Raw genomic sequence first — 60,948 nt, 5'->3', positions numbered from 1 at the left:
GAGTGCTGAGCTGTCCTCTGACAGGGCAGACATGTTTGGTCCTGCTTTTTAGCCCTGTATTACCTTGCATTTTGAGTGAAGAGGGTTTGGTGCCTGTGAGGAGCATCAGCAAAATGTGAGCACATGGCAAGAGCCTCTGCAAGAGCTGTGAGGAGCCTGTGAACCCCACAAAGGAGTGCAAAAGCACCCATGGTTTAGCATTTAGACCTAAATTCTACTGCAAATCCAGCCCTAATAGTGCAGCAGGGAGGGATGAGTTGCCCGAAGTGAAGGGCCAAGCATCCCACAGCATCTGTCCCCATGCCATCATGCCTGCAAGAAGGGTGGGAATGCAGCCAGCTGTGATGGAGGGATGACTCCCAACTGGCACTGGGGTGCACTAAGGGGCACAAGCATCAAAGCAAGAGAGAACAAGCCCTGGCAGGATGTATTTAATAAGCCCAAACCCAGACAAAATTAGTGTTAACATGCAGCGTCTGAAAAAGCGGAGACAATTGGCCACAAAGGAACCAAAGGTATGCATGGATGCTCCCCCCCTAAACACAGTCATATATCCTGCTGGTCAAACAAGGGATTCCTCAGTGAGTAGGGGGGAAAGAAAACAAGGGAACAAAAGAAGATCTGGGAGACAGCAAATCACCACTGAACACCCCCCAGTCTACGTTTGATTTCTATTTTAAATAAGCTGCAACCCTGCTAAGCACAGACGGATCATTCAGAGATGGATGTGAGCAGAGGGAAGAGATTTCTAAGCCTGCTTCACACTCAAATACCATTTTGTGTGATCTACACCAGAAATAAAAACGCTGCTTTGCCAGACACTGGAGTCTCCATCTCCTAGCAACACCTCCCCACCCAGCCTTGTACTCCAGACCCTTCAGCTCCTGCCTGCAAGCACAGCTCTGCTCCCCGGAGTGCGTGAATGAGATGTAGATGATGTAGATACACATACCTATATCTATACACACATACATATATGGTTAAAACCCAGAGGAAAATCAAGCAAATCTCCCCAGATCTCCACTGCTTTCCTGGAGCACACCAGGCTCTGCAGAACGGCTGCTCCCAGCTCCCACCCCACACTGATGGGGGTGGAAGGTGCTCACCCACTTGGTAACACACTCGCTGCCGAGCAAAGGGCTTTCTGCGAGTCTCCTGCAAACCTTAAACTGCCAAAAATACACCTTGTAAACGCAAAACCTGATTCATATTAATTCTGTATTTCTAGTAAACAGCTTCTGTGTGTGTAACACGCTGTGGAAACACGGCGCTCTGAGATTTGGTTACCAGCTTGTAGGAAACAAGCAAGACAGCAAAACAGTACATCTACGGCAGCTCCTGTAGAACATATTAGTTTAACCACTAAAAGAACACCATTCGAGAGCTCGCCTATTTGTGTGGTGCTTCCCCCATTCAGGCAGGGTCAGGGCTTGCCAAGACTGGAAGAGGAGATCACACAAATCCCAGAGTCTTGTGAGCAAAGACAGAAGAAAGCTGCTGAGGGCTCACCGTGTAAAGTCTTACATGGGCTGACAATTCGGCAGTTGCCCGAAGAAGACAGAGTTTTCTCAGGCTTTCCAGGATTATTACTGATAGTAATAATAATAGTATAATAATAATATAAAAGATAGTAATAATACTATTATTATTCAAGTTTACTATTTGTAAGTAGTGTTTCTTTGATACCTTCATACGCATCTATTGTTCTGATTAGAATCATAGAACCACAGAACAGTTAGGGTTGGAAAGGACCTTAGGATCATCCAGTTTCAACCCCCCTGCCATGGGCAGGGACACCTCCCACTAAACCATGTCACCCAAAGCTCTGTCCAACCTGGCCTTGAACACTGCCAGGGATGGAGCATTCACAACTTCCCTGGGCAACCCATTCCAGTGCCTCACCACCCTCACAGGAAAGAACTTCTTCCTTATATCCAATCTAAACTTCCCCTGTTTAAGTTTTAATCCGTTACCCCTTGTCCTATCACTACAGTCCCTAATGAAGAGTCCCTCCCCAGCATCCCTATAGGCCCCCTTCAGATACTGGAAGGCTGCTCTGAGGTCTCCACGCAGCCTTCTCTTCTCCAGGCTGAACAGCCCCAACTTTCTGTCAGCCTATCTTCATATGGGAGGTGCTCCAGTCCCCTGATCATCCCTGTGGCCTCCTCTGGACTTGTTCCAACAGTTCCATGTCCTTTTTATGTTGAGGACACCAGAACTGCACACAATGCTCCAGGTGAGGTCTCACAAGAGCAGAGTAGAGGGGCAGGATCACCTCCTTTGACCTGCTGGTCACTCTCCTTTTGATGCAGCCCAGGATATGGTTGGTTTCTGGGCTGCAAGCACACACTGAAGCCGGCTCATGTTCATTTTCTCATCAACCAACACCCCCAAGTCCTTCTCCTCAGGGCTGCTCTGAATCTCTTCTCTGCCCAACCTGTAGCTGTGCCTGGGATTGCTCTGACCCAGGTGTAGGACCTTGCACTTGGCATGGTTAAACTTCATGAGGTTGGCATCAGCCCACCTCACAAGCGTGTCGAGGTCCCTCTGGATGGCATTCCTTCCCTCCAGCGTATCAACCGAACCACACAGCTTGGTGTCATCGGCAAACTTGCTGAGGGCGCACTCAGCCCCACTGTCCATGTCAGCGACGAAGATGTTGAACAAGTTTGGCAAGATGACTGAACAAGTACGATTTCATTATACTACATACGGTTTTATATTACAGCAACCTTCCTGTTTCTACGCCAAGCTTGTTATTTCAGTTATTTCTATTACTGGATTTGTTGAATTAAGTTGTCATTTTATTATTTATTATAGCACAGTCGCACACTGTGGTCATTATTTTATCAGGTACCCTTTGTTTACACACACTCCTGTTCCAGCTTCCCAAACAGCTCTTTATTACTTCTGACTGTGGATTACATTTGTACCCTCCTGCTACTTCATGCAGCTGAATAAAAAATGGAGAGGTCAGAATCAACACTGTTAAAATGTGGCAGGATTACTCTTCGGATATGTTAGACCAATTTCAGGGTTCAACCATGCTGCTTACTCAGGATGAGCATTCACTTTGGGGGTTTTTATTGTGTGAAGGATTCATATGATTCAGGCAAAGTTTACCTCCTATTTAGGTAAGGGAGAACATCCTGCTCTCATTAGGAAATCTTTTGGATGAAATTGTCCATTGAGTGATTGCTTGAAAGGGAAACAGATCTGAGCCTCTACACAAGCAATAAACTCCTTCCTTAGCACAGCTCTCTGAGCTAAGTGGCAGCTCCTGATTTGCTTAAGCTCTGGTTTGGGATGCAGAGGTACCATCATCCAGGCAAGAGGCAGCTAAGACCATGCAGCTGCAAAGCAGGGAGACCTTCACCTCATAGCAAAAACACCTGCATCAGCTTCTTGCCAGGCTCAGTTACTGCACAGCACAGCAAGATGCTGCAGGTGTATTATTAATGAATAAAAGGGGAAAACTTCAGCACAGAAGAGCCAGGATCCCTAAATGGGTGTTTCCTTTGGGATAGGGTTTTCTTCCCCGCAAAGGGCATTTCTGATGAGAAATTATTTCTTTCTAGCAAGAAGTAGCATGCTTAGAGCGGCTATGTTATTATCGAATATACAGTACCTTACCAGACTGCAGGTAGTCCCAGGGCTGAAATGCTAAGGAATGGATAACACTGTCATTAGGATGAGCTGCTAGTTCATGAGGAACAGCAGCTGACAGCACTGCCAAGACATGAAGATGGTTTCAGCCGGCTGCACTGACTGCCGATGTTATTGATGTTTCCTTCCCCATGCATCTGTTTTGCTCCTTTGTATTAACACAGCTACTGACCCAAAAGAAGGCTCCTGGAGCTGCTTTACCAAGTGAGAACTGCTCAACAGCCATCACACCTCAAGGCACTGCTCAGCAGCAGCACCACCAGCACCCCAAATCCAGCCCATCTCAAATATTCATGAATTTACTTACACTGAGTCCCCACTTCCCCCAGCCTGCAGTCCAGGATGAAAGGCAGCAAGAAGACATCCCTAAATACCATCTCTCCTCCTCAACATACAAGACCCAGGACATAACACCACCCATCCCACAACCACACTTCCTATCTCCCCTTTCCCTCCTTTTCCTTTCCTTTCTTCCCTACTCCCTCACCTGCCCCACATTATTTCATTACCGTTAATCCTTCCTACTCATCCACCTCATCTCCCAGCCTAAGGTGCAGCTGGGTTTCACACAGTGTGTGTAGGGCCATGCTTCCCACCCCATAGCATCCTTCCCAAGAGGATGTGCTCTAGGAGCCTAATACAACTCTGCTGGCTAGTACTGCTCCAAGTTCAGGGTCACTAAAAGCAGGGATCAACCCAAGGTAGATGCAGAAAAAGGACCCTAAGGGCAGTGGCATCCTCTGATGGGTGCATCATAGAATCCCAGACTGGTTTGGGTTAGAAAGGACCTTAAGATCATCCAGTTCCAACCCCTGCCATGGGCAGGGACACCTTCCACTAGAGCAGCTTGCTCCAAGCCCCTGTGTCCAACCTGGCCTTGAACACTGCCAGGGATGGGGCAGCCACAGCTTCTCTGGGCACCCTGTGCCAGCACCTCAGCACCCTCACAGGGAAGAACTTCTTCCTCAGATCTAATGTGAATCTCCCCTGTTTATGTTTGAACCCATTACCCATTGTCCTATCGCTACAGTCCCTGCAGGGGCTTCCCCACAGACAGGCACATCCCAAGCAAGGCACACAATAAGCATGGCACACACTAAGGACACTGTCATCCTCACAGGAGTTGTCACTCCAAAGAAGGTGTCACTCTTAGGCACATGCTTTCCAAGAAGGGTATCACCTCCAAGCAGCGGCACCCCAACAAAGGTGCGCTATAAGGAGGGTTCAACCCAAGTAGGGGTGCGCTGCAAGCAGGGTGCGTCCCAGGGAGCATCACTCTTAGGCAGCTGCACCCCTCCAGGGAGATGCCAACCCAGGGAGGGTGCTACCAGCAATCAGATGCACCTTCTGACAGGAGCCGTCTCCAGCCACGTACACCATAAGGAGAGTGCACCATAAGGAAGGTGCACCCCAAGTAGAGTGTCCCCAGCAGGCAGGTGAACACCACGGAGGGTGTACCCTAAGGGTGGTGTCACTGCAAGGAAGGTGCCACTCCCGGGCTGTTGCACCCCAAGGAGGCTGTACCTCCAGCACAGCACCCCCCAAGGAGGGTGTCACTCCCCAGCAGGTACCCCCAAAGCCGGGTGCACTCCATGGAGAGCTGAACCCACCCAGAAGAAGGGCACGCCCCGAGGAGGGTGTCACCCCAAGGCAGTGCCGCCCTACGGGGGTGTCACCCCCAGGCAGGTGCACCTCTGGCCGGGCACACCCCAACGAGGTGTCAGCCCCCCCCCCCCAATCCGTCCATCCATCCATCCATCCATCCATCCATCCATCCATCCATCCATCCATCCATCCATCCATCCATCCATCCATCCATCCATCGCCGCCGCCGCGGAGGGCGCGCTCCTCCCCGCCCGCGGGGCCGCGCCAGCCGCCTCCCGCGCACCCGGCCCCGGTGCTCCCGGCGCTCCCGCCCCGCCGCCGCTCCCGCTGCCGCCGCCGCCGCCGCCCGCCGAGCCGAGCGGAGCGGAGCGGAGCGGAGCCGGGCCGGCCCTGTGCATTGTGGTCCGTCGGCGGGGGGCGAACATGGCCGAGAAGCAGAAGCACGACGGGCGGGTGAAGATCGGCCACTACGTGCTGGGAGACACGCTGGGGGTCGGCACCTTCGGCAAAGTCAAGAGCTGAGTACCGCGGCCGTGGGGAGGGCTCCAGGCTGCGCACCCCCTTTCTCCTTTCTCCCTCCTCTAACGCGGGCCTCCGCGCCCTGCATCGCCTCCCCTCCGCGGCGAGGCCGCGCAGCATCCCCGGGGGGCAGCGGGGGGGGAGCCCGGAGCCGGCCCCGTGGGCTCGGGGTGGGAGGTGCCCCCTTCTCGGGGTGGGGTTGTGAGGAGGGGAATGGGGCTCGGAGGGTCGCGGGCGGCGGGAGGGAGATGGAGCCCTCGCCCTTGTGTGCTGCAGCCGCCGGTGCGCCCAGCAGGACCCACCAAAACTTTCCTCCAGAACTAGGAGGAAGGTGATGGGAAGGTTGGGCAGCAAAGCCGGCACTGACGGGCATCCTTCCCTCGCCGTGCCCAGGCTCCGCTCCCTTCTGCCCCTTCATTCCCGATGAGGCGGCAAGTGCTTTCGGGTGGGTGTGAGGAACGGGGAGTAAAGGGGGTTCCTTCTGCTGCCCCCCTGTGCGTTATCCCTGGGGAGCTTGGGAACTGGCTGAGACCGGCAGCAGGCGGGGATGGAGGGTCGGGTCAGGCTTGGGCTGTACACGGGGATTCCTGTGTCATTCCTGCCAGAGTAGTCAGCTTGCATGTTCAAGGCGCTGCTTTGCTTTACCTGGTTTGCAAAGGTTTCTGTTTCTTTTCCCTGTGAATTCTGCCGTGACAAGCAAATTTCAGTTTGAATCAAGATATTAAAAAAAACCCAAAACCAACCAAAACCCAACAAAAAGTGTTGTCTAAGCAGAATGGATAGCGGTGATTCCTGGTTGGAAATGGATTTTGTTCCGGCCAGGGCAGTGTAGTGGCTGCTCGAAGGGGTGATGTGCCTGCATGCAGCGACTGGAGTTTTAAAATAACCCCAAATTTGACAGCAGGGGAAAGAAACCACCACAACCACTGGAGCTAAATCCACCTGTGACCATTAATCAGGCCCCTAAAAATATATTGCCGTGTTTAATCCCAAACCACAGCTTTACTGACTGAAGAGTTATTGGAATAAGTACTTCTAACAGTAAGGACCATTGAAATCACTGGTGGATACCAGCAGACCTCAAAAAGGGCTCCAAAGACAGGGTTTTGTCCTTGCAGACCAAATTAAGCCTGCCAACAATAGCCTTTTTTCCTTAACTACCTTCCAGGAGTAACTAGTACAAACACCCCCCACTCCATATATGACCTTAGTAAAAACTGACAGTTTCCAAAGAAACATTTCAAATGGCATAAAAGATTTCCTAGCTCAAAATCCTTTACAGGTACATAGTATCCTTCATATATGCATATATATATATATATATATACACGTATTTTATATATATATACCCTCTGGCCCCTCAATATTTAGCCTACAACTGACAGGTGTAATTTGCACTCGAGATTGGAAACTGAGAAGAAGAAACTCAAGCTCCTATTTAGACAGAATTCCAGCATTTTAATCAAATGAGCTTTAGAAATAGCTGCGTTCACCCTGTTTAGCAAGAGACGTGAGAAAAAGGAAGATTTTGGCCTGATTGGTTCAAGTGTTGTATATGGTGTGTGTAATAATTGCTTTTACACTAAGAAGGCTGGTGCAGTCGGTGACATTGCTTGTGGGTGGTGTGTTTTCTTCCAACACGGCCTTGCACAAGAGGCCTTTTACTCCTCAAGGTTAAGAAATCATAAAATTACAATTGTCAAGGTTTATAATTGTTAAGGAAATAAACAAAATGGCAATGGAAGAAAGGATTTAGTAATGATGGGCTACCAACCAGAGCTCGAATTTGTGGCTGGAGCTGAATAATCACTTTGAGCCATCAGAAACCAGAGATGTAACAGAAAAAGTCCCTGCTGCCCCACTGGGATGTTTGTTCTGGGACATCAGTGAACGGATCCTCCTAAAAAGTAGCTAAATACTGCAAGAAACTCCTCGTTTTAAGCCCATTCAGTTCCTTGATCTCATTTACAGGAAGACTACTCAAGGCTTTCTTCAGAGGGGGCCAAATAGGTTGGCAGATGAGAGCAGGATTTTAGTGCTAATACTGAAATTGCAGCTGGAGTTGGTGACAGAAATACAGCATCTGTTAGAAAAGAGGAAGGTGGCAGGAGAAACTGTGGTGGATGCGAATGTGGTGGATGGGTAGGAGGTCTCATGCTAAGGGTCAGCATTACTGCACAGGATTTTGCCAAATACTAGGAGAGTTGGAGGTAGTTATTTTCCCTGTCCTGCAGGCTAAAAATAAGGTTAATTTGGAGAAAACAACTGTGGAAATGATCTTGGATTATGACTTTAGTGAAGCAATGAAGGAAGGAGGTGGCATCTCCTCCACTGGTGGTTGGTAAGGATGGGTTAGAAGAACTGCTGCTGTGTTTGTCACGGGCACGTCCCACCCTGCAGGTCCCTGCAGACCTCTCCCGAAACCACAGCCCTTGCACAACGAGGTTCACGGTGGTTGCAGCTTGGGGACCATCAGTCAAAATCCAGCAGCACAAATATTTTTCCATGCACGACATTCCCAATGGCCACTTGGTGGTTTCTTACCCACACTTGTTGGCCACCAAGGTGATCGGTTTGCGGTCCCTCAAGGACCGGCAGTGCATGGGTGATGTTTATGTTGGTTATGCTGAAACCTCATAACGCTATGAATTGGGTCAAATCCTGTTTTCTCCTGCACTGTGCCATTGCTGCTGAAGAACAAACCTTGCGTTGGAGGGAAGATAAACTAATGGAGACTGAACAGATGAAGGGAAGGGAAAGGAAGGATGATATAACATGCGAGCAAGTGGCGCTGGGGTAGAATTAATAGCAGTGTTGCTAAATATATGCTTTGGATGGATTTCATTTTTAACTTTGGGCTAAGATAAAGGCTGGCACAGCTGGTAGGAAAGGAGTTTTCTCACCCCTCCGTAAACTTCTACATTCCACTGAAGCATTTGCAAAACTTAACTCTTTGTGCTTAACTGAGCTGCCTCAAACACGCATCTAGCGGTAGGCTTCTTTGGTACCTGCTGTAAAAAAAGCTATGCTGTCAAGGACTTTTAATGATGATCTCGGCTTATGGTGTTATAAACACTATTCCTCCTCATTTTTTCCTTATAAAAATAACTAAATTAGAAGGAACTTCTTTCAGAAACTAATTCTATATATCCCTTCCCTTCTTTCCTTAGCAGCATCTGATGCTGAAGTGTACTTGTGCCCAGGCAGTCACATGTGCATGTGGATGAGGGAGCAGCTGAGGACACTCACACTGCATCCTGTTTGGTGCCAGTTTTTGGAGTTTAGGGTCAGCATTACCACCTAACCCTTATGGCTGGGTTATTTTGCAGCACAGTGTGCAGTGCTTCTCATCTCAGTGTGAAATCCATCTTCACTGCTCACTCCAGTTGCTCGTTTTAAGCTGTGGTAAACCTTACCTGAGTATTTGTCACTAGAAGACAAGATATGTGTTTAAATCCCCTTTCTAATACTGCCACTCAGCCCCTTCTTCTCCTCTGGGCTTTTAATCCAGGGAGTTAGTGAGAGGAAAGGAGAGGGCTCCCTCACCACCACCACAGGCCACCATTGCCCATCCCTGGGGTGAGGACAAACCCCTTAGAGACGAGCATCCCAAGCATCATCTTCCATGCTTATGCTCATCCTGGGGCCAGATTATCCCATCAATGTGCACATGGAGTCAGTGGCAGTGACTCCTTGAGCAGAGGGAAGGTTGTTCTTGCTACCCCATGTCAAAATTCCTGCATCTGCAGGCTGCAGCCAAGGAGACCTGAAAGGCTTCAAAGTCTCCCACCACATAGCAAATTATGTTGTGTCTTTGTCTCTATTTCTCAAGGCGTTCGAGTAGGCTTAACAAGCCACAGGGGACTGGAACAATAATATCTCTGTATCTAATGCTTACTGTAAGCAAAAGATGGATTACAAAATAGACTGTTTATTTTTAATTATTAATGTGTTGGAGCTAGCAAACCTTCACAGAGTTACACAGTGTTTGTCATGGATGGAAGGGAGACGAACTCTTCAGCAATGGTATTAAAAACAATAATTATTCATTCCGGGCATGGCCATTTATTTTTTTTCCCAAGTGCATAATAAAAGATTTTCAAAGCATAAGCTGGGGTAAGGCCAGAAGGGATTGTCTTGAAACAAAGGATGGCAGAAACCAGGGGTTTCTTCCTAGTTCAGTGTTAAACCTCTTTCTGTTGCTGTTCCTCAGTTTCCCAGCTAATGGCTGCGTGTGTTACATTTCTACCATGGACCTGAGTGAATCAAGGGCAGCTTTCAAAGCACAGGTTCTTGTGCTCCGGGGAAAGAGAGAGCAGAGGTATTGCAGTGCTATATTTGACCAAATTGAATGCTGCTGGTGAAAGACTTGATCTCAAAGACACAGAATCATAGAATGGTTTGGATTGGAAGCGGCTTTAAAGCTCATTCAGTTCCAGTCCCTTGCCATGGGCAGGGACACATTCCACTAGAGCAGCTTGCTCCAAGCCCCTTCCAACGTGGTCCTGAACACTGCCAGGGATGGGGCACCCACAGCTTCTCTGGGCAAGAGAAGGTGTGGATTCTCTGTCCCTTTTGAATGTCTGCTGAAGATGTCCTATGCCCCCCTTTCATGCCTTCCCCAGCCTCCTCGGTGTAATATACACCATGACAAGCTTGGCAGATAGAGATCAGTACCCTTTATAAGATTACTACTGGCACAACTTGGGGAGTATTTCTTGCACTTAACGAAGAGGCTGTACCCTGACCCGTTTGCAAGCTGCAATAAAGCTTGAGCACGCTTTTGTGCCCCTTGCACACATGCTGCTTTGCAGAGGCTTCCTCCAGTACTGCCCTGCTCCCCTCTTTCCAAGGATGCACCGGGGAAAATGCCTCCTCGGACTATTTACAGCACAATCTTTGCACCGCGAGAGAGGAATTATCTGCCTCCTCCAGCCCTCAGCTAATCTCTAAATTGCATCTATACTGCAAAGCTGAGTTTATTTTAATTTCACCTAGTAGTTTCAAGTATTGCGAGGAATAAAATGGACGTGCAAAGCGCTGCTTTAATTTTCAAGGGCAGTAAAGTGTTTTATTTTTAGGATGCTCTTACTGAGGAAAGAATCTCTGGTAGGTCTTATCTGGTGGCTAATAATAGTGACCTGGCATGCCCTGAGCAGCGCCGGCGCTGCCGCCCTGCCCTTCTCACGCCGACTGCTTACTCCGCTTGCTTCTGATCAGCTCATTAGAGCCTCCAAAATTACAGTCTAATAATGTAATAACATGGTTTGCTTGTAATTATTAACTCCTTGTGCTGTATGTTAGTACTGGAAGGGTAACGTTCATAATTAAAGAGCACAAATATTTACTGTAAGCAGGTTTTCTGTGCAGTCTTTAGAAAACCATCCGTATGTTACTGTTTTTAATACAACATGAATTGTTGAGAAGGGGTAGCTCATGGCCAGAGAACCCTTTTGGACATCAACATCCAGCTGACAGTTTCCAAGCAGTTTCTGCTATAAACTTCAATATAAATCGTGCTTCCTAGGAGCTTCATATTTTGTTTGTATAGTCTGTTTATTGATAACAAATGGATCGGATGCTGAATCCATTTCACATTATTGTTAAGTTAGTGCCAGTCCCCCAGTGACAGTGGTGCTACTCCTAGTCTGTGGTTGCCGTTTGTCCCCGTACACAGGAGATAAGCATCATCTCAATGCACCAAGTGCCCATTATAAAAACCCATCCTGAAGTTTGTATCTTTTCTAACACCACATTTTGCTCTTGCAGTACAGCAGTGTTCCTGCAGCCTGTCATCAAACCAAGAAGCACGCTTAAGAAAGTATAAATAGAAATTCATTTTAGTAATGCAAATCCTGCAGTCCAATTTTGGGCAGGGAAAATCCCTGTATCATTTTTTTAAAGAAGTGTGATGGTCTAGTTCTAAGACTTGGTTTATCAGGGGTTTAATCCACCAGTGTGTTACGGTGGAGATTCTCCTTTTCTATTTAAATATATCTGTTTATGATTAATGCAGCTTTTACATGCTATAAACCCTTGCAAATTAGCTTTGGGTATGACCTCTTCCAGTAACTCAGTGTTTTATTTAGTGGAGTGTTTTTTGTGGAGAAGTCTCCTCCCTTCTGTCTTACATGACTCCAGTGGGAAAACAATCAAGAGACAAAAACTAAGATAAAATATTTCACCCCCTCGTATTTTGTTATTTTTCCCTTCAAGAGTTGTTTTTTGCTTATAAATCAATGTCCTAAATGGCCTATGTGAATCTTGCTATACAGTTTAGTGACTTTGCAATGCTTTCTTTCTAATAGTTGGCGAACACCAGCTGACTGGGCACAAAGTAGCAGTAAAAATACTCAACAGGCAGAAAATCCGCAGCCTGGATGTGGTTGGGAAGATCAAACGGGAAATTCAAAACCTTAAACTCTTTCGGCACCCTCATATTATCAAACTGTGAGTACCCTTCTGCCTTTCAGCTTACTCGATCTGCAAAGACTTCAAGTTCACAATTGACTAGGTTTCAGGAGATGGCTTGGAGTAGTAGATGATGTTAGGTATGTGGTCAAGGTTTTGCACATTGGAGCTAATCATTGCTTTTTGAGAGACTCCCACTAATTTATGGAGGGGACACAGTTGACACTTTGAGCAATGATGGAAGATGTTTCTCCCATTGGGAGTAACAGCCAACAGACCAATGTCCCTGCATCAGGTTTTGCTCAAAGCTGTGCTCTGTTGAACACAGAGACCATTGTAAAGGTGTGTAGGGAAGGTCTGGGCTTTCCTGTGCTGGGATGCTATTAAGAGTTTTTGTGATGATCCTATTTAAGCTTCAGATCTCCAGTATTGGAGCTGCTGAGAATTGCGCCTGAAGACCGGCGGCATGGCCAGGCTCATAGAGTGAAGCCTTGGCCCAAAGTCAATAGGATTTATGTTTTAATAGCCTGATTACCCAGAGCTTAAAGGAACATTTCTTTATTATTATTTATTATTCAGACATAGGTTTTCAAAGTTGCCACTCTGATGAACCTGAATTTAAGTTGTAAATCAGCACCTGCACTCCAGCCTCTGGGAATCCTTCTCAATCCCCAGTTTGTGCAGGCAGGCCACATTAACGAGGCACTTGATAATATCTTTGGCATTTCTGTAAAAGAAAGCTGTTGAATGGTAACTGCAAGGAGAAGTTGACATTTAGGTCAGCCTTAAAACTGGCATGAGATATAGCAAATACCTGGGATTTAGAGGCAAGGGAAAACAAATTTTCTCTACAGTTAAATAACTAACCATGCAGCAGCTGTTGACTTTAGAGTAACTTCACAGTTCCATGGATTTATTGGAGAACAGATTGGTATTATTTCATGAAAAACCCAGCAAGAGTCCCCAGCTGTGTACCCAGCATCCTGCAAGTTAAGTCCTGGTCACACATTTGTCGAAGTATTAAAGCCTAAAAATTAAACCCAACTTAACAATGTAAGTGTCCTATGGTACATACTGCAATCATGAAATACAGTGATAAAAGAGGTGAGGAAGAGAGACCTTGGTGCATAAACCTGCTCTTTCAATAGCTTTTTATGTGTATATAAAAGAAATAGTGGGGCAGTTAACAGTAGCTGGGATGTCTGGGTCCAAAGCACTTCAGAAAAATTAGGTTGATGCTGTTGATCTTTATGGGGCTACCACCTGTTCACTGCTGATCTCTGAAAACGGTTTGAAATGTGTTTGTGACAAATTCCAACCCACCGAAATTCGGCTGTAAAAAGAAAAAAGCAAACCACAATGTATGTGGAATAAAAGAGAGGGGTGTCTCAGATGGTGCTGCTATGAATGCCTGTAGCAGCATTGACCTCAGCTGATGGTATTTTATCAGCTGGAACACTGAAATGGGTTTGCAGCGCTCAGGGATCATACTGAACGAAAATGGAGAATAAATAATTTGCAAGTCAAGGGTGGTGTTCTTTTTATTTTTTTCCCCATTCTAGAATATAGAGGGATTTAATATTTGAAAAATAACTTTTTGGGGTGCTCATCTTTGTTTCTAAAGCTTTCAAAAGAAGCTCCCTCTAGTGCCTAGAGTTCTTCATCTTCTTTATGCTTTATGCAAGGGAAACCAACTATACCCCCTTCCCTGCCCCCTGCAAAAGAAGCATTCATTTCTAAAGCTGTTGTTGCAAATCTTAGCCAAAATGGAAATTTGTAAGTCAGGACAGTCCTTAGTGTCACAGGATTGTCTGGCAGAGATTTCAGAGGATCATTTAAAAGCTTGAAGCAAAACTGTAGGTCTGTAAAAGAGATCCTTTCATAGACAAGGGAAAGATTATACTCAAAATAAGAGATGGCTTTTCAGAAGTGGAAAGCAGTTATAAATGCAAGATCCAAACAAATGCTTATTTTAAGTGTTGACATGAATCTGTTTAAAAGCCTTTCCCTGTTCTTCTTGATTATTTTCTTAAGTAATCCACTTGTGTTTTTGAAGGTACCAGGTCATCAGCACGCCAACGGACTTCTTCATGGTCATGGAATACGTATCCGGTGGTGAACTGTTTGATTACATCTGTAAGCATGGACGTGTAAGTGCCAGTGCTGTGCCCAAACACAGCCCAAACACCTGTGTGGGAAGAGGATGGTGTTTAGAAGCAAAACGACTGCTAAAGGGAGCACAGTTAAGGTTAAGGCCCAAAATAGAAGTTGCTTCACAGCAAACCCATCTGAAGTGTCTCGTACCCGGCTCACACAAACGCTGTGTGTGATTTTTTTTTGCAGCGTTCTCTGATGTATTTCCATACGCAACCCAAAGCATCCGAGGTAACGTGTTGCTTAGTGCAAATATTTGGAAAACTAGCATAGTTTTATCATTTTTAGCTACGGGTTGCCTGTCAAAACCCCCATGGTTCAGCAGCAGATTTACGGCATGAAAAGGAAGACGGCTCGGTGTGGTCTCCATCCCAGTCGTTCACCTCCCTGAGACTCCCCCTTGGTTCCACGTCAGGGTTTTTGAAGACTTTTAAAGGATGTGGCTTATCTGAACAACGTTCTCAAAAGCCAGTAATCCTGCTGGTTATAAATCACCTGAGGTGTAGGTTAAACCCATGGAATGTGGTATTATGGTTACAAAGAAAATCACTAGTGTCTGCCCCATGGACCTCCTCATAGTCAGGGAGCAATTGCAGGGCAAGGAGATAAAAATGGGCTTAAGTGGACATTCAGAGTAAGGTTTCAGGTGAAGGATCAGCCCATTATACATTTCCTGTCTGTACAACAAAAATCAATGCATTTATAACTAAATGGCATAGATTAGTGCACTGGTCGATGGAGTGGACTCCACTTTTCTGAGTGTAGTTCTGATTTCCAGCACGTTTCACCCATCTGGATCTTTTCAGTGACTAATTTGGATCTTTTCTGGATTTTTGCATACAGAAACTAAATTTTTCATCAAGTGTTTTTAGGAAATAATCAGTCAAAATAATCATTCTCCTCATCATTTTAAATGTAAGTTCTCTTAATAAAAGTCAGACAACTTTATAGCTAATTTAAATCATCACAGTATTCCACCTTTAGCTTTTTTTTCCCCAAAGCCATCTGTCCATGAGGAATTGCTCCCTGCAGCATCCTCTGCGGTGTTTTGTCCAGCCTTGATCTGCATGTGCTGTGTAAGAGAATTGGTCCTGTTGGGATAGCAGGCCATTGCCTCATAGGTGCCACCAGCACGTTCTTGATAGCTCAGCTAAATTCAGGTTTCTAATTTCATCTTGGGCTGTATCATTTGCAGAGACTAGCACATTATAAAATGCAAGGGGGGAAATCTGCTTTATTTGCTGCTTCTGGTCACAAGCGCACTGTGATTTTCTCTCTGTGCCCTGGAACGTTTTGGCTCCTTGCTAAGTCAAACCTTCCCTTGCCAGCTCTGCACGCAGACCAACCTTCAGGACTATTATTTCCCCTTGCCTCTGTAGGTTGAAGAGGCAGAAGCTCGACGCCTTTTCCAGCAGATTCTCTCTGCAGTGGATTATTGCCACAGACACATGGTAGTCCACCGAGACCTGAAACCAGAGAACGTGCTGCTGGACGCACACATGAATGCAAAGATAGCTGATTTTGGTATGTGACCCCAGCAGCATTCCAGACATGCAGCCAGCTCCGCGGCGCTTGCTGGAGCGTGTCCGTGTAGCACGCCTTACAAAACCCAGAGCCTGTTTTCCTAACCACTAAGCAGTTGCTTTACCTGAAAAGCCCACAGTTGTAAACACCATCCCTTTTGAAAAGCAGGGATTACCTACTGTAGGCTGCTTCTGTACTGCCATTAAGAATAGAGCAGGAAAGTAATGCAAATCTTCACTATGTTTTAGTATAATCACCTAATACAAAGATTTAGCTGATTTATGTATAAGACAGACTCAGTGCAGTTAGTTCCAGGTTGAGCTGGCTGCATGTTTATTTTCATGCATGTTCTCCATAGGTTTTGCCATGTGCTCTTGGCCTCACTTTGTTTTACAAATGAGCAGTAACAGGAGGCTGTTAGGTTGCATTCCTGATTGAAATCCATTGGAATAGCTGGGCTACCAGCCGTGTCCTGATGACTCCTTTCTAGCAGTGATAAATCCTTTTGAAGATTTACTAATTTCACACCCCAACACAATTCCTATTTAAAGGAAGAGCTCTGGGATGAATTATGTCTCTGTTCCTGTGTGCTCTGGGATTTGCAATTTACAGAAGCAAAATTAGCCTGGAGTGAATATTCTTTGGTTGGACATCAAAATAACAATAATGATGATAATTGTGGAGGAAGTTGTGAATGCCCCATCCCTGGCAGTGCTCAAGGCCAGGTTGGACACAGGGGCTTGGAGCAAGCTGCTGTAGTGGAAGGTGTCCCTGTCCATGGCAGGGGGTTGGTACTGGTTGAGCTTTAAGGTCCCTTCCAAACCAAACCAGTCTGTGCTTCTATAAGAATCATCAGAATTTTCAGATCAGCTCAAAGGAGTTTTATCTAAATTAAATGAACGGTCCCCCCCTCAAATTTCCCCCTCCATTTACAATACCTCTCCTTCTCTGTGAGACACTGAGTTCTCTGTGCCTGGACCCTCACATCAAACATCACTATACACTAAACATCTTCTTTTTAGGATTGTCCAACATGATGTCAGATGGCGAATTCCTACGCACCAGCTGTGGCTCCCCAAATTACGCAGCCCCTGAAGTCATCTCTGGAAGGTAGGACATTCCACTTCTCACCAGAACCTGTGTGAGCACATAGTCTTTAAATGTGTTCTTGGGATTGGAAACAGCTTTGCACATCTAGTCAAAGCAGCTGGGTCCTGCCTTCCAGCCTGTATTTTATGTTTAGGTGAATCTACTGGCAGAAATCTGAAAGTATGCTTGGTTATTGCAGTACCTGCAATAGCAATAGGAAACCAGGTTTTGCTAAAGGTGTTCACCTTGGATGAATTAGGATAGGAGATGTTGACTATATTGCTAATTAAAGAGGAGGGAAATTACTCTTAGCATGCAAATACTGAGGTTTCAGATGGAAAGGCTTTTCCAGATCACAACCTTCTCTCCTGCCCACCTGTAATATAAAATAACAGTGTAATGAGGAAAACCGTTCACTAGCAGAAGAATCAGGGAGATCTTTAATCACTTCCCTACATTGTTGAGCTCTTGTGTTGAAGATACTTGTCTTCTGGTTCCTTAGGCTGGGGTTTTGTTCATGGCAGTAGTCTCAACCCTTATAACTTTGTTTCAGATTGATGACTTGAGTTGACAAACCTCCAGTGTGGTTGCATGTTGCAGCATGCAACATCTGCACAACACATGGCACGTTGAATGCATTCTGCAAGGGTGAATCGGACTTTACTATGTTGATACAGAAGTGTTACCTCCTATGTTTTACTGTTGGGAACCTAAGTTACCCAGACTGTGCTTATTTCCCTATCATCTCTCTCTATAATAGCATACCAAGGATTGCAAATACAGATTTCAGTCCTCTGTATGGTCCTTCAAACTGCCCGTCTCATTTTGTGACCCGTATTTTTGAGCTGCCCTTAGCATGAGCAGTAGTTTTCCTGTATTTCCAGCACAGAATTTTGCCTATAACCATAGCTTTTAAATACAACATTTTGCTCAAAGTGTGTTTGCTGTGATTATGGTTATTTTATCCCTGTTTATGTCAATATAAGTGTTGGCAGAGTATCCTAGGAATTAGACTAGCATCCAAAAACCCTGTTGTGACTACAGCTCATTGTGCGAAACCAAGTAAATCCTCACTGTCAAGAGGGGGACCAAGCCAGAAGCTCTACCATGAGTCCAAATAAATATTATTAGTATTATTTCAATGTCGTTTTCAGTAAAGGCCAGACGCACATTTAGGAGACAAGGCACATGGCAGATTAACAAGGAGGATTTAGTCCCTGTATGCAGAGCATGATTGTTCCAAGGATACAGGCAATACAGCTTATTAGCAACAAAAGTTGAAATAAGACCAAAATCAAGCCTACACATTGCACTTTTTCACTGCCTATAGCTGCAATACCATTTGTAGTACCAGTCATGCTTAATACCCCTGATTAATATCCCAATCTGCCGTGTCAAAGCTACAGCAGAGTATGCATTTATGAGAAAAAGACACGATCCACTGTTCCTGCAGTGGGATGAGTGCATTCCCACTGGGTGTGCGGGTCAGGGGAGCTAGTTCCCAGCTCCTGCTGCCTTTGCTGGGTAGAGCATAAAAGCAGTGGAGTGTGACAGCTCAGATTTCGGAGTCCTAAAAGTGTATCTCGTTCAGGCTTAAAAGTCCAGTCAGCTATTCAGGTCATGCAGTTATCAGCAAAAGGATCAGGCTTCCTATCTGTTGGAGTTGGGCATGGAGGCAGGATCAAGAAGGCATCTAGCTAATCGTCTGCATTTCCAAACTGACATTGCTGCTGTCCCTGGCCTCAGTGGGGAAAGTCTCACCCTTGGGTATGCAGAACTGGTGTTGTAGTGGTGTTCAGGGAATGGCTGTGTGCATGACTGGCGCTTTTTGTACATTGGTGTGTCTGTGGGGGTGCTTTTCAGGAGGAGCGAGTGCAGGATGCTGAGGTTTCAGGAAGAGACTTCTCTATTTCCATTTGAACCTCTGTGTTTTGGTAAGGTTTGACAGCCCAAGGGTAAGCACTGCAGGAATGCATCAGTTGTAGCAAACCAGATAAACAAATAGAGCAAGCAGGCAGCAGCAAAGTCAGTATATTTGGGGTGTCCAGACTTGGTGATGCCAGGGAGCACATTAGCAGCTGGTCAGAAGCAGGAGTGCTCATGTACCAGCACACACACTTCAACAGAGAGTAAATGCTCAAAGATGTATTACCTGCTGCCATTTCATCTGCCTCGCTGAATGAATGGTGTCCCTGCCCATGGCAGGGGGGTTGGAACTGTAAGGTCTCTTCCAACCCAAACCATTTGAGGCTTCTATGAACAGAAATTGGTGGCTGAGCCCTTGGGGCAAAGCAATAAGGAACCTGGCAAAGCTCTTGGAAATAGGGGTTTGCTTTGTGGAGGGTCTGGCAGAGGCAGGGATGTGCATGGCCATCCAGAGAAGCGCGGGCAGCCAGCACCAGCTCTGCCGTGTCATTTCCCCTCACTCCTCAGTGATTTTGGCTTAGGCAGGTTTAGCTGGGAGCATCCATGTGAGCGGCCCTGGGGTGGGATGCAGCTCTGGCCTGGTGGAGCTGGCAGCAGGTCCCCAGCTCACCCGGTACAGCCTGCACCCTAACTAAGGAGAGGAGGACAGGGGATGACACCTTTCTCCTGCCTTGCCTTCACCCAGGCTGTATGCTGGTCCAGAGGTGGACATCTGGAGCTGCGGTGTTATCCTCTACGCCCTTCTCTGTGGCACTCTGCCTTTCGACGACGAGCACGTCCCCACTCTCTTCAAGAAGATCCGGGGAGGTGTGTTTTACATCCCAGAATACCTCAACCGCTCCGTTGCCACTCTCCTCATGCACATGCTGCAGGTTGACCCCCTCAAGCGAGCAACCATCAAGGACATCAGGTCAGCCAGGGTGGGATGGGGTTGGCTGGCTGTGCTCGGGGGGCTCTGACAGACTGGTAGCAGAGGGCGGTGGTTGTCCTGGGGGTTATCTGCTGGTGTGTGAGCAGTAGTCAGCTAATCCAGCTGATTTTTGTCCCAAGTGATTCAAGGAGCATTCATGCACCCTTCTGTGCTGATGGAGAGATAGGTGAGGATGAACAGGGTGATGATTTTGTATGTATTTTGTGTGCCTGTGTATATATACATATATGTGTATATATAATCCTAGAATGGTTTGGGTTGGAAGGGACCTGGTCTTACATATATAAATGTTGTTTTATTGCATTATAAAATAGCCTAAAAAGCTCTTAAAAGTGCTTAGCAAACCCAGCTATATTGCACAATGATTCTAAGAACTTAATATCCACCAGCCATTTTTCATAACTTTATTTCAAGACCACCTTCCCCCAGATACCAGTTCAGAATAAGAGGGTAATCACTGTACTTAGTGTCTATCCAATCAAAAAGGAGAAGAAACATAAGAATTACTAACTTAATCCATAAATATTGGTTATAGTTTTAAATGTGAGCAAATGGTTTATCTTTAAATGCAGCAAAGTCTTCTTGTGTAGTCAATGAGTGCAGTGCCCATGAACCTTTTATCTGCATGCCTCAATGTGGAAATTCAAGGTAAAGGGTACAATTGGGTTCTTATGCATGTATGTGTGCCCACAGAGATCATTATAAGTTTATGACTGGTAGCAGGACTTCAAAATTCTCACTGTCTGAGCCATTTTAGAAACATTTTGTTAAACTGGAGACTGTTAAGCATTTTATGAGGTTTATAGTAATCATTACATCCCACTGGTGTGCTAAGCATATACATAAATGTTACTAGGACATTCAGGAGTTCTCAGGTTTTTGATGTATTTGCAATGGATGGCCTTAATTTTACCCTTCAGGGAAAACCAAGTAAAATGCCTGTTTTATTTCTGAATTCTTTAATGCTAGAGGATTTAATTACATTATAGAGCAGCAGCACTTACGGTGAAATTACAGTTGTTCTGTAGACCCTATAGACAAGGTTATCATTTAATTATCACTTAATTATCATTGACTTCATTGTAAGTCAGTGGGAATTGGGTACCTGGATAGCTTTGATGCTCTGTATCTCTATCAGACCCATAGTAATCAAAAAGTGTGAGCATCTCATATGTGCTGAGCTCTTACTTCAAAGCCATGTGAGCCAGCAGCCATGCTTGTAAAGTGTCATTACCATTGCAATACTGGGGTGCCCATGCAGGGCTGGGTTGAGCTCAACCTGCAGCTGAGGATTCATATTGGACCAAGCGAGGGCCTGGCAGCAATGGATGCCCCAGCCCTCCTTGCACAGAGCTCACAGTGGCTCCTCTCTGCTTTCCCTAGGGAACACGAGTGGTTTAAGGAGGAGCTGCCCAGTTACCTGTTCCCAGAGGACCCTTCTTACGATGCCACCGTCATTGATGATGATGCAGTTCGGGAAGTTTGTGAGAAGTTTGAATGCACGGAGTCAGAGGTGATGAACAGCCTGTACAGTGGTGACCCTCAGGACCAGCTAGCCGTGGCTTACCACCTCATCATCGACAACCGGAGGATCATGAACCAAGCCAGCGAGTTCTACCTCGCCTCCAGCCCCCCCACAGGCTCCTTCATGGATGACAGCACCTTGCACATCCCTCCTGGGGTGAAGCCGCATCCCGAGCGGATGCCGCCGTTGATAGCGGACAGCCCCAAAGCGCGATGTCCTTTGGATGCCCTCAACACCACAAAGCCAAAACCTCTGACTGTCAAAAAGGCCAAGTGGCACCTGGGAATCCGCAGCCAGAGCAAACCCTATGACATTATGGCCGAGGTGTATCGTGCTATGAAACAGCTGGACTTCGAGTGGAAGGTAGGGAGTGCTGCTGCTTCTTGGTGGCCTTCAAGGGTCATTTTCCCATGAGCTGAATTGCTCAGGGATGTTAGTAAGTATGCTCACAGCCTCACCCAGTGAATGCCCCCCACCTTGCAATCATCCCAGCTCTTTCTTGTTAATATAAACACGCTGAATTAAGATGCTAGCTGTGGTTCAGTATCTGTTGTGTTTATTTATGGCATGAAATAAAGGCTTGCTTTCCAAATGCTCTTAGCTTCTGGATGGAAAGATGATTCTGCCTCGTTTAGCTGCAGGGATAAGAGGAGCCAGACACATTTCTAATTTTAGTGGCTAATTCCTTGCGAGGTCATCTTGAGTGCTCCTGAGCCAATAACCCTCATTATTTGTGCTTGGGTCCTGTCAGTCATGTGTGCTGAAATGGCACGATACGCATCTGCATAAAAGATGCACAGATGAGGGGAGCAGGAGCATTGATGTGGTGGCATTTTCCTTGACAGAGATGGAACAGTGCTCGTGGACCAGATGTGCTTTCAGACACTTACCGATTCCTTGGTTTAGGCTCAGCTTCTTGAAGCTTGATTTAAGCCCAGATGACATTTTAGTTGACGGTACTCACTTCAGATATTTCTTCAGAGCTACGCAGAGTTTAGTCACAATCTCTTTCAAAGACAGATTAATAAATCCCTAAGTTAGCCGTGAATATCTGCTGCTGAGCCTGATTCCCTGAGCCTCAGTGCAGTTGCTGAGGTGAGCTCTCCTGACTCATGGCCTTTCGTAGCAGCCTCATGAGAGCATCAGGAGCAAGGTAAGGAGAATTTCAGCCCAGATCTTCATCACCAGAGGAGATGATACCCTCCTCGCTCCAGCTCCCAAGGGTTGTACAGTGTGAAGGTCATTGTGCTGCTTCTTCAAAGCCTTCTATCTCCTGCTTATTTTTATTAATGTTACATATCTAAAAGCCAAGTAGCACCCAGAAACCTGATTTCACTGCACCAGCCAGGAGATGAACTGTCTTCAGATGCATATACCCTAACTATTCTATGATTCTATATGTGTGTGCCAGCCAGACATTTGTTAGTTGCACGGTTTTATAGAGAGTGAACAAACCTGATGTATTTCTGGTACAGCTTCACAAACCAAGTCAGCCCAACGTCTTTATGTGGGCAGTGGAGCTTATTTTGTAGGAGAAGGTTTCACAATAATTTTTCCCACCCTAAGAATAACTTCAGATGTGACTCTTCATCAAAATAGCTTTTCCATCCATGCAATTGCTTTGTAATTATAGCACAGAGAAGATCTCATTGCAAATGAGGTGCAGCAGATTGTGGGGTGGGAAGCAGCAAGAGAAAATCCACAGCTCAAGACTGATTCATGAACACTGAGTTTAGCTGCGCTGATGGGAGAAGTTGCTCCCCCCCACCTGCCCAGCTGGTTTCATGGGCAAGGTCCTCATACGTGGGCACATGAGTGGACTTTTTGGCTTATATAGCCATTGCTGCTGGCGAAGGAGACATCAGTTCGGTGGCTGGCAGATGGGTCAAAGCAGCTTCATCTGCCAGCAGCTGGTGAATCACAGCCCTATGAAGCATCTTTCTTAGAATAGGAGCAAATAGGATGTGAAACCATTTAATTCATTTTGTAGGCATTGTTCTTTCTAGAAACTGTTTTTACTCCGAAAACGTCTTGCTAGTGCTTAAAAAAACATAAGGGAAGAAATGTTCTGCTTTCTATCTTGAGTCTTACACCCAAAAGCTTGTTTCTCACTGCAGGTAGTGAACTCCTACCATCTCAGAGTGCGCCGCAAGAACCCGGTGACAGGCAATTATGTGAAGATGAGCCTGCAGCTCTACCAGGTTGACAACCGCAGCTATCTCTTGGATTTCAAAAGCATCGATGGTAAGTGGGAAATGGTGCAACGCAAGATGTAAGAACACATAAAATGGCCAGTTTTGAAGCTGATAATAATAGTAACAATAATAATAATAAATCTTTGTGTTTTGAAATGCTTTTGCAGCTACTTCAAGTCAGTGGAAGCCCCTTTGATCAATTTGCTTCCACTACTGTTACTAGTTCCATACCAAACATGCATTGCAGATGCCAAACTAATGCCTCTCTTTCTTTGCTCTATTTTGAATATTGAAGACGATGTGATGGAGCAGAGGTCTGGCTCGTCCACGCCGCAGCGCTCCTGCTCTGCCGCTGGCTTACACCGGCCAAGGCTGAGCATCGATGCTGCCGCGGCCACCGAGTGCCAGTCACTGATGGGCTCCCTGAGCGGCTCCTTTGTGGGCAGCATCCCCTCGGTGACACCGCGCCTGGGCAGCCACACCATGGACTTCTTCGAGATGTGCGCCAGCCTCATCATGGCCCTGGCTCGCTGATGAGTGCCACCGAGGCACCGGTCCTTCCGCACACGGTATTGCACTGTGAGGATCTGGTCTGACCTGTCCGTCCCTTGTTTCTTCTGCTTCGTTCCTCCTCCTCCGCCCCTCACCACTCCAGACTGTGACACAGACCCAATTCCAGACCCAGAACATACACCCCTCTACCAAGGCACTGAGGAAATCAAGAACAGCTTCATTTCATTCACAATACTGTGGTGAAATGTATCCGATATCCTTTTTTTGCCTGGTGAACCAAATGGGAAATATTGGCATGACTGTAAAGTAGCAAATGTATCACTGATGTTTTGGAACACACCTCCCCTCTGGTTCATCCTGAGTTAACTGAGTGCTGGCCAAGCCTTCTGAGATACAGGCAGCATGTGATGAGATTGATGTTGTGTCCCCTTTGCTGTGCAGAGCAGGGGCAGGATGGGCTGAGCCAGGTCAGAGGGGTCAACCAGGAGCTACAAGAAATGGAGTGGAGGGGTAGTGAAGCAGCTCTGCAGCATTCACACCCGGGTGCCAGCAGAGTGCCAGCCTCTGGTAACATTTTCCTCCTAAAACTCGCAGCTGCTTAGATGCTTCTGCACTAGTGCAATATGCCATGCCCTGTTTTTTTCCCCATGCTAAAGATGGGAAGGTGGGATTTGCAAAGGTCCTGTTGGAAACCTGCCATGGAAAATCCTGTAAGTGTCAATTCTTTACAGAGGAATGTCCCTGAAGATGCTTTGTTTCTTCTCACAAGAGCCCCAGACGTTACTGACCTGCTCACCACATTCAGATGCGAAGGCTGCTTGCCTTTTAACCAGCCCTTAATCATCATGCCCAGCCAACACGCTCACTCTCCCCTGCCACACCACCAGTTCCAGCACCTCAATCTCAAGCAGGAGTCCAATGAGCCACCAATGGACAGCAAGATGCTGATGACCCACCTGAAAACCCAGCGCTTTGCCCGCACTTCACCCAAGGGTGGGGATCCAGGCGAGATGGAGCAGCATCATGCCGCTCCGGAGCACTTACCCCTCACCTTTCCCATAGGAAGCCTTCGCCTGTTGTCACCATCCTAGAACTGCTGCAGATCTGCCTTCCTTACCTCCCTGCTCACCGCTTCATGCTGCTGGAGGCTTGCTTTTCATGCTGAAGGGCTCTCCCATCCCGCTGCTGCTCACCGGACTGTGACCTTCACCACGCCACTGATAAGGCAGGGATATCTGAATCCAGAGTTTTACTCTTTCTTTACTACTGGTTACCTGAAGGATAGGGTTTTCTTTTTTAAGACAAACTACAGGGATTTTTAAGGTTAAATTCTTGTTATTCAAGAGTAAGCTCTAATGCATGTATGACTACTTTGTGTAAAAGAATTCTTATTTTTTGATTACCTAGGTTTAATTTCATGGGCCTCTGCTTGGCTTTGCTATGGTATTCGATTCCATTTACTTGATTTCAAAGAAAGATAATAGTCTCATCACTCAAGAAGAAAATGCTTTATGAAAACGTCGCCAAAAATATCCAGGGACAAACACACACGTGTTTATTTTCTTCTCTTTTGGGGGGTTTTGCTTTAAGAAACAAAGCAAAGGGAACTTTTGCTGGTCCCAGGTATGTGGTCATTCAACTTAACTTAAAAAACTTTAATCCATCTTTTTGATAGTTTCTTATGACCCATTAAGGGGTTTTGCCAGCTGTTTTGTTTTGTGTACAGTTGCACTTTAATTTATACTTTCTGCAAGTTTCTATGGGAAGCAAGGAAGGGAATGACACATTAAGCCTTTTGTACTCATCATTTTAGGTAATGAAGACAAATACAGGATATTTTTGCCATCAACTGGCAGTTCAATGGACATTTTCAGCTTGAAGTCCCTTTTTGTTTCCTTAAGAAACATAAAATTGCCTTACTTTTGTTACAGATTACACTTGGATTCTCACTAAACGTGACTTTACAGCTCCTATTCTTCCAGAAGCCGCACAAAATAGAAAGCTTCTAAACAGTTTTGCTGTTCTTGTCTGCGAAATCCAGCACAGCAGTGGTTGGGTTATAAACCCAGCAGCAGAACACTTTTGTTTTTAGAAGAAATACTGGAAATATTTGTAGTACTCCTAGGTTTTGTAATGATCCTTTTATGATATGATCATTATTGAATAAGTACTCTGGGGTGGAGGATGGCTTTGGTTCCTGTCCCTGGTGGCTATCAGATGATGCGTGTCTCCAGCGCTGTGGTGTGAGCAGGTCAGACCTGGTGAGGATGGAGAATCTAGACTCCTGCATGCAAAAAACAGCCCACCCCAGACTCAAAGCTGAGCAGCCCACCCAGGTCTTTAGCAGCTTCCAGATCAGTGCTGAGACATGAGCAAATGCTGAATAAACAGCCCTAATGGTTTTGGGTGCTGGAGATAAGCCCCTTTGGAAAAGAGCAGGAGAAGGCAGCTGAGCGGCCATAGGGATGGACATTCATTTCCATCCAGGAAATAGCTATGAATGTCCATACCCCAGCTATGGAATGTATTTGAAATGTAAAAGTGTTTTTAAATCATCACTCGCAACTGAGCATCTTGCCAAGTTGCTTGTCCTGGAAACATCTGTAGCCCGGTTGATAAGGTGCTGGTGCAGATTATATTAGATATAATCTGTGGTTCAGGAGCATATAGATGTACAGATGTCTTGCCTTAAAAGGACACTTGTCCTCTGGGATCTCCTACCCAGCAGAACTAATAGTATTAAACAGCAGCAAATGTTCTTGGGAGGATATATTTGCTTCCTGGAGGTGAGTGGGATTTTGAGGTGGTAAAATAAGCCCTTGTGGCACTTGGCATCTTCTCAGACCCATGCAAACATAAACTCATGTATGGATCTGCAAAACCAGTCCTGCCTAGAAGGCAAGACGAATGGCTCAGTTTTCCATATGGAGAGACGCAAAGAGAAATGAAGCAACTTTCCTGCTTGATGTCAGCAGAGGCAGTGGAGTGAGTAGGACGGATGGAAGTTCCTCTTTGACGAACCCATTGGTTGAACTGTCCATTACAGCCTTACCCAAATCCACGCTGCATATTGAAATATTCTGAGAAGTTTCACTCTTCCTTTAATAGTGTATTCTTTTTACCTTCAGATAAGCTGTTTTCTGGTTCCTAGCTGCAAAGAAGCTGCTGACCTCCAGTTATATTTTTCCAGAGGAAAAGATTAACTTTTACACTGTTACACTGTGGTCAGGTTTGGGTTTTGAGTTAATGCTGGTACATGCATGTGCATCGGAAAAGCAGGGAAGACATATCTGAATTACAGAAACTTGAATTACTCCAAGTGCAATTCTTCAAAAGCCTCTGGACAGCTGTGCTTTGCAAGCCACAAACTCACCCAAACTTCGCTTCAGCCCAAACGGGAGAGAGACAAAATGCAAAGGATGTAGAGGTCAGAATAGGTTCCAGAATTAACCTCCAGCTCTTGGGTGAGTGCATTCAGAAATAGCTTGTATTGTATTAGTTGGAAAACATATATATGTATGCATATATAATATATACATATATATATATTTAAAAATGTGGTTAGCATCCCTGTCAGTGGTCTCTCAGTTTTATTTGCCCAGCAGCATAGGTGTGTGCCCTGGATACCTGCCATCGCACACACTAATCTGAGCATGCGAGAGGACCTGGAGAAAAGGGATGGTATTTTTACACCCTCTTCTAGATAAAGCCCATGAGTAGCTTAGCTGACCCCATTGGACCCAACACAGCCTTGTCTGGGAAAGGGAGGAGCGGAGCCACGAGTATCCTGCCCTTCCACACTCCCTGGACAAAGCCCTGGTGTCAATGGGGTTTGGGGCACTGTTATTTTCGGGAGTCAAAGCTGAGCAGGCAAAGGCAGAGGGATGTTTATTTCCTCTTAACAGGTCAGAAATGCATCTTCAGTGCGTGTCCAATTGAGCTTCTCATAAGGTGTGTACAAGCACAGGGGTATATATACGGGCAGTGTTGTAAAAAACTTAAGCAAGTGGTTGGTATCTGTTGTATATACATTTTTTTTGTGTGACTATGATGCCATTCGTATTGGAATAGATGAAGTTTGAACAAAATAACCATTCTGTCTACTCCTGTTCATTTTACTGCTCTTTACCATCAGTCATCTTGTGTGCACCCAATGGAGAAGGAAGAGAGACCTATACACGGTATGTGAAATCGTGCCTTCAACATACATTAGGACTGCTGGAAGTCGCAGCTTTATTTCAAGAGGTGCACAGATTCCCCATCTTATGCAGAATCCCACCAGTGAGACATGCAGGCCGTGTTTCTGAATACTTGAAGTACCATTTGTTATGCAATTATTTGGCTTCACCCTTTTATTAGCTGGGGGAAGAAGAATGGCGCATCCCTCCCTTTGGATGAGCCAAACCGATCCTTGTTCCAGCTCCTGCAGTATTTTACAGGAAAGTTTTAGGATCTGTTTTTATTTCAGATGTATGCCTACTAGAGTCACTTTTCTTAAGATCTTACTTTGATATGGGCTTTCCATTTAGTGCTTTCCTTTGGCTTCCTTTTATATTCCTCTTCATCATTCACTTAGAAGAAAAGCAACAGCTTCCTGTAATTGTGAATTTCTAGCCTGCCTCTTGGACACAGAGGTACCTAACTCCCATGCCTGAGAGGTGAACTGGTGTTCAGAATTCCCACATTATAAAGCACTGACTTTTGCAGATAGCAAACCTGGCATTATGTGTATTCGATGCACATATCTTTGCTCGTTCTCATCACCAGAATTAGGAGAACTGGACAGTAAATCAGAGCTCTAGGTGCAAAGTATGAGCACACTTTTGGTGTTAGAAAAAGTCCGTTTTCAACAAAAGCCTTGAAATTCCTGCTGAAGCTGCCTTATTTAAAAATCAGTTTATTTGTAAGACTCATCTCCTTTTATTTCAAGTTTTGAATAGTTTGTTTAACCTCATCTCACAAAGCTGTGAAGTAATACTGTAGACATGGTACTATTTATTCTTGTTGCTGAAAGCATGTTCATGTGTTCTGTATCATGTTATATTCACGTGGTTTGTACCTCAATGCGTTTGTGGGGTTTGTTTTTTCTTTCAGAGCACAAAGCAAAACTGAATCCCAGGATAACTGTAGTGGCCATGGCCCAGCATCTTTGGGCAGACAAACCTCAGCTCTAGGAGAGAGGTGAACCAGACTAGTCTATTGCAGTTTTTGGTTTGTACTATAAGGAGTATTTATGATTTATAGTATGTATTTATGGTTATTTTTTGGTTAAAATACTGAACTTTAAAAAGCTCTGAGTAGAAGAATCCAGTCAAACATATCTTTAATGTGAAGCGCACAAAAAACCCCGAGCTCTACAAATACCCCATCCTTCTTGGTATTTTCTATTTTGTCAGCTGATGGACTGGAGAAGGTTTGGGTTTCAAATGAATTGTTATAGTACTTTCTGGGGTGAGCTTTTGGGTACAGAGCCTAGGTTCAGTTTTGTCCTTTGTGCAAGTAACTGTGCATTAGAATAATCACAACGAAGCCTTTTACCTCCCATTTATGGTGTGGAAAGTGTTTCTCGGTGTACTGCACTGCATGTGATTGATAGCTGTCTCCATGGTTGACATTTGCACTTTAATAAACTCGGAGATGAAAAGAGGCAAAAGCAACAAATCCTTAAAACTCGCTTTTTGTACAGCCCCTTTTTGACTTGGCTGGTAGTTTCCCTCTGGAGATGATGCTCCCAGCACATTTGATCTGCGGGACCATGGACGTCCCCAGGGCTTGGGAGGGGCAAAGGGGCAGGAAAGGGAATTAAAATACATACATGAATAACATAAACAGGTTCCCCAACCCAAAATACACACCAGGAGCCGGACCCAAAGGTTTTCTACTGTATTAAGGTGCATCTAGCAGAGCTGATGGACCTGTGCTGACTCCAATCTCGACTCCTTATGCAGAAGCATGGAGAGAAGCATTTTATAAGGTACTGTGCAAAAATAGCCTCTCATTGCAGGAAAGGTGCTTGGGGGAGAATTTTTGGACTTAGTTCCTATATACTTGTGATGCAGTGGGATGTAAATACAGTTAAAGCACTGGATCTCTAGTGAGTGCTCCAGTTCCATCCCTATCCACACTCTCCTTTTATGCCATTTGTGTGAGACAGAATTGGCTTCTAAGAAATTTCAGTTCTCCCTCAGATTCAGCAAGTCACAACTGTTATCATGGTGATTTCCATTTTGAGAAGAAACAGAGAGGAAGAGCGTTTTAAATTCATACGAGAATCATTTTAAGTTCTGATGTGTTAAGGATGCACCAGCAAGGCTATAAAAGAAAAAAAGGAAGAGTTTAATTTCCTGACCGGTATCTTATAATCTTAGTATAGCCAGCCTGTGGTTTAATTGAGGAAATCTTAGTTGCTATATGTAAAGCAGTTTTGTATTGTCTTGAGTCATCCCATACCAAGCGCTTTCCTTCTGTGCATGCATTGGACTCTGTCCATGGAGGAAAAGAGTTTTACATGCACTGCAAAGCATCCTCACATTGAGTCAGCTGCCAGCACTAGTGCAGAGGTTTGTGTTTTGCATCTAGTTGGGTTGCAACCCCACAAAGACTGTGCGTAATTGCAGGGGGAGCGGGGCCCGGTCACGTATATCACAGGATGTATGGGGAGGTTTCTCTTTAATTAGTTTAATTTAGAAAAGAAAATCTTAAGTAATTTCCTTAGGAGACAAAAAAGAACTTGCACATGTGGCCAATACAAGATTTGCCTGTAGCTCTTGCAGAGCGTGTGATTAATAGACTTCAAGAGCTGTGGGATGGGGAGGAGGATGAGGAAGGAGTCAAGGAAGGGAGGTGTTTTCTTCACAGGATTAATCCTAAACATGCCATGGAAAAAAAGCATCCCCCCAGGTAAACTGTCTCCACAACTTCCATCCTCCCAGCAAAGGTGAAGGACACAGAGCACGTCCCAGCCTGCTCTGAAGCCAAACACACACTTCAGCTCCCCGAACTCTCCATCTCCTCTAGAGAAGTCTAAATATTTGGGCTGGCAAGGCTGCAAAGCTGCGCATGCTTACAGGGGCTTGCTTTATTTATTTTCTTATTGCAAGGATGGATGCAGGCCAATGCACTTAATAGTAACCACATGGTAAAATAAATAAGAATGCCTGTATAGACTTAAAAGTAAATGTTCAATATTTGCTCTGGGGTTTTTTTTTCCTGATGTCTTCTATGCCAGCTTTGAAATGGCCGTATGGCAAACAGCACTTTTATTTTGCTGTGTTTCCTTAAGCCTGGAACATTTAATAATTTCTAATTAAACCAGCTACAATTTTAGGATATTTATGAGCAAACTGAGAGGGGCTCTTACAATGTGCTGGGGAGGGGCAAAAGCTGTACACTAAGGTCATGTTTATGGGTTTTTTTTTCCTCCAAAGTCATGTAAAAACCCCTATCCACGTTCTTCTGCTTCAGAGAAGGTACCCACTGGATACACTGAGGAGAAGCCATTAGCAATTTATATTTCTCTTCCTACAGTTAGGAGCATTTTACTTTAAATAAGCAATCATCCTCCAGCCCCACAGCAGAGAAGAGCCCGAACACAGGGGCAACTGTTGGGTAACTGCCTGCTGCTGTGAGGCGGTGGGAGCCAGAAGTCAGCCTTTACATATCTGGGATGCCAAAGTTAGCTTACAAAAATAAAGTAAATTTGAACTGAATGCTTTATTTACTCTTTTTTCATGTTTTTTGGAGAGAAATGAGTCAAGTTTTCCTCCATTCTGTATATTTAACACAGCACGAGTGGTGTGGTGCATACTTCTTGTCCCAGTACTTTTGTCAAGACCAAAGCCAGTTCAAATTTATATGGTTTGTTTGTTAAAGAGCAAATCTTTGGGGAATTCTTGCAATTCTAACACCTAAACCAGAGAGTAACAAGATGGAGCAGGTAAACTGCAAATGTAGGTATGTTACAGCTGTTTCAGAGCGGACCAACAAGGTATTCCAAAAAGTGGGAACTACAGAACATAACTAATGTTGAAATAATCTGCGAAGACGTGCTCTAAATAACAGACAAAAAAGGAAAATCTCTTGTGCATTAAGCAGTGTAAAAGTGTAAAAAATAAAGCTTTATTTACACGTGCATCACCACTCCACAGGTGATCAATGTGGGGTCTCATGGACACAGGAAGCACAGAGAGACCTTCAGGGATGCTCCTGGGAGAGCAGCTCTCAGTTAGCAGTATCTGTCTCAAGAAAAAAGGCAGTTTCACAGCAGTGGGCACCTGGGCAATACAGGAGGTTCATTTGTACCAATTATGCATGAGCATGCAAGGAAATGATACTGCAGCAGGGAATTTAAGGGTGTGTTTTGGCAAGGCAATGCACACCAAGTGGCCCATGTTTGCAGCAGATGTGGATTAATATGGCATATCTGAAGGCAAGTCAAGAATCTCCAATTTAGAAAAGTCATGACTGGATGGGGTTTTTTTTAGCCGCAGTTGGACCCAGCAAACCAGCAGCCTAAAACTGGAAATACTTCTTTAATATTTAATACTGGCTGTTTACATTAACCTTCCCCTGCCTTCAGAAGTTTTAAGTACATTTCCCCAGCTCTCAGATATCTATACACAGGAAGGAGAAGAAAATATGCATCATAATAAATAAAATCTGAGTTTACCTGAAGTTCAAGTGCTCCACTAGAACATACCCGTCTGAGAAGGGGGGAAAGAGAAGTAAATTAGTAAACTCCTGAGCAAATAAAGTCACAGTGGCTAAGCACAAAGACTGTACTGTTGCTTGTGAAGCTTATTTGCCCCTCAAACCAGGACTGCAGTGACCACCCCTGCCAGAGGCTCACATCTTAAGAACTTACATCTGCCCTCCGAATTGCGGCAAATCACTGCATTGCCCTCCGCGACATCGATAACGTCCAGCTGTTCTCCAGCTGTGACCGGGAGATCAACTCTTCTCTGACTGGGGACCGAGCACTCAGCAGTGGCTGTGCTGATGACATTGATCTCCTTATCATACTGCAGAAAAGAAATACAACCACAAGTTACTATACACTCAGTCAATCTCCTTAAAGGCGGTGGGGAGGGATGGAGAAAAGACTTTCCAGGATGGGTTGTGAGGCTTTGGGGTTGAACGGGGAGAAAACCCCAGCAACATTCCTGAGGAAGATCCCAGATTAGAGGAGAAGGTGACCAGTCAGTGGGACATCTCTCCCAGCATAGCTAAGGACCAGCTTTCCACCATGCATCTTTTAAGTATGAGCTGTAGATGCTTTCCTCCTCTGACACTATTGGCTCTCTAAAAAGACACATACCATAAATGTTTCTCGAAAAGACTTCTCTTCTTTTCCCATCTTCTTGCTTTTTTCTGCACTGCTTTTCTTGACTTTGAAGATATTTCTGTATCAAGAGAAACACACACACACACACTACTCAGCTCCATCTAAATAACCACTGGCACACTGGGAAATGAAATCCAGAGCCCAACAACTCCAGCCATGTCTGCAATGAACTCTTGGAAGAGCAAAGCACACCATTCACATTGCTGTTTTTCAGGAGAGGATGAACACACCACTCTGATCTGTTGGCGAGCAGAACTTGAGCCATTTTGTATCTCCATTTGGAATAACTGTTTGCTCTATAAGCAGTGTGGGAACAAACAAACTATCAAGTGTTTCAAATCAAACGTATTTTTATGGAAGACAACAATTCACTTTTCCCCCAGCAGTTTGTCTCCTTCTGGTTTTATTTATATCCAAACATAAAGGGTCCCCCGATAACTCCCATCCTAAGTCATTTATGGAAGCAGGGTTTGATACAGCTCTCCAGATTTGTGTTGCGTTTTTAGCACATGGAGGAGAAAGTCACCCAAGCAGACATTTATATGGCATGGTAAAGTGAAAAACAAGCTCTTATAACCAGCTTAAAGGGAGCAATTGCCATTCATGCTAAGGCATTCCCTGGGCATGGACATGCCGCTCTTTCTGGTTTGTACATGAACTTCCAGCTATGACAGTCATTTTAAAACTAAGAGAAAAAAAGAACCCCGATCAACCAAACAAAACCCACCAAGTTACAACAAATCAGCCCCCTTTGGCTAGCCTTCACGCACTTAAAATGAAGAGGAGGGGAAACAAGAGCTGAAATTAGGAACTTTTAGGGTGTGAAGAGATTTCTCCTTGGTAAGCTCAGCCTGCAGGTCCTGCCACCTTTAAGGAGTGGATGAAAATGCATTGACTTCCTGATAGCCTGCAAAATCATACACATGACTGTGCACAACAGAAGTGGTGTTTGTACCCCATGGAGGAGCTCTGTGGTAAGAACCTGGACAACAGAGCTCTGATTTCCATTTGCTTGAAGTCCCAGGTATTGGGTCATGAAAAAGCTCATTGCAAATACCTATTTTTTCTGATTTAAAAGGGAAATGAAACCTCCTATTTCCATGCACATTTTTTTTCTCAGCACCGGTAAGAAAAGGTTGTATTTTTGCTTTTATGCACAAATGCTACAGCAACAGCCTATAAACAGCCATAAACCCAATCGGAAAAAGAAGACCCAAGAAATCACTACTTTAAAATAAGGGCAAGAGGAATACACAGGCAATTACTACGCTGTGTACAGGGCTTCTAAACACAGTGAGCTGCCAAAATAGGAATAGCTGATCATGGAGATCAAATACTTAACCAATGCACAATTAAAGAAGCAATGGGACAGAGCATGGCAGAAAAGCAAACGAATATACAGCAAATAACACCTTTTCATTTCAGCTAAGTGAGACACATGATAGGACTAAAGACCCCCAGGGTATCCCCCACTTGCAAACAGCTCAGATCATAGAGTTTGCTTTGCCCTCAAGATGCTGTCTGCAAAGTCTCTTGAAAGCTGGATTCAAAGGGAAAGAAAGGACCCTGAAGCAGCAGCAAACACAAAATGTCAGTGCAATCAGGGCCAACCCACTCCTGCAGACAACTCAAGGGACAGAGGTACAGAGTGAGACAATGTGGGAAAACACAGAACAGAAATCAAGACCTTTCCACATCGCCGCTGCTTTTCCTTTGGTCCTTATCCTCTTTCGCCATCAGAAATTTTGGCATCCAGGGTTTGTATTTGTCATCCTTCTCTCTGGGAAAAGGGGAAAGAGCCACAGAGAAATTCCAGTTTTTTCCCAGCAGACCATGTCCCCCCTTCCCAAACCCATGTACCTACAAAGTCATGAGTTTTCTCTCTGTCTCCCCCACCATGACCACCACAGAAACGCAAACACTTGCTGTGATTTATACCAGCACGCACTGCTGCCGCAATCATCTGGCAGCAAGACATCAAGACATGCTGTTCCTATTAAAAGTAATTTTTCTGACAAGGAACTTGCCAGGACGGGGCTGATTATGAGGTCTGGGAGCTGGAGTTTTCCTTCCTTAGCAAAACTACCTGAATTTTCACATGTTTCAGGGAGCAGCTCTCACTTTTTCACATCTCTGGCGCCGAGTAGGTAACACTGAAGAAACATTCTGTGGGATGCTATTTGCCAAATCAAACACACATGGAGAGGGCACCTGGAATTTCTCCAGAGGGCTGAGTCCCAATCAGCTTCATGACCCTCAGTGGCTTGCAGTACCACAGGCTCCCCAGGGCACAGGTCTGTGCCAAAAGGAACGTCTTCTTGCCCAAGACCAGCCTCAGGAATGGACACTGTCCTCACCTTGGCTCTCTCTGCCCCACCTCGACATCATCATACACCATGTCCTCCTGGGAAACAGCCCCTGTCAACCAAAACGCAGCAAAGAAAGTTAATATTAGATGTCATCCTGAGCCAAGTACTCAAAGCCATGTATTGCAGAGGAAAATTGGGCTGCTGCTAGTTGCTCAAACCCAAAGGGACTAAAGCAAAGCAAAAGGAAGATCCCAAAACCTATGGGCTCCAAAACTTATGCCAGAGCAAGACTCCAGTATAAGGCAGGATGCTTGGGTTTGTTAGTTGTCTCTATGGACAATTATCTAGATGGGTTTGGCCACCCAGATCCAATAGGAGCAGCAGCTTCACCCTGTAGTCAGCCCAGGCAGGGTTTCCATCCTGAGCAGTTTCTCAAGCTTGATTATTGGGACAGGTTTTGTGTCCACCCCCATTTACACAGGCATGAACTTGCCCCTCCACCAGGCAGCAATAAGTAGTTTTACAGGGAGCTGCTGGAGTGCCACTGGCTGCTAAATGCCACTGCATGGACCACTTCACACATTGCCTTCCTAAGTATATATGTATCTACAGGAGGAATGGTCCTCTTCAAGAAGAAAAACACTCAAAAATGAGGAAAAAACCCCGGTCTCCAGTGAAGCACAAATCTCTATCAAGTCTTCAACATTAACACTGCCACATTACATGATTTTCAGAGAGGCACGATGCATTAAGGTTGATTTTCCATTGTGCAATGCATTTACCTCTTCAAACACAAGCACAAAGCCCCAAGAGTCAGATACATATGTTGCTTACCTAAATTTGGTACTGAAATGGAAAACAACCTGTGGATAGAAAGAGGCTTTTAGGAATGAGTCTGCACATCACCGTCACCCTAAAGTCATGAGCACCAGCTCTCTGCTGAAGATGTATTTGCTAGAAATACATCCTTTGCTGAGTAAGCAGCAACTCCATCCTTTGTGTTCATCAAGCAGGTTAGGAGACGTCTACGTTGCACCCAAAGAACAATCCAAATCAGCAAAAGGAACCTTCTCCTTCCCACCTCTGCACCCCTTTCCCACAGCTGGAGGGTTGATGGGCAGCTGGTAACTGTAGTCAGTAATAATTCACACCTTGTAGTCTGCCAATATCATGGGTTGCCCAGGAATTTAAATGTGACAGTAACTGTAGATAACTAAGATGCTTACTGGAGCTTTAAGGGTTCTTTGTGACATGAAACCTGGTGGCTCTTTCCTTGGAAATATATGCAGCAGTAATGCAGGAAGGAGCCACTGACATGGCAGAGCACCTTGTGTGAAAAGGATTTTAAGCAAAACAAACCTTCCTCATTTAAAAGAGGAAAGGATTAATCCAGAATTCCCAAAGAAATAAGAAAAAGTAGCATTTTCCTGGACTTCAGGCACTGTGCGTGAGATGAAGCACATACTGGCGGCAGTGAAGGATGGGTTCTGCAGGCAGCCACTCTGCACTGGAGGAAAAGGCAGTTTCCATGGAACCTTAACCAGGGTTTTGAATGTTAGGGTACCCAAAAGGGCACTACAGGAAGTTATACAATATCCTCTCTCCTTACTTTTTAGACTAAAGACTCAATAATAAACCTCTTCAGCAGATGCTGTTGCCAGCTTGACTATAAATGGAATAAGAATAAGTGCTTGGAATAAGAAACCTCAACCCTTGAGAGCCACAACAGCAAGACTTTGCCTAATCCTGGCCCACAGATCCAGGCAGCAGGTAGCACATTTCTATGTTCCCTTGTGTATTTGCATCATGTTGAGGTATCAGAAAGGTACCAAAGGCAGCAGAAAGCCTGTGAAAGCTTGGACACTACTGTAGGGCCAGCACCTGTAGCTTCCTGATGCCAGAGACTTTGGAGAAGCTGCTCAGATGGACCACTGGCCAACAGAGAATCATGGAATCATAGATTGGTTAGGGTTGGAAGTGACCTTAAAGATCATCTAGTTCCATCTGCCATTGCAGCTTCTGTTGAGTAGATAGAAGCACTTTGGGCATAACTTTCCCAATAAAGCTGTATTTCTTACTCCTAGACCTCCTCCTCTCAAATTATTGCAAATATGAATGCTCAGGATTGGAGGGGGAAGGGGTTGCACAACCAGCATTTTCTTACTTTAAGTTTTCCTTGAACCTGGTATTCTTCAGCTTCAACTTTTCTATCTTAAACAAGTTTCCAAATCTCTTTTGTTTTTTTGTTCTGTCCAAAAGAGAAACAGATTTCAAATTAAAGAGGCACCAAATGCTGAAGTATGTGAGAGTTGCAATACTTGCTGCTCCAGAGATCTTGAAGCAGATAAAGGCAGGTCAGCAGACCTTACACCTTAGCTCAGCATTAGGTTTTAAACCTTAACAGCATCACACAGATGAATGACGGATTCAGTGGGATGGGCACCAACAAAGCAAAAGATGCTTAATTATGAAATCCAAGCTCAAACCTTTGCTTAGATTTAAACTTTGCAATTGAAGGTGTTCTCAGACCGAACTACAGAATGGTCCAGGTTTATTTGGAGTAAAAATTCCTGACAAAAGGGAGAAAAACTCCCCAGAAGCAGACAGTGACCATTAAAGGAGCACATCAGGACCATTTACCTGTCTCTGCCACCCTTCATCACACATTTCTGCTGTGTATGCTCTTGAGAGGGACCTTTCACTACATGTGCTTCTCTTTGTGGCTTACAGGGGGTTGCACAGCTACAACACAGCAACTTCCTAATGAAGTATCTGCGACCAACCCAGATCCTCACATGGGGGACATTACCCATGTGCAAGTACTATTCAAAATATTTGATCTGTATCAGCACCCTTAATCCTGCATGTGGCATCAATGGAAAGATTACAGAAAGACTGGTTGGGGGATTGAGACATTGACCTCTGAACCCTGCGAATTTGGTCCCGACCCTAGCTTTGTCATGACATTCCCTTGCAAGCTCAGCAAGACGCACTGCTCCTCTGTGAATTAGCAATGGAGTTTAATTCTGCTACTGTTCAGCACCCATGTGCAGAAAGGTGTAGAAGAGGTGTGGGTACGCTTCCCGATAGGTGGAAGACATACAGGGCTGGTCCAGGAGCCAGATATGGATGCCAGCACACTACTTACTCCCTGTCCAGGGAAGCTCAGGCACCTCCAACACACAAAGCCATGGATAATTTGCAGAGAAATTACTTTGCCTTTTAATAACTGCCCGGTCACCTCCGTGCTTTTAGGTTTCTCAACCGTTTTTCCCCTCTCTGACACACACAGGCTCTGATTCCACACAGAAATTAGACTTGAATCCAGATGCAAGCCAGTACGAGCCTCACATCCGTAAGGGAAAAGCAGATGTACAGCAACACCTTATTATTCCTCCCACACCGCTCCTTAGAAGAGAGCCACCAGCTGCATTCGAAGCAATTGCGCGGCATCCCCAGCCCATATGCTGCTCCCAAAGGCAGTCTCTATTTCTTACAAAGGGATGCAGGAAATCTTTTACTGCAGGAGGGTAAGGAACCACACAAAGCTAATAAGTAAAAACACAATGAACTTCACATTTCACCTCTTAATCCATTTGGGAAGCTCAGGCAACCTATAAATCTGAGACTGCAAAACTCATTGCTTTTATAACACACCCTGTGGAAGCAAGTATCTTGAGAAGCTGAATAAAAAAGAGCAGGTTGCAAGTTAGTTACCGCATGTCAGCCTGGGCTCCTTTCAGCTTTCCAACCTTCACTGAACTGAAATGTGAGCGTTTTGTCCCTTTTTATGGGGACAAGGTCCCCGTTTGTCCCTTGACACACAAAAAAGATGCCCTTTCTCGGCTACAGCTGAGCAAAACTTTTGATCAAGAGGCAGCCAGCAATACTGTCCTGTGTGTTTTATGCAAGGAGAGTTCTGTAAGGGAAGTGCTTCCAGTGGATGGAGTGCTACAAGTCCTAAGAAAAAGGCCTCACTGCTTAGGGATTTCATTCTGGTAACTATTTTTCACTCCCTATAAGTGTCAGCCAAAGGGGAAACAGGGAGGAATAGGAAGAAGAAACCCACCCATACAACAACTCTTCTGCAGTTGCATTAGGGAAAAAAAAGGCTTCCAGCCAGTAACTGGCATGTGAGATCTAGGAAGCATGGTCAGTATTTCAAAACACAGAGTAAGAAATTGCAACTTACTCCACTTTTGCTGGATTATCACTCCCAATCTCAACATCTTCATATGTTTCTTCATAGCTGTTTCCTGAAACTTAAAACCAAGGCATGCCATTATCAGAAACCACGTTCAGCAGCAATGAGGTGAGGCTCACTGGACAAATTGCACCCAGGCTGTAATATTTTACTCTTACAGATGCTTCAAGGTTGCTCAAATTAATTCCATGCAAGACACGGTTATTGCTCCCCACTGGTTTTAATGGGAATTTAGAGCAACCAGGCCAAAAGGAGACGCTGTAGATGTTGAAAGTTAAATGAAACTATCCACATCATCTCCCAGGGACCAGCCCAAATTAAAAGCAGCTCCTGTTTGAGCTTCTCCACGTGCTGCACTTACCGCTGGCTGAAGTGAATGGACGTGAGGCGTCTGACCCATGGCTGCTAGAAGACAGAAATATCACATAGGGATTTGCTACAGCATAGCTTTTAAAAGCCATCTCGTAGACACAGCTATTGCAAAGAGCCCAAGTCCATACTCACCGCCTATCTTGCATTTCTTCAACGTCATCATATATATCCTCTGGTGCCTGCAGAGACTGCCAAGTGCTTTGGTCCAATGCTGTTCTTTCTACCCCTGGCTCTGAAGCACCAACATACACATAACGCACTGGAAATGAGAAAGGAGCTTTGCTTTAGAGGCTTTTCTGAGGACCTTGTCACAGGGCAAGGACAGCTGTTGAGGGTAACAGTTGATAGCACGAGAAATAAGAGCGTACAGACATACTTTCTATTCCAGGAGTCCAGGAAAGTCTCTGCTCTGAGCCACTTTGAGATGGACAAGTGAAGAATTTTAAAAGATTTGAAGTTTTAAACATTTAACTTTAAAATATTTTGAAGTTCTAAAATACTTTAATAAAAATTAAAATGCCCATCAATATTCTCAACTGTGGCAGCTCTGGCTCAAGTCCTCCTCACCAGAAGACATTCCAAGAGACTGTTTATGAATGTCCAGAGAAGTGATTTAAGGGAGGGCTTAGCATGGTTGGTGGAGATGCTAAGATCCAAATAACAGGCCTCTCCATTGGGAATACACCTATAAATCAATATCTCAGAAATGAAACAAGGAGGGAGAGTCTCCTAGAGATGTATTTCACCAAGAGCTGGAAGCAAGCATGAGAACTGCACTTCATGAGCTTAGAAAAAAGATTATTACTAGAGGACTTGGTTAGTGGAAATAGCAAATCCTTAAAAGTGATTTAAGGGAGTTGAATGTACATGTAATACAGAAAGGCAGCCACACAAATAGAAGCAAATAGTGTTTGTAATGAACATGGGTGTATGCAGTAGGTCTCACCAGAAACATGCACCACCACAGTATGGTGGAGTTAATGACCAAAGTTTCTGCAGAGCATTCAAACCCTATGAAGAAGAAAAGGATGGGGTGGGGAACCAAACAATTCCCTAATGAAGCAATGGCAGGAGGCTCAGCATGAGCACTTCTAAGGCAGATTCCCAACAGAAATTGCCTCCAGCTGTTCAAAAGTCAAGCAGATTTCATACAAAACCAGACACCAACCATAACAGAAAATTGCTATGAAGTGATTTAAAATAATAATAATAATAATAAAACAACACCTGAGGACCACACCACCACCAACAGCCACAGTCAATTTACACGTTCTCCTTCATACTCCTGGTCTGTCCACAGAGCCCAATAGAGCTACTTTTCCCTCTTTCATCTTTGAAATGCTGCCATACCATACTAATGGCTTGCAGAGCGGGAGTAAGCCCACGCACACTTAAACCTGAAGTTGCAAAATAGTATTGGCAAAGGAAACATGACTGAGTTTAATTGTGCAACTATAGTGCATATCAGAAGCTCCAGGTGCTACCTTAGAGCATTGCAAAAGAAGGAGCCCAAAGAAAAGGCTCACAGGAACTACTAAGAAGATGGACCAAGGAGCCATCATCCATCTTCATAAGGGACAGGGCGAGACTTCAGGCTCTCATCCTGCTCACGTGTGTTTCTATCACAAGCCTTAGCCAAACCCTTTTCTAAGACTCAATAAATTATGAGGAGCAGAGGAGATGGATTTCAGCTCTCTTGGATAAGGGCAATCTGCTAGAAAAACAAACACCTCGGTTTGAGTTACACAGATGGTTAACCAACTTAGGAAGCTATTTGCAAAGCCAAAATAAATGATTCAGACCAAAATACAAATGCACATGCAACCTTTTGCCCTGGTTTAACTAAATTGGTTCAAGAGTTGCATCCAAATTTAACATTATTTCCCATATGGAAGAGACATTTGGGCAACAGATGGGACTGAGGATTGAGGAAACACTCAAGAGCGCAATGAGATACTCACAGAGCTCTGCTCTGTCTTTTGCCAGCCCTTTTGGGGTAGGATGCTTTGCAGTCTGGGTACTGGTCACATCCTCCTTCACTTGCAGAGCCTTCATCCCGCTTTCACCATCTTCCTTCGTTCGGTTAGTGGGAGATACATATTCATTTCCACCTGTCTGAGATCAGACATTTGGTTTGGTCAATACAGTCTTTAGAAACAGCTTTCCAGTAGAAATGGGTATAACTTACATATGCATATCTGTAAGAATATAAGTTATCTTTGGACTTGAAACAGTTCCACACCTTTTTCCATCAGGAATTTCTGGTAGACACAGATGCTGTTTGGCAGCACTACCTTTTAGGTAGTCTTTTAGGCAGCAGCAGTTGAGCAAGCAAAAGAGAAGGCAGAAAAACCCAGGTGATTAAGGACCCACATTCCAACTGTTTTCCAAAGAAAGGGAGGATAAAAGGAGAAGAGATATCCCACAGTAGTTATTAAAAGTAATCTCAAGGATACAATACCTTGAAAATTTTCTTTGCTTCCTGCTCCTCTCTTTCAAAATTTGCTTTTCCCTCTTTTTCATCATCTATTGTAGCTCTTCCAGGACTGAAAGTTTGAGAAATGAGAGATATCTCAGAACATAGACACTTTAGTAAAGTCACGGACAAACTGATTGCTTTACACCTGTGCTCAAATAAGCAGCTCATTTTCCCTTTGAATGAGGTAGGTTACAAAAAGACTGTCTGTACCAAAAGTAAGGACAAATCCAAGTCTAAAGGTTGCTGGTTACCTGGAGTAATAGCAGTCACTTTTGGAAAAGAGACAAACTAAGATGATTGTTTCCTAATAGCAGGAATGGACAAGCTAGATCTATTTGCCAGTGGTGGTACCTGGCTCACGAGCTGTGCCTCTCACCGTACTATATTGTGGCTTAGGAAAGAAGATACAGCAACAGGAGGAAGAACTTGATAGCTTTCTTCCAGCATCACAACATTTCCCACTGAAGGGACTCTGTTTTATCACATGATTCTTCAATTCTCATTGAAAAAACAGCCTTCAGCCAGTGACAGTAATTATAAAGTGCAAGGAGTCTGAAACGTGACATTTATAGGGTGAAATTCAGTGTAGACCTTGACTTACTACACAGCTTTGGACCTGGAAGCAGGTGTCCCAGTTTGAGAGCCACATACCTCATACCTTCTTATACTGAAAGAGTTCAGGTTTCAGTAGGAAAAGATAATGTATTTCCTTGTGTGCCAGAGGAGAGAAGAAAATCTCCCTTCCAGATATGATTTAGAATGAAAACAATCATGAATGCTGACACAGAAGAGCATCATTGTCTACATCGTCCTGGTCACAAAACGTATGATATTTCTTTGTATTTACTGAGAGTTACAGTACTCTAATCCTAACCTGAATTAGTTGTGGGTTTAGAAGAGGCTTGAGAGAAAGGAAAGGAAATTACCTGGATTTGGCAAAGAGAAAAGCCTTCTGTTTCTGAAATAAAGAAGAGGAAAGCCTTCAGTCACTGTGCTTTTCTCAACAGTCAAGCTTTTATACAAGGCTTCAGCTGTCATCCAGTATTTAAAGAAATATTTCTTTAGAAAGCCCAGAAGCATTTTGCATTTGGAATAGTCATCAAACAAGGATATTTCCTCCACTTCGCAGGACAGGAGATACACATATTGACAAGCTATGTAAGGATAATATAACAGTGCAAGCTACCGGTCAGAATGAAAGCAATTACAGGTTGGAGACCTTACAGAAGAGGAGGATTTTTTTATTAATTAAAGATTTTCCAACCTACCATAAAATAAGACTGCAGCCAAGCCAGAGAACCTCTCTGCAAGTCATGCATAGATAACTGCATTTGGAAACCTGTGTTATTTCCTGGACAATGATTGCTTTGCAAGTCAGGGCTTGAAAGAGGAATTTGATGTTTCCCAAAGTGTAGTTTCCCCTCTTACCAGAGCCAGAACTGATACCCAGTACATGATCATCTCCTGACATGAGGTGACCTGTTCTCTTAGCCCAGCTACTCACTGTGAGCTCAGCCATGCAGCCAAGCAGGTCTTCTCTAGGACAACAGCTTTAGCAGTTCCTTCCCTGTGCAATGCACTATCCTGGCTTCATGGCAGGATGTCCGCACTGCCATGGCGAACAGCCACCCCTTTCGCAGCCAGAGTAAAACGAAGAGAGTCAAGTTGTAGTTTGCAGCAGAGATAGCCCCAAAACAGGGGATGGAAATCTGAACAGTCGCGCCCACAGCAGTTGCCCTCACTTCTGAGCCAAAACAGGGAGCGTGCTGCCATGACAAGGAACCTGGCACAATTTTGCTTTGATGCCTTCATAGAGGGTTTACCAGCACCAGCCCATCTTTGGCAGGAACCTCCAGAACAATTCAGTGGGTTTTTCCTCCAGGAATTCATGATCTTGATATCAGTGCTCGACACTTACTTGGTCTACCACCAATGTCCAGATGGTGTTACTGCTTCCTTACAACAGGAGTCAAGGGAACTTACTCTCGCCCCTGGTGTGTTTGGAAACCTCATTAGTCTTCGTGTCCGCTCTGCAGCTTCTTGTTTATTTTATGAGAGTCTTCACAGACAACACACACAAATACTCAGCAGGCAATAGATGCCGCTATTAAAAGGTTTTAGGGCAGGAAAACATGGTGTGTATGGCACTGTCAAGACTGAGAGATCAAAACTGGCTGTGATGAGAATTCTTACCTTGTGTTCTTGAGGTTCTGCCTTAGGTACTAGAAAAGAAATTTGTGAATATGTATTACTTTTTAGACCATGTTAAAGTCACCACACTTTCAGTTGCAAAACCCAACTTCAGCTTGCACACTCAGCATCCAGGCACACTTGCACTATGGCACGCTCACCACGTCCTACAGGCCAGCATCCTTCAATGTGTTATTTAGCACTGGCTTACATGCACAGGACTGTAGCACTGAGCTTGACTTGCCACAGGTTTCATAGTCCAAGGGGCAAACCCAAGAAGGATGTAGCAAGTACCCCCAAGGAAGTTGCTTGGCTCCTGATCCCGTGGGAGAGAAAACCAATGCACATGGCAGAAACAAACCTCCCCCAAAAAGTAGAAGTAGAGCAGTGGCAACTCTGATTGATAGAGAAAATTATACTGGGAAGAAGTACTGCTCTGTCTCTGTACCCGTTCCCAAGAAGATGCTGAGGTTTGCCTCACTGTCTTCTTTTGTTTCTCTTCTACATCCGTAGCACCTCCTGACTTTTCCCCACTGCAGCTTTACTGCAGCATTTCACCACCAAAATGCTAACGTCTGTGCCCCAATGTCCTCACACATAGCCAGTGCAAAGAGAGACAGTACAGGCAGTCATATTTGGTCACCTGGACCGGTGTGCATCTGCTTTTCTCAACTGTGTTATTTCCTTTCTCAAAGGCTCTATCCAAGATAGCACATAATTCACCTAGGAATGAATCAGGCTTTTCAAAGTACCTTCAATGACACACAAGGTTGTGGTGTCCCCAGACTGATTCAGGTACATTGGCGTTTCTTCATAATTATGCTGCTCTTCAAGTTGAGCACTGAGAAGATGAAAGAAAAGAGAAAAGAGACTTTTTTTTTTCTGGCCCTTTTAGAAGTTTGGGGGAAAAAAAATCATCTTAACAACAAGGAATTCAAGTGTTTTGATACTGAGCCTACAAGAAAGCAAAGTGAAATCGGGAATTCCTCGGAGGAAGACCTGTGCCACTGCTTTTCCTTTGGGAGGCCAGGTTGTGCTTACAGGACTCAAAGCACATCAGGGCACTTCATACTGCGATTATGGTCTTCTGCCTACAGCAATCCCTCAAAAGTAGAAAGAGAACAATAAAAATCCAAGGAAATCAAAGTGTTGCATTTTTCAAGCCTACTACAGCTACTTTAAAATGAAAACCAACCCAGTTGCACTGTTTGGCATGCTATTTCTCAATTAAGGAAACAGGAAGGGGAAAGCAGAGGTATCAGAGGGTAGGTTTAAACATCCTGCTCCCAAGTTCAACAAGCTACATGCTCCATGCTGACACAGCATGTGGGATATACCAGCCGCATCTCAGCCCCAGCACCACAAAGCCTCAAGTATTGAACTTCCCAACCCAGTCTCCACCTCCTCATTCTCCTTTTTCCTTTCTTTCTCTGGAAATTTAAATTAGCATCATTTGGGAATAGGTGCAGGGAGAAATCCAAGCCTTCCCACATTACCCAGGCAAATCCCAGAGGCTTCTTCCCCTGTGCCCCCTGCAGCAGAGGTTTAGGCACCTCAGGAGCGTACTAAGAAGTGGCAAATGCACACAATACAGCTTGTAACACATGCAGAGGACAGGGTAGGGTGGTGAAAGAGTACCAAGAAAAGCTACAGTGAGAAGTTCCATCTTTTAACAGTAAGTCTATTATAAACCTCAGGGAGGGTTTGGTTTTCCTTGAATCACCCTAAACTATCACAATTCATCTTCAGCAGAGTAAGGACTAAGTAGTTGTTGCAAAACAGAACATGAGGAACAAGAAACTCAAATTGCATGTTAAAGTAAAGTAATCAGAGTAAGAAAGGGCACCTAAAGTCAGTCAGAAGCTTGTGCTAATACCAAAGGCTGCCCTAGTCCCTGTTCTGAAGCCCCTAGGACTGGGGGCAGTGCCTCCAGCTTGCTGGTCCCACAGCTGTTCTGGACATGTCTCCCACTGAAGGGGACACACATATACATACAGGTATTTTGTCCCTGGTACCATCACTTGAGGAAATGGAGGCCAGGAAAACCCCTGACCTTTCACTTCCCCAGCCCAACCCCCGGATAAAACAGCATCCTGGGAGTTTGGCTGGACTCCAGACAGCCCTTTATATACACCACGGTGCTACACCAGACCTGAAATACAACTGGGTTGATGGATCCCTGACTAGCACCAGTGAAAGCAGAGTGTTTATCCCCAAACAAGGAATCAGAGCTCCAGATTGGTTGGCCCAAGCAACTGTGTCAGGGTCTCTAAGAGACCAGACTTTATTACAGGTGAGCCGTAGAGGAGGGGAATTTCTGCCTTTCCAACCCCATGATCAATGCTGGAATTCATTGAATTCATTTCCCCAGTTACACCTGATTAATATTTAACAAGTGACCTATTGTCAAGACCATATCAGAAATACTAGCGTAAGACAGCTAATCTTGCTGCAATCTATTGCTAAGACAGCTTCCTTGTGGTGCATGACAGCTTTGGAGCTGGTTATTTTTTGACCACTTTTCTTCCGACAAGCACAGGTTAAAAGTTAAACGAAACACCAGCCAACACTGGCAGGAACACCTCATGATGTGAAAAGCACAACTTGCTATGTCAATAACTGCAAGAGTTCATTGTTTGGGAACAGAAAGTATTTTAAGTATTCGGCTCTTTTTGCCTTGGATAAGCCATTCTGTTTCCCTTTTTTCACAGCTGTATATTCAGGCAGATAAGACAAAACACATATATGACTATTTTCCGACACTTCAGCTGTTCTTGTGGCAAAGAACCAGCACCACTAACAACCACTCATGACAACTCAGAGACACAGCAGGAAAAATCCCCTTGTATACAAAAGCAATGGTGTCTGTGAGATTTTGAGCCATTTTGGACACTTATGGTATCAGAAGCTGCACCGGTCGGCTTGTGACCTCTGTTGACTTTGGACCACCACTCCCTAAAAACCTCATTTCAGCATGTGGAGACAGATGAAGCCCTAGCGATGGGGAGGGGGGGGCAAAGGCTCCTGTACTCTGGCGTTCTGGCTGCACAAACATAGAGTCACAGAATACTTAGAGTTGGAAAGGACCTTAAGGTATCTATGCAGGAGGGCAAGCTCTTCTACTGCTGGCAACAACAAACCCCTAACACCAGCTGGTTACCCCAGGGCTTTGTTTCACAACAGTGCTCAAAAGCATCTCTTTTATAAAAACACCACTTGAGTACATGGAAAACAGGAAGCAAAAAACACGGGTGCTGAGTGATCTCTGCAGCCAAAGCACTGGCAGTGTTTTCCCTCTGGCCGGCTGAACCAGACCTAATGACACACAGGTAGGATTCTCCACACTGCTCAAAGAACCCAGAGGAGAAAACAGGGATGAAGCTTTCTACTTTAGGAGAAGGTCATCCCAGCAAGTTGCTGCCTTTGGGAGTGGGATGTTCCCTCCAGACTACATAGGGATCATTCGGCATCATGGGATGGAGATGCCTTCATCACTTATGAGCCACACGTTGCCTCACTACACACTCACCTTTCCGGGGTCAAGTAATCCTCTTCGTCAGCAGCTGCACACAAACACACAGAGGATTAGTATTTGAAGGCAAGACCACTGTCTGCGCACACAAAGAAAGGTGTGAAATAAGATTGCCAGCAGAAACTGGGGATGTGGCTATGTTAACACAACATTATTTCATGTTTCCAGGCAACAACCTCAGGCTTTCTAGAGTTCTATAATTGAGCAATATTGAGAGGGCACGGAGATGATAACATCTAAATGTAAATAGTTCCTTCCACCAAATTAATATGTTTAGAAGCATTAATATAGTTAGAAGCAATGAGGTTAGAAAACAGCTTCAGTGAAAACCTCTCTTTCCCTCTTATTCTTATCAAGGCCAGGGCAGAACAATAAGCACTGGCACAGTAAAGCCAAAGAGAGTTTAGCAGAGCCCTTCTTAGAAAAGCAGCCTAAAGATCTGGCTATAATTAAGTCTGTATCTATAAAGAAACACCATTTAGCTGCTTAATAAGTGGTCCAGAATATTCTATTATGCAACATCAATAGGGTTTTATTATGGGAAACTGAACTTTTGCGATTCTTGATGTTGGAACATTTAACAACATTGCATTCTGTTGTGTTTAAAACAGAAGGGGGGGATTAGCAGACCAGTTTCTACCGATTTTATTGTGCCTTCCCACAGTTGTGTGCTTCAGAGTCAAGGCATTTCCCATTGAAGAGGAGTGATAAAGATCAGCTTGCCTCAGAGGCAGCTGCTGCTGCTTTACAGCCAGCTGTAAACCACTCACAACACGCTGCAGCTGGGAGGAAGGCTGGTTTCTGCATGGGGGATAACGGCCAACCTGGAAAACCAGATCCCTTTTCCAGATTAAGAGCAAAAATCAGCCTCGCTGAAGCTGCCGAGCACTTCTTGATGTTTGAGAAAGACGTTAGAAACAAGTAACAACATCTTATTTCTGTGCACTTGGAATCGTGGCCGTATGGATGTCAATAAACTGCAGATTATGATTCATTTTGTACAGAAGAGGTCTGGGGAGAAAGACTAGAAATCTCTTACTTGTTTCATTTCCTCTGTGGACCAAAGGCACGGCGCTTCGGAAAGCACTGAGGTCAAACTCTGGGGGTCTTGCAGGCTTCGCAGGGGCAGGACCAAGGGATTCAGCTGAAGGGAGAGGTTTAACTCTTGGCCACTCACTCTGTGGGGTGTGAGACCGTTTTCCTGCTCTGGCCTTGCAGAACGCGGGCTCGGATTCTGCTGCAGAGAAGCACAAGGACAGGCAGCAATTAGCCCTCATTTGAACAAAAATCCATAGAGGATCATTAGTTATTATACTGACATTTCTACCCAGCTCTATTTCCTCCCAGTTTTGGTGTCCCCATCACACAGCAAGGTTCCAACCATGTTACCAGGATGGAAAAGTAAATGGCAATGTCCATATTTACAGTTAACCATGTTGGGGCCTCAGCTCTCGACAGCTCCCTTCCTCTGGATTATAAAATACTCGCCTCGTTTTCTGTACCGATAACAGTTTAATCTGCCAGGATTTAGTGGCATAGCTGTTTTCAATACACAGCCCAAGAGAGGTAGCTTTCCAGGGTAAACAAAGGCTTAATCTTTTCAGTGCCTCGTCACTTGGTGCGACGTTAGCAAGGGGAACTTCACGGCATTTGAGTTTCCTAGCACCCGTTTCTGTATGAAATATCGCAAGGAGAATATGCCCTCCGAGCTCAAACATGACCTTTTGCAAAGCTGGGAGGGTTGCAGAGGGGGGATATCAGGTTTAAGCCATTTTAATTCAAACTGAAGTGTCTTTGCAGAAAAGCCAAGCCTTTATATGTCTGTGTGCAAACCGAATAGCGGGGTGTAGCCACATTTACCTTGTGATTGTGAAAGGCCAAAGCAGACCAAAACCAAAGATACTCCCCTGTCCTCACTCTTCATCCTACTCTCAAAATGTGGACAATGTCTTTAACTGTATATATCATAGGAGGATAGAATGGTTTGGGTTGGAAGGGACCTGAAAAGTCATCTAGTTTCAAACCCCTGCCATGGGCTGGGACACGGAGTATAGCTTACTATACCTTTCTGGTGCTGAGGCTGCTCTCTCGATGCACGATAACCCTGCTGGCAGAATGCAGTTGCCACTGCAGTCTCAGTATCTGCTTCTTCAGAGGTCCTGTGTTTCCTGGGAGCCTGAGGAACAGCCTGCCCACTGCTGAGCAGAGCATCCTTCTTCTTCTGGGCCAGCAAGTCCAGCACTGGCTTGCTTCGAGAAGGTCTTATCCTACTACTGCTTGTCTCAGCAGGAGCATGTGTTGCCCTCTGCTCCGGGTGAGGGTGCACATACAAGTTCGACGTCCGTTGGGTTGGGAGCATTGCATTTGCTTTCTCATTGTGGGATAAGGTGTTTTCCCAAATCTGTAGGGCATGGTGGAAAGAGTTTGGGAACGAAGGGCTCTCTGGAGCTGTTTTGGCTGATCCTTGCTGGTCAGTGCAACAGGATGGCAGAGGCTTCCCTGGACCATTCTTGGGAGAACTCAGCCCTTTCTCTGTGATGTTGCCTTTATGCTCCTCATTGCGCCCTGCTGGCTTCATGTAACCCAGCTTGGCTCGAGGCCATACCAAGGGGTTGCTTTGGGTGAGCGCAGAGGGTAGGGAGGCAGCTTCATCCTTAGGGTATAGTATTACCTCTTTGCTCTTACTCCGGGGCAGAGGGCTGGGCACAGCGTTCCCTGCAGAGCCCGGCTTGGGTGCAACCTCAGGGGGAGGCTTCTTGCGTGGCTGCACCAGCTTGGGGGCCACGTTGGAGTCACTCTGAAATTTTGCTCGGAGGGCTCTGAAATCGCTCACACCTTCCTGGGTGGGGGGAGAGAGGAGAGCACAAAACATCTGCTTTCGGAGGTGCAACGGGCAATTTATATGATCATGGTTGGAGCATTGTGTGCAGTTCTTGTGTCCTCAACATAAAAAAGGACATGGAACTGTTGGAACAAGTCCAGAGGAGGCCACAGGGATGATCAGGGGACTGGAGCACCTCCTGTATGAAGACAGGCTGAGGAAGTTGGGGCTGTTCAGCCTGGAGAAGAGAAGGCTGCGTGGAGACTTCATAGCAGCCTTCCAGTATCTGAAGGGGGCCTACAGGGATGCTGGGGAGGGACTCTTCCTTAGGGACTGTAGTGACAGGACAAGGGGTAATGGGTTCAGACTTAAACAGGGGAAGTTTAGATTGGATATAAGGAAGAAGTTCTTTCCTGTTAGGGTGGTGAGGCACTGGAATGGGTTGCCCAGGGAAGTTGTGAATGCTCCATCCCTGGCAGTGTTCAAGGCCAGGTTGGACAGAGCCTTGGCTGACATGGTTTAATGTGAGGTGTCCCTGCTCGTGGCAGGGGGGTTGGAACTTGATGATCTTAAGGTCCTTTCCAACCCAAACCATTCTATGATTCTAACATCATTTCAGAGGGAAAGAGGTCACAGACTCCACCCTGGTCACCAAGGATGTGTCAAGCATATAGTGAGAAACTAAAAGCAGGAGAGGAGAATTAGCTCATTCAAAGGATGCTCCAAACACTCCCAAATCACTTCTGTAAAGACAACAGAGCTGAGACAGGGGGAAACACAGGAGCAGAGCATGGAAACCCAGGCAAGCAGAGCCAGTGGGACCAGGTGGAAACAGTTTCTGCCCCCTCAGTATCACCCACTGTTGGAGAATCTCCCTCCGGAGGACTTGGCAAACACAAAAATAAACGTTAGGTCTTCCTGGCAGAGGCTCTGTGCTACCACTTATGCACTTGCTGGGTAGGAAAGCTGCTCCTTGTTTTCAGTACACAAGCACAAGCCAGGGGAGAGGCCAGTGGAGATCCCCAGTCCATCCCCTGCTTCCCTTAGAAAGCTCCACCACAGGAAATGAAGTACAAACATCCTCTTTGGCAGGTTCTAAATGATCCCTGGGGCACAATCCTCCTCTGCTGTGCTAGTTTAGCTCAGATCCCTAGAACCTTTTGGATGCCTCTCCTCTTGCTGTTATTCCCTCTCACTCCCAGGAAGCAAAGGACATACAACCCAAACATGTGCCACACAAGGAGGACAAGAGCATCTCTCAGTTCAGGTGATGAATACTCAATACAGGCTGAGATACTCAATTCCTCTCCAACACAGTTACCAGACCCCATATGATTTTGAACAAAGAGAGCTAATAGGTGACAGCACAGTTTAAAAGGGCACTTAACATTTTGTTTCAGGCCTTTGTCCCCAGGTATCTCCCTGTCCCATGCTGGAGAAAGGGGACCACAATGTTTACCTGCAACATCCAGGCTTCGATTCAACCCTGGCCTGAACTACAGAGAAAATATGAAGAGAAATTTATGAGCTACTTAAGTCCTTGAACTGCTCTATAACATTTTATATGCCGTGATTACATTAGGTGCACTACTCTGGCAGTTTGGTTCAGTGCGGAGAACTGAAAGGCTTCACGAGAACCCGTCTAATGAGGAAATTGGAAAAAATTATCTAGGACAGAACTTCGTTATTCTGAAAAAAGCCCCAGCCTTAAGTGTTAAGGCAGAGCAGATGAATAGCGCACTGAGGGTTTATTGCATTTAATTGCACAATTTATTAAACACTGACAATTTCTCTTGAATAACCCCTTTCAGTGGCTTTATTACTTTCACAGGGTAGTGCATGATGTAAAGAACCAACCCTTGGGGGAGAGGGTTGAATTGCTCCAATTATATTTCATATTAGTGGTCAGCAGCGTGATGCTGGGTAAGCTGCCCAGACAGCCTAATCTAGCGGCGAGCCGGTGGGAATGGGAGTTTTCAGAAGCACACGGAGGATCAATCAGATCTGGGAGGAAAAAAATAATCCCCCATGTACCCGATCCCTCCAGGATTGCCAGACAGGAAATAAAGCAGCGAGGTGCCCTAATGCAATCGCACCGAGCTTGCACACGTGCTGCAGCTACAGTTGAAGGGTTCAGTGCTGTTTACCTCTCCATAGTGATTTTCTTTACTGTAATGCATAGCTCCTCATCAGTGTCCTCAGAGAGGAGAAAAACAGACCTGCATGTCTCACTGTGCCACAGATGAGGAGGACTCATGCAAAACAGGGGTTTCAGCCTGGCAGTGCTGTGACAGAAACAGCCGTGGCAGTCGTTAGCTTGGCATTACCTTTAATTAAAGCGGGATGGATACAAGCCTCCTGTTCTCCCCCTTCCCTCAAGTTGCTATTCCTCTTGCCTTGAAATGGCAGCTTCAAATGATTTGCCTAATTAACTGGAAGATTATCCGTGCTTAACGCACTCTCTGTGCCCTTCACTACAATATAGCTTCCCCCAGTTTGCCGCATGCTGGGGTATTCACGCTGACAGCATGCACAGACCCAGCACAGGAGGGACACGTACGGTCCCCGGCCAAGCACAATGAACTGCCTGGGAGGATGGGGTTTAATTGCACCCCACGGCCACCTCCTGCACACCCACACCCAGCCTGATGCTCTCTCCCTCTCCACAAAGCTCCTGCTACTGCTTCCAGGCACTGGGCTGAGCTTAGTGTGACCCTCTGAGGTGCAATGAGTTCTCCTGGTCTCTGCAGGGATAGTTTTCCATCAAAGCCAGGACCATTTCAAACCTCAGACCCACCCAAGCAACTCTTCAGCTTGACCCACGCACTTCAAGCTAACACAGGGAGATGTTCAGCCTAAACATGGTGCCAAGCAGGTCGCATGTAGATAGGACACATGTGAAGTCCAGGGAGGGTTCAGCACAGCAGGGAGACAATTAGACCAGTTGACAAGTGAGGAGAATGCACTAATACATTTAAAGGACTGCCAAAAGCTCACAATGTGCATTACAGCTACATCTGGCCAAATAATTCGCTGTGAATAATAACACATTTGGCAAAAGCCCATGCAAGATGAGAGAGGGAGAGAATAAAAAGGAAACAAACTTCCACTGGCCGGAAAGCTGTGAGCATCACAGAGTCAGGGGACAGCTAAACTCTCCATATTTTCTCCCTATAAATAAAATAGCTCTTCTAACATTAATATCATTCTAGGAAGCAGAATAAAGCTCATCTTAAGCCTATGATAAGCATACCTTTTAGAAAGAGCAGCAGCTGGAGGTCTGTGCTGTTATTAAGGACTAACTAAAAGGAATTTGTATTCTCATTAGTTCTCTGCAATTGCTTGCCTACAATGAAATCAACACCGGAAGAAAAACCCAGTTCAAGACGTGGCATGCAGGACAGCCAAGAGGAAGCACTGCATGTTCCCCTCCTGATTTTTTTCTGGCTTAATCCCTTCTTTATCTTGATTTCCAAGGGAGGTCCTGTGGGTAAATGTTTAATCAGCACTGCCCACAGCAGGGCGGCTGGAGCTGGGCCCAGGACCCCGAGCACACTGACGAGAGCACAGCACAGATACCATCTTCTCATAAACCAGAGGAAAACATCAAATCCACCTCTACTTTTTGTTAAATTAAAAGACAGAAACCGCAGTTGATCTCAGAGCAAGGGGGGGGGGGGGGGGGGGGGGGGGGGGGAGAAGACAGGCAGTGGGAGCCCCTGCTTTGGGGCAGGAAAGCTGCTGGTTTGTGGTCCCCATGCAGCGCAGAAGCAGCAGTGAGAGCACACACCTAAAGTCCCGGCTTAAACTGCACTTGGTGGAGAGAACAGCCCCAAGCTACAAAGCACCAGCACCCGGTCCGGGGGAGAGGATGCAGTGAGGGTGAAGGGCAGCGGCGCCCCTGCAGTTACCGCATCCATCCCTGCGCTGCAGGAGCCTGGCAGCCGCTATCGGTGCCCGTGTCCCGGCTCCCGGCTCCCGTCGCCGCTCCCAGCGCCGCGTCCGTCCCCGCCGCCGCCGCCGCACTGGGCAAGGCGGGGCAAGCCCGATAACACACCTGGGCCAGGGCCGGGTCTGCCCCCGGGGCGGGGAGAGCTGCCCGCCCGCGCTGATCTCCGGATCCCTGAGCCAACAGCGGGCAGGCTTTGGGATGGGATCAGAAAGGGGAGAACCGGGCTTGGTTTGATGCTGAGGGGGGGAGAACGGTTCTTGCCCTCATCATGTTAGGCAGCCAACAGCATCCTGGCTTGTATCAGCAGCAGTGTGGCCAGCAGGACTGGGGAAGTAATAATCCACCTGTACTGGGCACTTGTGAGGATGTATCTTGAATAGGGGGTTAGGTTTTGTGTCCCTCATTACAAGAGGGATACTGAGGTACTGGATTGGGTTGAGAGAATGGCAGTGAAGCTGGTGAAGGGCCTGGAGAACAAGTGTAATGAGGAGTTTGAGGGAACCGGGGTGGGGGGGTTAGTCTGGAGAAGAGAAGGCTCTGGGGGACCTCATCACTCTCTACAACTGCCTGACAGGAGGATGGAGCCAGGAGGTGCATAGTCCCTTCTTCCAAGTAACAAGCAATAGGACAAGAGGAAACAGCCTCAAGCTGCACTAGGGAAGGTTCAGACTGGAGATTAAGACAATATCTTCACCAAGAGGGTGCCCAGGCATTGAAACAGGCTGCCCAGGGCAGTGCTGGAGTCACCGTCCCTGGAAGTGTCCAAAAACTGTGTAGATGAGGCCCTCAGTGATGTGGTTTAGTGGTGGCCTTGGCAGTCCTAGGGTATGAGTTGGACTTGATGATCCTAAAGGTGTTTTCCAACCTAGTTGATTCTACGATTCTATGATCATGGGTGGCCATGTCTGTGGCAGTTCTCAGGTCCCCTCTCACACCTGGGGCAAGCACAGCTCACACCCACCCCACTGCATCAGCCAAACCCACACGAGGCTCTTCCCAAGCAGAACCCAGAGACCTCAGAGTGATTAAAACAGACGTTTCCCTGAAGGAGCCAAATGTTTTCTTCATCTCAGCACAGCAGAGCCCAGCAAAAGGAGTCATCCTCTCTGAAACCCACACATATTCCCTGGTGAAGCAGCTCCTTTTCAGGCTGAGCTGTTTTCCAGAGTCCTAAGGACAGACCAGTTAAATTAGGGCAAACAAGACTTTTCCCATCACTGGATATTTCTGCTCTGGAGAACACTGTCCAAACCCTGAGCCCATGTTTGTACAGAGCATGTCTCCCAGCTAAAGGAAGCCAAGTTTGCTTGGCAAGAAGAGAACTGAGAGCCCCAAGACTTGCTTTTTGCTTCCACAACTGATCAGATATTATTTCATCTTTCTCTGCGGGAGAGCTGGCTGCTTTCCTTCCAGCAGAGACAACTGCTGCATGGAGCCCTGGTGCTGGGTGGTATTCAGAGGGGGATGTTGATAGAGCTTGGGTGGGCAGGGAGCCATTGGCAGCCTGAGCAGCAGTCACCCATCACCAGCAGACCCTAATCCCACATAATAGGACATGACATCTCTCATATTTCTATATCTATATTTACATCTGTATCTATAAAGATATATAGCAGCATTCCAGTATCTGAAGGGGGCCTATAGGGATGCTGGGGAGGGACTCTTCATTAGGGACTGCAGTGACAGGACAAGGGGTAACAGGTTAAAACTTAAACAGGGGAAGTTTAGATTGGATATATGGAAGAAGTTCTTTCCTGTTAGGGTGGTGAGGCACTGGAATGGGTTGCCCAGGGAAGCTGTGAATGCTCCATCCCTGGCAGTGTGCAAGGTCAGGTTGTACAAAGCCTTGGGTGAGATGGTTTAGTGTGAGGTGTCCCTGCCCATGGCAGGGGGGTTGGAACTGGATGATCTTAAGGTCCTTTCCAACCCTAACGATTCTATGATTCTATATCTATATCTATATCTATATCTGTATCTATTTTCCAAAGAGCTGCCTGGAAAAGAAACTCTGCAGCAATAGCAGGCCTTAAATTTAGGGGGAAAAGGGACTTGTAAAGCATGTCTGTGATGTGTAGGATCTGATGTGTTTATGATCGTGTGTAGGATCTGATGCGCATATGATTGTCTGAAGGTGATTTCTCTCCATGATTTGAAGGTAATGGCTGCGATACCTGAGTCATGGACGGACATTCCCTCTCTGCACATGGGTATGGAGGAAAGCCTTGCCTCAAGCATCCCTAATGCCTTCGAGAATGGGACCAATGCCCTCGCAGCCTAACCTGACCCCACTTTCCAGAGCCAAGCTTGGGGAGAGCTGAATAAAAGGGAAAAGAAACTTGGGGAGGGGAGGAACCCAATTAATTTGTTGGAGACATGACTCGAAGCACCAGTCTCGTTCCTCACCACATGAAAAGCCCCGCTGCTGTGTGGGGGTCTTGGAGAAGAAAGCGGGGTCCTGCTGAGCTGAGACTTGGCAGGGAAGTCCCCAAAGTCAGGGCTGGAATTGTGGCATGATGAAAATGAATGCCAGCTTTGTGTACAGGTAGCTGGGGAGGATTTATGACCCGCCCGGTGGTATGAACACAGGCCGTGAATTAAAGCACTGTTGGAGAATCAGGAGGTTGTGACTTCAGAGCCGTGTCCTGGGGAAAAGGACGGGGCAGATTTCTCCATCCGGGCTCTAAAAACAAACAGAAAAATGCCAAAGGTTTCTTTAAGACATGCATTTTGTGCGTGCTAGCCCTGGTGGGAGCCCGCTTGCCTCACCTCCCTTTGCCAGCAGCCCCAGGGCTGCCATAAATCGCACCGGGCTCTAATAACTGCAGCGGGAGCCCAGCGTAGCCGTGGTGTTGTGTAGATCAAACACCACAGAAGTGGAAGCCGGCTTTTTTCCTCTGGCTCTGGACCTTCCTGGGGAATGCCTGACGGTAAAAGTGCTGGCGCTGCTCTATGTAAGTCACCTTTTAATGGGCCATATGGCACGATTTCCTTAAAGAACCTAGACGGATACGTCAGGAGATGACAAAAACAGGACCTAATGCCCTTTCCGACATGCCAGGCAGGTAATGCCTTGGATAGCCCTTCCCCTCCTGCCCCACCTCTGCCCGCAGTGCTGGTGCCTCCCATCGGTCCCCACCAAGACGCAAATTGCCATGAATGATGATGCCCCTGTAAAACACAATGACCACCTTGTCCACCGCCTGTTACAGGCAGCAGTTTGGAGCAGGAGCTCAGCGTTTGGGCTAGGTTTGTGTATCAAAGGCACTGACCCAGAACAGGCATTCCCAGGCACAACCCTAACTGGGATAAAACCAAACACCACTGCTGAGAGCAACAGCACAAAACACTTCCTAAGCATGCAAAATCTCCCAGAACGAACAATTTCAGCCTGTTTAAAAATGTAAAATCTTATGATGTGGATTGGGTTCTTTTTTGCAGTGGTGCAGTTAGTATCTTCTACAGATACAGCAAGTCCAAGGGCTGCAAGCATGGCATTCAGCAGAGCTTTTGTCCCTGCGTTATTCATTTCAGTTACTTAGCGACTGGTGGGATTTGTTATATGTTATATTATATAGATTTGGGATAGTTTTGTGTGATTTTAAATTTCAAAGGGCTGCTATGAGAGACCAGAAGCGACAGCAGATCTTAGGAACAGAATCATAGAATCAAAGAATGGTTTGGGTTCGAAAGGACCTTAAAGATCATCTAGTTCCAACCCCCCTGCCATATGGCTTATTTATGATATGGTTTATTTAGGAATATGATTTATCCCTAATATTTCAGGCTTTTAGGAAGGCAGGACATTGTGACTTGTGAAGACCATGGAAATTTTGGGGCAATCCAAAGTCTTCTTTGGATAACAACTGAATTCAGGTATTGCCCATCACATAATCGGTGATGACGTTAGCCCAATGTCATAATATTATGGATTGGGGATGGTCTGAGGAGTGATTTTTCCTTGTCACAGCACTGTCCCTGCACGTGGGACAGCACTGTGTGAAGGAGATGGGAGGGAAATAGCTGCTCCTGGACCCGATACAGTGGGGTCTGTATATCTGAGAAAACACCTCGGAACCCATAAAAATGGACAAAAGCAGAGAGGAGAGCACAACCTTGTGCTAGGGGCGATTACAGCTCAAGTTTTATGCTGTATTCTGGCCCCAGGAGGGCCAGAGCAGTCACTCCAGCCTGCTTCCCTGCACATCTCATCCTTTTTCTGCCAGGAGGTCATATCGTGGTTTTCCAGCAGAGGGGGAGATAGGATCACTTGTTCCACCATCGAGCCGCTTGCTCCGTCTTGCATCACTTGCATTAATAAGAACTATGAGAAAATGCAGTACTATTGATCCCTGCATTCAAAAAGCTAACGCTCCCTTTTACTGGCAGGGAGAAACTGGTGTTTAGGAGGAGCCAGTGTAGGTACCAATGTGGTTCCTTCAGGAGCTTTAAGATCAGCCCCATTGAAGCACTGTGGCAGTTAAGAAAATGAATTTAAAAGCCTTGCAACGTGTCAGGTTTTTTATCTGTCTAAACAAGGCTGTCTCTGCAGTATGGCCTTGATCCCACACTTAAGGGCATACTTCTTTCTTAGCAATATAGCCCATAGAGTTGCTTGTGTGTTAAAGGCTGCTTATACTGTAGAAGGCATGTTACCCGACCAGCTCAGTGTTCAGTGACACCAAATGAGGACTGGCACATCCAGCACTAAAGCTGTGCTTATAGAATCATAGAATCATGGAATAGTTAGGGTTGGAAAGGACCTTAAGACCATCGAGTACCAACCCCCCTGCCACGGACAGGAACACCTCCCACTAAACCATGTCAGCCAAGGTTCTGTCTAACCTGGCCTTGAGCACTGCCGGGGATGGAGCATTCATAACTTCTTCTGGTCCTTAGGTGGACCTTTTTCACTCCTCTCTGCACACACTGGGGTCAGTAACAGACGCATGCCCAACACGCATAAATGACACATAGTTTTGTTGGTCCTTACGAGGCACGATCTCACTGTGAGCACTCAATAGCCAGAGAATTTAAGCTGGGGATGAAAACCAAATAAACCTCAGGAAGCTGTGGCTGCCCCATCCCTGGCAGTGCTCAAGGAGAGGTTGGACACAGGGGCTTGAAGCAACCTGCTCTAGTGGAAGGTGACCCTGCCCGTGGCAGGGGATTAGAACTAGATGAGCTTTAAGGACCCTTCCAACCCAAGTAATTCCAGGATTCTATGAATAAACAAGATGTACAACCAATGCACAGAGGAAAAGCATGTCGGTGGTTGCAGAGGTGGTCAGCCCTGTTAGCAGGACACAACTATGGAGTGGGACCATCACTGTGAGGGTGATCACTCCTGCCAGTGTCTGAAGGCAGCGTTTGCTTTCACCCCACTGACACAGAGATGATGACCAGGGTAACGTACAGCCTTTCTCTGCCCTGTAATAATGCAGCACACCCAGGCATGAAGCCTTCAGGACTGCACAAACATCATCTAACAGAGCATCTGCTCGGCAGCATAAACTATAGCAAACACATTACATCTGTCTTACATTTCTTAATGCTTCTACTTGTGTCTTCTGTCTTCTGTACAATATCTAGCCATCTTCCAAACGTAAACCCTCCTCTTGAAGGTATCCTCTGCTGAGATTTTGAAGTTCGGAGATGAAGACTTTGATAACCAGCTTTGCTTCTTGGGCA

The 60,948-nt window shown here is 45.7% G+C and overlaps 2 protein-coding genes across 8 annotated transcripts; one reads left to right on the top strand and one right to left on the bottom strand.

The window, feature by feature from the left end:
* The first annotated feature begins 5,557 nt into the window (after positions 1–5,557).
* Positions 5,558–29,730, top strand: PRKAA2 (protein kinase AMP-activated catalytic subunit alpha 2). 5 transcript variants are annotated; one of them, XM_061451156.1, is made up of 10 exons: positions 5,558–5,788; positions 12,099–12,240; positions 14,258–14,351; positions 15,735–15,879; positions 16,902–16,989; positions 19,580–19,804; positions 21,209–21,713; positions 23,468–23,594; positions 23,841–24,114; positions 24,790–29,730. In XM_061451156.1, exons 1-9 carry the CDS (start codon positions 5,695–5,697, stop codon positions 24,077–24,079), a joined length of 1,659 nt encoding a protein of 552 aa, XP_061307140.1. In that variant the 5' UTR covers positions 5,558–5,694; the 3' UTR covers positions 24,080–24,114; positions 24,790–29,730. The 5 variants fall into 5 exon arrangements, with proteins under 5 accessions (XP_061307140.1, XP_061307139.1, XP_061307143.1 ...); XM_061451155.1 differs by having other exon boundaries at positions 23,841–29,730; XM_061451159.1 differs by having other exon boundaries at positions 5,559–5,763; positions 23,841–29,730.
* A 2,105-nt stretch (positions 29,731–31,835) lies between these two features.
* Positions 31,836–55,287, bottom strand: FYB2 (FYN binding protein 2). 3 transcript variants are annotated; one of them, XM_061451116.1, is made up of 20 exons: positions 55,220–55,287; positions 50,552–51,326; positions 49,527–49,721; positions 48,485–48,518; positions 45,708–45,796; positions 44,959–44,987; positions 43,692–43,723; positions 42,748–42,832; positions 42,248–42,401; positions 40,419–40,545; positions 40,276–40,319; positions 39,903–39,972; positions 37,875–37,958; positions 36,545–36,573; positions 35,759–35,819; positions 35,089–35,181; positions 33,375–33,459; positions 32,922–33,078; positions 32,727–32,760; positions 31,836–32,296 (listed from the first exon to the last, which is right to left on the bottom strand). In XM_061451116.1, the coding sequence occupies exons 1-20, from the start codon at positions 55,226–55,228 to the stop codon at positions 32,065–32,067; spliced, it is 2,418 nt and encodes an 805-aa protein (XP_061307100.1). In that variant the 5' UTR covers positions 55,229–55,287; the 3' UTR covers positions 31,836–32,064. The 3 variants fall into 3 exon arrangements, with proteins under 3 accessions (XP_061307100.1, XP_061307102.1, XP_061307101.1); XM_061451117.1 differs by having other exon boundaries at positions 32,155–32,292; XM_061451118.1 differs by lacking the exon at positions 55,220–55,287 and having other exon boundaries at positions 40,276–40,316; positions 50,552–50,893.
* Positions 55,288–60,948: the final 5,661 nt, after the last annotated feature.

This window comes from Pezoporus flaviventris, unplaced genomic scaffold (assembly GCF_033815535.1).
Source record: "Pezoporus flaviventris isolate CSIRO_AGI_PZ_B2104156 unplaced genomic scaffold, CSIRO_AGI_Pfla_v1 ptg000013l, whole genome shotgun sequence".
NCBI lineage: Eukaryota > Metazoa > Chordata > Aves > Psittaciformes > Psittacidae > Pezoporus > Pezoporus flaviventris.
The sequence above is the reverse complement of the archived record's forward strand: the minus strand, read 5'-3'. Positions and strand labels throughout refer to the sequence as shown.

What these genes read in the sequence shown, in the direction of transcription:
- PRKAA2 (XM_061451156.1), top strand. Translation starts at nt 5,695, where the DNA reads ATGGCCGAGAAGCAGAAGCACGACGGGCGGGTGAAGATCGGCCACTAC. An exon ending in CACCCTCATATTATCAAACT is followed by an intron (nt 12,241 to 14,257) that starts GTGAGTACCCTT and finishes GTGTTTTTGAAG; the next exon opens with GTACCAGGTCATCAGCACGC. An exon ending in ACATCTGTAAGCATGGACGT is followed by an intron (nt 14,352 to 15,734) that starts GTAAGTGCCAGT and finishes TTGCCTCTGTAG; the next exon opens with GTTGAAGAGGCAGAAGCTCG.
- FYB2 (XM_061451116.1), bottom strand. An exon ending in TTTCTCTTTGCCAAATCCAG is followed by an intron (nt 42,833 to 43,691) that starts GTAATTTCCTTT and finishes TCAAACTTTCAG; the next exon opens with TCCTGGAAGAGCTACAATAG. An exon ending in GTGGGGCAGAGAGAGCCAAG is followed by an intron (nt 35,182 to 35,758) that starts GTGAGGACAGTG and finishes CCCTTTTCCCAG; the next exon opens with AGAGAAGGATGACAAATACA.